General features: G+C 49.9%; 1 protein-coding gene across 1 annotated transcript; it reads left to right on the forward strand.

Annotated features, from left to right (window-relative positions):
• Nucleotides 1-782: 782 nt before the first annotated feature.
• On the forward strand, nucleotides 783-35,064 carry CTTN (cortactin). Its single transcript, XM_063092857.1, has 18 exons — nucleotides 783-873; nucleotides 6,185-6,281; nucleotides 8,244-8,330; nucleotides 8,440-8,513; nucleotides 10,453-10,582; nucleotides 14,286-14,396; nucleotides 15,574-15,628; nucleotides 16,328-16,438; nucleotides 18,035-18,145; nucleotides 18,849-18,959; nucleotides 19,857-19,967; nucleotides 21,399-21,454; nucleotides 24,751-24,820; nucleotides 26,867-27,015; nucleotides 29,894-29,983; nucleotides 31,588-31,765; nucleotides 32,275-32,346; nucleotides 33,606-35,064. The coding sequence occupies exons 3-18, from the start codon at nucleotides 8,244-8,246 to the stop codon at nucleotides 33,740-33,742; spliced, it is 1,653 nt and encodes a 550-aa protein (XP_062948927.1). The 5' UTR covers nucleotides 783-873; nucleotides 6,185-6,281; the 3' UTR covers nucleotides 33,743-35,064.
• The last annotated feature ends 18,390 nt before the right edge of the window (nucleotides 35,065-53,454 follow it).

A 53,454-nucleotide genomic window follows, 5' to 3' on the forward strand; every position in this document is an offset into this window, starting at 1 on the left:
GTGGGTAGGTGGGTGGATGGGTAGGTGGATGAGTAGGTGGATGGGTGGATGGGTAGGTGAGTGGATGGATGGGTAGGTAGGTGGGTGGATGGGTGGATGGGTAGGTGGATGGGTGGATGGGTAGGTGGATGGGTGGATGGGTAGGTGAGTGGATGGATGGGTAGGTAGGTGGGTGGATGGGTGGATGGGTAGGTGGATGGGTGGATGGGTAGGTGGATGGGTGGATGGGTAGGTGAGTGGATGGATGGGTAGGTAGGTGGGTGGATGGGTGGATGGGTGGATGGGTAGGTGGATGAGTGGATGAGTAAATGGATGGGTGGATGGATGGGTGCGTGGATGGAAGGATGGGCGCGTGGATGGGTGGGTGGATGGATGGATGGGTGGATGCATGGATAGGTGGGTGAGTGGATGGGTGGAAGGATGAGTGAATGGAAGGATGTGTGGGTGGGTGAATGAGTGGAGGATGGATGGAGGGATGGATGAAGAAGAGGCTTGTTCCCTCCAGCTGACTGGCCGTCAGAGCCACCTCCTGTGAGTCCTCGGGGCTCGGGCACATGGCATTGCCCCTCTCTCACCCGGGGCGGTGCCACCTTGGATTGTCTGCATCCCAGCACACCCATCCGCACAGGGCGGGCGCCCGGGAAACTCGCTCTCCACGAGCAAACGTTTATCTCGGCAGGCTCGCGGTGAACGAGCGTGCGCAGCGTGAGTAGCCGGGCCGGGCCGGGCCGGGCGCGGGCGGGGCCTCGCGGGGACCCGGATGCGGCCCCGCCCCCGCCCCGCGGAACCGGAAGTGGAGCCGGATCCTGGGAGCGGCGGGTGAGGTTCGCGCGGCGGGCGCGGGGCCGACCCGGGCGGACCGACCCAGCGGCGGTGAGCGAGTGCGGCGCCCGCCCGCCCGGGCGCGAGGGCCGCCCTTCCGCCGCGCTCTCAGGCGCCGCCGCCGGGCCCGAAACGGGAAGGAAGCAGCGGCCGCAGCGGTCTCGCCGCTCTTCCGCTTGCGGTTTCGGGCGAGGGGCGGGCGAGGATTCCCCGACCTGAGGCGGGGCCGCGGCTGAGGGCAGGGGCTGGGGTCCGATGAGGAGGCCCGGGGGTCCTGACGGGGCGGGGGTGCACCGGGAGGGCCTGAGGGGGAGGAGCCGGCATTCGCGGGAGGGGGCGATTGGAGAGGCGGGGGGCAGGGTCCTAAGGGCTAGAGAGAGGGACCCGGGGGGCTAGGCGAAGGGGTTGGGGGCCCGAGGGGCTAGAGGGAGGGAGGGGCCCGGGGGCTAGGCCAAGGGTGTAGGGGTCCCAGGGACTAGGGGGAGGGGGTGGGGGGGGTCCCATGGACGAGGGGTTGGGGGCTCGAGGGACTAGGGGAAGGGGGTGGGGGCTCGAGGGACTAGGTGGAGGGTGTGGGGGGTCCCAGGGACTAGGGGAAGGGGGTGGGGGTCGAGGGACTAGGGGAAGGGGGTGGGGGTCCCAGGGACTAGGGGGAGGGGGTGGGGGCTCGAGGGGCTCTAGGGGAGGGGGTGGGGGTCCCAGGGACTAGGGGGAGGGGGTGGGGGCTCGAGGGGCTCTAGGGGAGGGGGATGAGGGTCCAAGAGGAAAGGAGGTGGGGGCCCGAGGGGCTGGGGAAGGGGGTGGGGGCTCGGGGTCCGGCCGGGCCGGCTCCTACCCGGACCTGGCCTTGCAACCAGGTCAGAGGGAAGGCGGCGGCAGGCGCAGCTGCCGCTGGTCGGGAGGCTCTAAATTTGGAACCGTCCGCCCCGTGCATGTGTTGGAAGTCGTCGGAAAGGTGCTGTGGGGTTTTCTGCCTGCTGTATTTCGGCCGCCTGGATGTTCCAGGGGATGTCCGTCGCGCAGAGGGTCTCGGGCGAGGGGCGGGCGCCCTGGGGCTGGCTCTTCGGAAGCGCGCGCCCTGCAGAGCGCTCGCCGGGGCCGTGCCGGGTGTGCCTGAGCTGCTTTGGGGCTATGATTCGACTTGGCTGACCCGCTCCCGGGCCGGCCGCGCTGAGTCAGTGCCCTGCAGGGAAAATCCTCCGGATAGTGGGGCAACAAGGAAGAAGGAGACTTTTAGGTGGGACTTTCAGACGTACAGGAATAAAGCGCTGGGGAGGCAGAGTTGTTTTTCGTATTAGGTCCCCCAGTAACAGAAAATTTACCTCCAGTCAGGCTGACTTTTAATGGAAGCGTTTTGATGGACTTGTCTTTAAAACACTTTTGGCACTTTAAAATGCAGTGAACTTGACTGGTGATCCAGACCTTCGGTCGGTGCCACGCAGTAGGGCTCAGAAAGTGCTGGTGAAACGTGTGAGTCATTGAGGGCGCTGGTTACTGTGTCGCAATCTTCCCATGGCCTGGGGCGGTTGGGAGCAGGGGACTGTGGTCTAGGCTGGCCCCCCCTGTGGTCAGGTACAGGCAAGCCCACTCCCCTCTGCTCACACGTTGCTTTGAGTAAACTGCAGTAAGGGTGCTGGGGAGTGGGCCTGTGATACCTGTCACGGCTGCTCAGATGCCTGTCTGCTCTCCGGCTTTCTACTAGGCGGTGGTGAGGTTAAGGGAAGGCTGATTCTGGATGAGTGGTTTTATCCCATCGTTTAAAATGTTCTGTACAGGAGTTATTCCACTGTGTTTACCCAGGGCAAGGCTACTTCATATTTGTGCAATCTTGATTTGCACACGTGACATTTGCAAGGGAGGTTTAATATTAATGGTGCTAGGTAGAGGCATTTTTTTTTAACAGTATTTTTTGGTAGCAGCTCCATTGAGATATAATTCACAGACCAGACAGTTCATTCATTTAATGTGTATAGTTCATTGATTTTTAGTATATCTACAGAGTTGTGCAGCCATCACCATAATCAATTTTAGAGCAGTTTCATCACCTCAGAAAGAAACCTTGTACTCTTCAGCATCATCTGCCATCCCTCACCACCACCATGTCCTGCAGCCCTGGGCAACCATGACTGTACTTTTTGTCTCTATAGACTTGCCACTTTTGGGCATTTTGTATAAGTGGAGTCCTGTAATGTGTGGTCTTCTGTGTCTGGTTTCTTTCGCTTAGCATGATGTTTTCAAGGCTCATCAACATTATACTATATGTCAGAACTTCATTCCTTTTTATAGCTGAATGGTATTCCATTGTGTGGATAGAACACATATTTTGTATCTGTTCATTTGTTGGACATTTGGGTTATCTCTGCTTTTTGGCTATTATGAATAATCCAGTTATGAATATTCATGTCAAAGTTTTTGTGTGGATTCGCACATCCACTTCTCAGGTACACCTGGAGTAGAGGCTCTAGGTTGTACAGTTCCTACTTTAACCTTTTGAGGAACTGCTAGACCTTTTCATTTTCCATTTTCCATTCCCACCAGCAATACCTGAGGGCTCTCATCTCTCCACACCCTCATCAACACTTGTTATTGTCTGTCTTTGTGATTTTAGCCATCCTAGTAGATATGAAGTCATATTTTGTTATGGTTTTAATTTGCATTTCCCTGATGATTAATGATATTGAACATCTTTTCACGACCTTTAGTATATTTTTCTTGGAGAATTGTCTATTCAGATCCTCCACCCATTCTTAAAGGGAATTATTTGTCCTTTTTATTGAGTTGTAAGAGTTCATTACATATTCTGGATATATGGTTTGAAAATAGTTTCTTTCAATGGATTGTCCTTTCACTTTCTTGATGGTATTCTTTTTTTTTTTTTTTCGTGACCGGCACTCAGCCAGTGAGTGCACTGAGCCAGTGAGTGCACTGGTCAGTCCTATATAGGATCCGAACCCGCGGCGGGAGCGTTGCCGCGCTCCCAGCGCAGCACTCTACCAAGTGCGCCACGGGCTCGGCCCCTTGATGGTATTCTTTGAAACACAGTTTTTTTTTTGTTTTGTTTTGTTTTGTTTAAAGATGACCAATAAGGGGATCTTAACCCCTGACTTGGAGTTGTCAGCACCACGCTCTCCCAAGTGAGCCACGGGCCGGCCCTGAAACACAGAGTTTTAAATTTTATTCAATTTATCTATTTTTTCTCTTGCATGTGTTTTTGGTGTCACATCTGAGAAACTATTGCCAGATTCAAGGTCACGAAAATTTACACATTGAGTAAGTGTGAGAAACACACCGACTTTTCTCTGCTCTCACAGCACAGTCATCCACGCAGAAGACTGACCTCTGTGACTAAATGTTTGGGGATTTCTTCCCACTGGCAAGCAAGCCAGCGATTCTCCAGTGGACACCAGCTTGGTGTTTTCCAATTCAGTTTAATTCCAACACTGTCTACCTGGAGATAGTGTCAGATCCCATAGGGTGAGGGCTCAGTCCCTGACACTGCCCCCACTTCAGATACAAATCCAGGCCTCTGGAACTTCTGACCAACCAGCTGTATAAATCAGGTTCCTGCAACCCCTCCTTGGGTTTGATTAGTTTGCTAGAAGAGAAGTTCACAGAACTCAGGGAAACACTTGCTTACAACAGTACTTACCTTTACTAGTTTATTACAAAGGATATTTTAAAGGATACAAATAAATAACCAGATGAAGAGATACATAGGGTGAGGTCTGGGAATGTCCCGAGCAAGCGCAAGCACATTCTGGTGGAATTGGAGCTTCCATTCTGGTGGAATTGGGGAGGGCCACCCTCCCAGTGTGTGGATGAGTTCAGCTGTGCAGAAGCTCCCTGAACCCAGGCCTCTTGGGTTTTTATGGAGGTGCCACTACATAGGCAGGATTGATTAAATCATTCACCACTGGTGATCAACTTAACCTCTAGCCTCTCTCCCCTCCTCTGAGGTTGCGGGGGGTGGGGGTGGGGGGGTGGGGGTTGGACTAAAAGTCCCACCTTGGTCTTTTCTGTGGCCAGCCCCCATTCTGAAGCCACCTAGGGGCTGCCAGCACTATTAGCATACAAAAGAACTTATCATTTTGGAGATTCTAAGGATCTTAGGAGTTGTATGTCAGGAGATAGGTATGGAGACCAAAGATATATTTTCACAATACCACACACCTATTTAGGACTTTACTTTTTAGTTATTTATTTATTTATTTTTTCTTTAAAAGATGACCGGTAAGGGGATCTTAACCCTTGACTTGGTGTTGTCAGCACCACGCTCACCCAGTGAGCAAACCGGCCATCCCTATATGGGATCCGAACCCGCGGCCTCGGCACTCCCAGCGCCACACTCTCCCGAGTGAGCCACGGGCTCGGCCCATTTTTAGTTATTTTTTGTGTATAGTATTGAGGTAGTGGTCCAGGGACATCATCTTTGGACCCCAAAAATACCCAAGTTTATTTTTCAATCAGTTATTTTCATGATTTTTAAAGTATAGAGGGGAAAATTATTGAAGATTAGAGCCTATCACTAGCTGCCTTTGGGTGGATTTTTATAGATGCTTGTTGAGTACACTAGTAAGTGCAGTGGCCAGAATGTGCTTAGCAGTCCACAGAAGTTAGGATTTCCAGAGGAGACTGGGGAGGGAGAGGAGCACATAGTTGGGGCAGGAACCACATAGGAAATTAATGAAGTGCAGTACAGGGAGAGCCAGCCGGTGCCATTGTGCTCAGGGCGGGCCGAGGCGAGAGAAGCTGCATGCTGGTTCAGGTGGCTCTGCCTGTGACCGGCCTGTTCCTGGGGGACACAGGGCTTTTATTCATCTAATGTGTGATGTCTGGTAGTGCTGTGTCTGGGGAATTGGAGTCCTGTTCTCTGTGCAGTAACCAGATACGCTCATTAGAAATGCAGCCTACTTCTTAGCTCTCTGAGGATGTACTGGTTTTTTTCTCTCAGCCACATCGTGATCCCTTCAAGGAGTGATTTTCTTATATTTTTTAAAAAGTCAGTAATAGAATTTTATTGTTTTAGCAATGCCATAAATTAGAATGAACAAAAACTGTAAATCTGTTAGGATTATAGCACACAGGAAATGTATGCTAGCACTTGAGGCCATAATTTCTGTTTGCGTTAAGAAATGTCATGTATTTATAAATCTTTTGAAACTTCTTATTTCTTAATTTCCTCTATATTGAGCTTTTTGATTAGTAAAATGTAAATCTTCCCATCCTCCTTTCAAATTTCTTTCTTGTTATGTTTGGGAGGATTTCCGAGGTATTCTGAAAAGATCTCCACACACAGGGATTTGCCAAGAGATTCTGTCAGCTGTAATCTTTTTGAGCTTTTTACCCTTAAATCTTTTTACAGACGGAATCATTCCCAAATGCCTGGAAGTTCTTCATTGGATTACTGTGTTTTAAACAGAGTTTTGTGACCAGCCTTTCATCTTCAGCCGGAAAGAAAGGTTTGTCAGTTGTGAACATTCGGTAACATTCTTTCCCCCTCGCATGGTAAAAGTAAAATCCCTGTAACAAGGGGGTGGGGAGGTGTGCTGTGCTGGTGGGTTTGCAGGGAGAGGGACAGCAATTGTCTGGAAGGAAATTTCGTTGTTTAAAAAATACAGTCCAGTTTCTACCGTTGCCTGTGACTTAGAGGAAGGAGTTGCAGAAAGCTCTGGAATTGAGGGACAAGAGTTGTTTCTGTCCTTGGAGGCAGTATAGCCCTTTTTCTGTGTATTTTGTTCAAAATGGGCAGAGCCGCCAGGCATGACCTTGTGAACCTTGTGAAGCTTACGGAAGTGCCACTCTGCCTTCTGGGGAAGCTGGCTTCCAGAGAGATCAGTGAGGACTCTGCCAGTCTTTCCCTGGTGAGTCTGAGGCAGTACGGGCAAAGACACCTGCTTTCCCCTTTGACTTATTGGTGAAAGTTGGCCTTACCAGCCCTCTACAAACCCCTCTCTCCTTTTCTGGGACCCTTTCCTCAGTGGTTGAAACTATAGGCAGCTGAAGGCCCGCAGGTGGGCAGCCAGTCTTCAGGATGGTGTGGTGCCGGGGGATGAACGTGAGTCTGTGGGCAGACCCTTTGGCTTTCCTGCAGCCCTTTCTTTGTAAACGGGCGCATGTGAACGGGACTAGACTGTCTGGTTGTGCCTTTCATTGCTAAAATTATAGTTCATCTGCTTTCTAAAATTCTGTCAAAAGCAGATCACAGTTGGGAAAGTCTTGCCTTGCTTTGGGACCTCTAGATGAGGTTGTAGGTGCCCCTCTTTTGAGGGGCATTACTGGTCCTGTCCTGCCTGGTGGCAAACAATTCCTCACCCTGGTGATGCAGCAGGGGTCACATCTCAACATTTGAGAGCGCCACACCCTGGTGCTCCTCCTGCTGCCGCTCCAGAGAACTAGAGGGAGTGGGTCTTAATGGGGGTGGGGGATTCTCATGCTAGTGAAGGGCGTTGGTCCTGTCTTAACTCAAGCCACAAGAGTAGTGGTGTGGTGCCCGAGGAGGAGGAAATTGGATGTCCTCAGTTTAGACTGCTAGGCGCAGCTTCTGGTTGGTTGAATTAAAATCATCTTTCACTTGTTTCATGGCTTATGAGATATTTATTAATATTTCTTTGGAAAGTGAATCAATTCCTTTCATATGCAGTTTTAAAAATTTTAAACCTTTAAAGGTTAGATTTTACCTTTTCCGTTACAAAAAGGATTACTGGTTAGTGTCTGCAGTTGTGTTCTCTGTAACCTGTAGAACCTCAGAGGCTTATGGCCCGAGTGGGGGAAGGTGCCGACCCACTTCCAGAGCCTCCTGATACAGAAGGAGCTGGTATTTTACATACTGTTTTTGCCGAAGTGGGTGGTAATGCACCCTCTAATAAATTACTTGAAACACTTGTTAAGTTGTCAGTCTGAATTAAGAAAATCATTGTTATATTTCTAGTAAGTAGTTGAAATCAAAATAGGTGCTCTTTTTAAAAAAATCATGATAAAATACATGTATCAGGAATTTCACCTTTAGTAACATTCAGTATACTCTAATGCTATGCAGCCGAAAATGGTGCTTTTTTTTTTTTGCTTGGAAAACAGTGTTGTCCTCAGACTTAGCAGAATGGGGATATGTTCTTACTGGATGAAGTAAGTGCACACCTGACTTTTCTGTTTCCTTGAAAATTTTCTCACTTGAGCTGAAGCCAAAGAGCATTTCTGGTGTGTTTCTGATGCCAGGTGACAGCAGTGTTAGAGCTCTCAGTATGAAGTTTCTTTTATTCCTGCAGTTGTCGTTCAAGCTTAGGGATTGTGAAGGATTGTGAGGTCACGTGCCCCCGGCCCTCCATGTGCTGTCTTAGTGTCTCGGTAGTTATGGTCTGGGCGTATCTGTTGACCTCTGGGGATGGTCTCTGAGGTCTCTGTTACCTTGGGTGCTGCTCTTGCAGATGTGGAAAGCTTCGGCAGGCCACGCCGTGTCCATCACCCCGGATGATGGGGGAGCTGACGACTGGGAAACTGACCCCGATTTTGTGGTAGGAATCACCAGCCACCTTTGCTTTCTGTTTTTCTTGCAGTGATTTTCCTAGGTTTTTTGTTTTACTGTCCAGGGTGTGGGGGTTTACCTGTTGTTTTTCTTTCCAGAATGATGTCAGTGAAAAAGAACAAAGATGGGGCGCCAAAACTGTGCAGGGGTCCGGGCACCAGGAGCACATCAAGTAAGAGACCTCGTGATGTTGTAACGTGTGTGATGCTCTGGGAGGGGGGTGCTTGTGAAGCAAGGCACAGTCGCCCTCCGATCAACCTGTGCAGCGCTGCCGCGTGTCAACATTGCTTTTGTGTGTCTTGTTGACCTGATGTTTATACAGTAGGTGAATATCAGACATGATATGTGTTTTTAACGCATGTGCTTGTGTGTGTGCATATACATACATATATACTCCATAATTAAAAAATTCCCATTGCAAACAATTCTTGTATTTGTAATTCCGAAGAATCTACTTTTCAGTATTGTGGTTTTCATCAAGGAGCACAGTTAGTGATCTGAGCTCTTCTTTCTACAAGTGGGAGGTTTCTAAAGTGTGAGATGTCTTGGAATAACTTAGACCTTAATCATCCCCCTCCCCCTTAATTTTATTATTGTCTGGAAATTATTGTGCATTGTGGAATTTAATAGTTGGATACTGTGAGCTGAATCCTAAGCTTTGTGTTCTTATGAAAAGCCCAAAATAGGAGAGCTGAGTGGACCATGTCATTGTTTCCGACTTGGCACTATCTAAAATGCCAGCTCTCCCAATGGTTTGTTTTCTGGTCAGGAAGTGTAGATAAAAGGAACTTCAAAATGTGGCTTATTTTAAGCCCTGCTGGGTTCCTCCAGTTCCCTAGTTGTGAGGGCAGCACCGCTGACCGGGTGACCTGCTTTGGTACTTTGGGAAGACCCTGTCTTGCTTGGCTGCAGTATCTTTGGCTGAGAAATACTCAGTAAATCACCCAGAAAAGAAGACAAAGTCTACACAGTGGCTTTTTAGACACAAGTGTTGGTCTCTTGCTGTTTGGCTCAGCCCACTCCCTGACAGGAGCAGCCTGAGAACACAGAAGGCCCCGGGCTCGCTGGGAGAGGGGCTGGATATGGGAGCTGACCCAGGGTCTGGTGTGGCCTTGGGTTATCTGCTCTGGGGTTAGGTAGACCCTGAATTGGTTAAGTCATCTGAACCTCCTCATCTCTCTGTTCCCTGGGGCTGCAAAACATGTTGGGGAGGGTGGATTGGAGAGCACACGGAGCTCTCGGGTACTGACAGCCTCTGGATTGACTAGGGTTCAGGGAGGGAACGCATGGGAGGAGGACAGGTCTTGACGTGGGCATTTCTGGTCCTTTCCCTGGCTTTAGTTGTGCGGTCTTTCTTTCTCCTGCTCGTGGCAAGGGGTCGGTGGTTTCCAAGGCTGGTTTGTATTTCACCCACACTCTTGGGATTGTTGTCCTGCTGTTGAAGGTGAGGACCTGGTGTCTCCTGGGCAGGCAGGCTCCATGTTGAGGGGGCCTTCGTGCCACTCTGGGGTCGTGGTGATAACTGCTTCCTAGCCTGCCACATTTTGATCACGTCTTATGATCTGTTTCACTATCCCCTGTATTTAAAATAATAAAAAGCTTTTAGATGGTAAATTCTGAAGGCCTTTCATCTCATCTTTGAACATATAAAAAGCTGGAGTACTTTAAGTAAAGACAAACTAGCTAAGTGTTTAGTGTCCCTGGGTTCTATGGTGTCTTTGGGACATCTGCAGTGAGGGACCTTTGACTTTCGTCCCTTGCTTCTGGATGATGTTTACAGAGCTAGCTTTCCTAACTCATTTGTCTGATAAAGCGAGAAGCTATTCTCCAGGGGGAGTCAAGTTCACACCTCTGTGGAGCTAGGATGATCCCACATACATATTCAGATTAGTGTTCCTTCTTCCAGTAAACTTCCATCTGACTGAGCATTGCCAAAGTGGAGGCAGAACAATCAGGAAGGCACAGTGAAGGCAGGGGCTTTGGTGAGCACCAAATAACGAAACCTTAGAAGTTTATGAAAGTAGTGTCACCTATCTTTATTTATGCTACTGGAAGGCAGGGATGCACATCTGTTTATTGATTTGTTCCTATTTTTCTCTGTCCTCTGCAAGCATACACAAGCTGAGAGAGAATGTTTTTCAAGAACACCAGACCCTTAAGGAGAAGGAGCTGGAAACAGGACCAAAAGCCTCCCATGGCTATGGAGGGAAATTTGGCGTGGAACAAGACAGAATGGATAAAGTAAGTGGCCCTGTCAGCCTGTGCCGGGCTCCGGGCATGCTGGGACCTCTCACGTGATTAGCAAGTTGTCCCTGAAATTTTTTCCTTAGATTAAAAGTTTTGAGTCAATTTGTTAAGGATGAGATTTGCCCAGAGTAGTCCTCTGTTGGTTGAACAATTCTCAGAGGTGCTGGAAAGTGGGTGAGGTGTAGGCCCTGGGGGTGGGTTGTGGTGGGGGACATTGGCTCCCAGAGGCTGGCTTTGTGATCAGGACAGAAGTCCAGAAGCATCCTGACTGCAGATGTCATAGTCATCACCACTGCTGCCTGCAGTTCCAGCTGCAGCCTGAGTCATGCCAACGTGCAGACCAAATCCAGATCTGTGGTCCCTTGTTTCATACCAGCGTGGAAGCTCAGCCCACAGTCAGCTAGCACCCTCCTGTGCCTGGTGACCATCACAGCGGCCTGGCCTTCAGCGTGGGACTGGTACTGGCGAGGTGTGGGGAGATGGCTGGGAATCCTGCGAGTAGTCACTGGTAGGGTTTCGGCTAGCCAGCAGATGCTCTGCGCCATTATCGATGGACTGCATCAGCCTCTGGTGGTGCTTTAGGTCTTCTCTACCTTAAGAGAAAGGGAGCGGATGTTAGCACGGGAGAGCTGATTGTCCCCCCAGAGAAGATGGTGTAAACTTCAGTGTGTTCACTGTTTCTGCAAGGAAGCAGGTCTTTGGATTCTGCAGACATCCTGGTAGAGGTGAGCTTCCAAGTCTGAGTGGCGTGGGATTGTTGTGACCTGACACATTTGACTTTCCATTGTGGGTGGGAGGGAAATGATCCTGGTCAGCAGTTTCATACACTTGCCCTCATGCATCGAATTAAATGTCTGAGCTGGCATGGAGTGACATGGCTGTATCCCAGTGTGCGGCGCCTCACTCTGGACACCAGCAGTGTGGACTATGTAGGGGGCTGGGAGGGACCCCAGACCACGTCCAAAAACAGGCTGGAGTTGCCCAGGAGCCGTCTGCAGGAAAGAGATACGATGTTGCTGTGTCACTGTCACCACCACAGAGGTGTCCTGACAGTGAAACCGCAATGTGGGCAGAAGAATCACTTTTGGATTCTAAAAAAACTCTGGCAGGTTTTAAGAGGATAGACAAACATGCAAAACGCATGTGTCTAGGGTAGTGCAAGAATCAAGCAGGTAGAGGACTTTCCCACCCCAAACCCAGGCTTGCGCTCACTGAGATGTTGCAGAGTTACAGCAAAGAGAAATCATTGTGAAACTTGGGTCGTGACTCTGGGTTGGTAAAAATTACATGCCGATGAAAATAATGGCAAGTGATCAGGGAGAGCTTGATAACGAAAGTGTAGCGACCTCTGGCTCCCCTGCTGCCACTCGCACCGGCCTCTCTTTGGCCTGAATCTCACGCATCTCTGAACCTGCAGCTCAGGCCTTTTCTAGTCCAAGGAGCTTCCCTGAAGAGCCCTGCCCTTCCCCATGTGCACCACTTCTGGCTTTTCCACTGGGACTCTCCCCTCTGGTCTGGGCTTTTCGAGGGCCAGGGCTTGTCTTCACCTCGTGGTACCATGCGGGTGCTCCGGGCATGTCTTGTGAGTGTCCAGAGGTGCATTTCTCTGGCTCATTCGCTGACAGTACCCAGTGGCTCAAGGAATGCCACCATCTTGTGGAGATGTACTCTCATTTCTTCAGCTGGCAGAGTTGGATGATCGTCCTCCAGACGTGAACCCAGCCAGGGGGCTGCTGTGCTGAGCCCTTGCTGGCTCCCGGGTCCTCCCTGCTGTCCCTTGCCGTGCATTTAGGAAAGGTGAGCACTCAATTCACGTGAGCACTATGAAACAAATCTCTTCACAAGTAACTCAGATTTCAAGCCCAAGGATAAAGGCTTAAGTTGTTGTAACCTGCCTTCTCCAGAAATTGAAAAAAGGACCTGGGGTCCCTGTCTTAGGAATTTGAGAGACTTGGCAGAAGACAGCACATCCTGGGCTGGTGTGCACTCACGAGAGGAGCAAGGACTGCGTTGCAGGGACTGTTTATGCTGGCCCGAGCAGTGGCAGCCTTTCTGGAGCTGGAGGTGCATGGTCTGGCTGCAGACTCTTCCCCTCCCCTCATCTACTGCATCCTAGAACCCCAAGGTCCACCCCAGGCTGCTGGACAGGGCTCTGCCTCACGCTGTCTAATAATGATGTGAGCTTGTCAGTATCAAATCAAAGGCAATTTTGGGGATAAATCTGTTTCAATCAAAGAGCTGGAAATACTGCCAAGCTGTCACTCTGGCCATATTTTTGGAACAATTTTCTTATAACTTGTTTCCAATGAAAAATTGTGCCGGGGAATCCCCTTGGCATGACTGTCTCTTGCCATTCCTTCTTCTCTGGTTTTTGGGTGGGGCCCTGGGGGCTGCAGGTGGGGGTCTCTGCCACAGAGGGATTCAGGGCTGTGGCTTGTGTGGATTGACTTGGCTGCCCACCTCAGAACAGACGTTGGAAGAAGAGGAGGTGAAGAGCAAAACCTGCTTTTCCATCAGGACACTGCATTGCCTGCTGAGTGGCAGTGATGGTGTGGAATATGCTTTGGTCACATCCTAAACCCGGTAGCTTTGTGAAGTTGTAAACAAACCATCCAAAAGGACATCAGGTGCGCATGGCCAGCTCCTCTCTGTGGGGCATCGTGGTTGGGGGCTGCTTACAGGTGGAGTGAGAAGGTTTGGATGTTCTGTGACTGTCTCCACGCCCTGCACTGGGCCCCGTGTTCCCCCGTCCACGAAGGAGTTGCCTAACCACTGTCCACCTTGAGGAGGGCCTTGCTATCTCCGAAGGTAAAGAGCCACCTGGGGCCAGAGTGAGGCAGGGGCTCTGTGGCAGTCTGTCTTCTTGGCTTCGTGGACCACAGGGTCTCTGTTGAAACTGCCATACTAGGTGGTGAAATCACAAAAGCAGCCCCAGACAGCATGTCAGTGAGTAGATGTGGACGTGTTCCAGAAGGATCTACAGAGTGAGCTGGTGCCGGGTCTGGCCTGCAGGCATGGTCTGCTGACTGCGCGGTGGAGGGCCTGGTGGAGCTGGCTGCCCTCCTTGCTTTGCTCTCAGTCGATGCATGATTGAACAGATGGTCCCTGAACCTGTGTCCTTCTCTGATGGAGGCTGATGATGTTGGCTACCCTGGTATGAGCTGCTGCAGGTGGCGGCACCAGCTTCTGCCTGCATGGAGCCCATGCTTGAAGATGTTGAATCTGAATCTGTGTTATAACTAAAACATATGTGTCTGTGTTTCAGTTTGTTAGCAAAATAAACTTTTTTGTCTTGATTCTTGGGTCGCGTGGTGTGAAACGTCTCACTTTCTCAGTGTGACTGTGTTGTCAGCAGTCTCCATGTAGACAGAGCCTGTGAATTGTGTTGCAGGCTGCAGGTGCACTTGCCTTGTGCCTGGTCATGTCTGCAGCCCCCACCTTTGGTGGGGTTCCAGGGCGGCCTCCTGGGGGCCCGAGCTGAGGGTGTGCAGTGAACCTGCTCCAGGGGCTGCGACAGCTCAGGGCTGTGGCCCCTTCCAGGAGCCAAGTTCCCCTTTGTGGACTACTTGGGTGGGTGCATTGAATAAGGTCCCCTGCGGTGACCAGAGGGCGGCTGTCCCAGCCCCTGCCCTGGGAGGAAGTGAGGCACAGCGCTGTGGCTGGGTATGTAATACTTTGTTTTTGGACCTTGTTCCAGTCAGCTGTCGGCCATGAATATCAGTCAAAACTTTCCAAGCACTGCTCGCAGGTTGACTCAGTCCGGGGTTTTGGAGGCAAGTTTGGGGTCCAGATGGACAGAGTTGATCAGGTGAGTGATGGGACGCAGGGCCGGGGTAGGGCGGGGCAAGGGGGTGCTCCCTGGAGACCAGCGCTACCTTCGATAGTGCCATGCGCCCGCCAGGTCTGTCCTTTGGGCTATGCACGGGAATGTACAGGTGCATTCCTGCTCTGAGTTACTGCAGAGACGGCGTCCAGACCCAAGGACTCGCAGGGCCTGTCCCCTCCTGGGATGCTCTGGGAGGACAGGACGATGTGGGGAGGAACGGGAAGTGTGAAGGCCTTCACCGTTTGCTGTGAAAACCCATGTGTTGCTTCCTGTTCATCACATGGGCCGGGTCACTCTTCTCTAAGGGCCCCCAGTACCGGACACCCTTAGATTTGTCCAAGAATGTGCCAGCAGGGACCAATCCACTCATCTTCCTGCTTGGATGTCACTGCAAGAGGCACTGTTCAGAGCCCACGCTGCGGAGCGTGATGCGTACGTCCTGTTCCAGGGCTGCGGGTTAGTGTGAAGATATTGGCAGTCCTGGGCCTGAGCCTGTTCTGGTTCTCTGCCTCAGGGCCGTCAAGTCCTGTGTTTTATAGTGTAGCAATCAAGAGCCTGGATTTTGGACAGACCGCAGTCTGCATTCTGGCTTTGTGACTTATTAGCCATAGTTCCAAATTTACATGTCTGGAAAACGGGGACAAGGATAATGCCTGTCTCGTGGGGCTGTGTCCGACATGGCTCAGGTGGCATGTGCTCGGGGGCCCTGCACGGGGTGAGACTTGTGGGACATGAGCTGCAGCAGCCACTGCAGTTCTTGTTGATACTGATGTTCTCAGTGTGGCTTATTTGAAAAGTAGCCTGATGTGTGGCATGGGGAGTTGTTCCAGACTGGTATTCTGTGGCCGAAATAAATCAGCTGAGCACGCTCTGCAGCAGAGTGCTGGGGGCAGATCACCACAGATGCAGCTTGGCCCTGCAGTTCCTGGGACTTTGTGAAATGTTTCATGGTGTGTGAATTCAAAACATTAGAGATTTTAGTATTAATTTCACCTGCACTTGGCTTAGGAAACCAAAGGTCGAAAAATAACATGGTTCATGTGTTTTAAAATTTCATATGTATCATGAATTCATAGTCTTTTTATATATTGTGAATTCAGATTGTTTTGGAGGCATTTTAAAAAGCATTTGCCTTTGTTTTTCTTGTTGGTAATTGCAGTCTGCTGTGGGCTTTGAGTACCAAGGCAAGACCGAGAAGCACGCCTCCCAGAAAGGTGAGACGTAGAAGATGCAGACAGAAGCCCATGCAGCCCCACCATCGGCCTGGCTTTGACGGGGGCATCACAGTCACGTGAAGCCTGTTCCTTGGGGTGGGTGGGCTGTTGCCACAGGGAGAACTTTGCTCTCTCCAAGTTTCTGAGTCGTCTGGATATTGTGTGACAGACATGATCCCCGTGATCATGTGGCCTTAAGCATGGTGGCAATTAACCTTCATTACGTCACACTAGTCTCTGAAGCCTTTTGTTAGAGACGGAAACATATCGCTTCCTTAAAGTACCCAATGTGTTTTTGCAAGTTTGTTTAATTTTGCCACTCGTGTGTCATGTAATCCTGGAGTGAGCTCTCAGTCCATGGGTGGAGTGAAGGTGGCAGGGGCCGGTGGAGGAGCAGGTCTTACCTGTAAAGCTTTCAGCTGCGCACCTTGCTTTACACTCCAGCCTTTACCACACAGGTGATTGTTAATGTGGGCACGTAGCTTCCTGTCTGCCAGTGGGAGAGCAGCGCCTGCAACAGTGGGACAGGGACCAGAGCACGTGGCCTGGGGCTGCAGCGGGTGGCTTGCTGTGCGTTGTAAGACGTGCATGCGTCTTCTTGTGAGTCACGGCCCCTACACAGTTTTATTTGGCTTAGTTTAACAAAAGTGACAACTAGTTTGTCATCAGGCTCACATGCTGACTGTGCCGTCTTCTTAGACTACTCGAGTGGTTTCGGCGGCAAGTACGGTGTGCAGGCTGACCGCGTGGACAAGAGCGCCGTGGGCTTCGACTACCAGGGCAAGACAGAGAAGCACGAGTCACAGAGAGGTGTGGCTTCTCCCCCACCCGAGCGGGTGGTGTTGTGTATATGTTTTTACCTTAAGGTGTTACGGTGTGCTTTTCACGTCAGTGTATGTAGATTGGCCATATTTTCAGTGGCAGCTCAGTCCACCATTGTGTGAAGATTCCATCGTCTATTTAACCATTCCTTTTTTGAATGTAGAATTTAGGTTATTTCCAGTTTCTTGGTGTTATAAATTGACAGCAGTGAATTTTTTTTTTTTTTTTTTTGGTGACTAACTGGTGTGGGGATCGGAACCCTAGGTGTTATAACACTGTGCTCTAACCAGCTGAGCTAACCAGCCAGCCAGCAGTGAATATTCTTGTATCTGTATCTTATGCACATGAGTGATCATTCAAAATAATTAATTTCTGGAAATGGAATTGCTAGGTCAATGGATATAGAATTCAGAGTTTTGGCTGGCCAGGCTGCCTTGTAGCGCCAGGGTCAAGGGTTTGGATCCATGTACCAGCCAGCCACCAAACAAAAGAAAAAAATAATTTTGACAGGTAAGGCCAAGTTGTCCTAGAGGCAGTACTGGTTGTTGCCTTTGCCCTGTAAACTCACAGGGCCTTCACCATGAGGGTGTTTATGAAGGTTGTGTAGATTCAGCACCCTGGTGCAGATGTCAGCACCTGTTTTGTTTGGTCTGCACATTTAAATTTTTAAAAATAATTGTCAACATTTGAAAACTGAGAGCATGAATATTTTTTTTAAAAAAGATACCTTTAAAATAAAAACAATAAGAAAAACCACCACTGGAAGATCTGGCCACGCGGCCTTGACATTTCCCTGAGGAAAGCACCCCTAGGCCTGAAGGGCAGCTCGGCCTGTGATTTGCGGGGGCCTCACCTGGCCTGCCCACCAGCCAGCCAGACCCCTTTCTTGGCTCTGGAGTTTGCAGCCCCTGCCTGCTGTATAGGGTTAGTTTGCTCTCACTTTGCTTAGTCCCCCTTGGCCAGTGTGCGCAGTGCTCATCAGGACCTGCTGCTAGGCCCCGTGCCATGCAGACTCTGGGGAAGCATCAGCACATGCCTCTGGGCAGTCTGGGGCATAGGCCACGGTGCCTGTGCTGCTCCGATGCCCCAGGATCCCTCTCCCAGGACTTGGTCTCTGCATTCTGAGCCAGTGGTGGGTCCATGAGAGATTCATGCTTTCGTGTCAAAAAAAAACATGTTAAACAACTTGGCTGTAGTAGAACTGATGCTCCTGGAAGATGCTCTGTACACGTCCTGTGTCCTTGACAGCCCTCTTGGCACACGCTGCTTACTTCGGTTGTGAAGCAGACGGACCTCTTAACACCTCACTGCTGCGGCTCAGCCTGTTACCAAGAGCCTTCTCATGAACTGGTACTTCATGCTACAGTAATTAGCCTGCTGTATCTGCCACTCTTTATGTTTATATTATTACACATCAATAGCACGTTTAAATATTATTCTTCTTACTCAGTGATCTCACACTGAGCCTAAAAGATTTTGTTTTGTTTTGTTTTTTTTTAATTGAGTGATAAATCCACTGCTAAGACCAGGGCACATCTGTTGATTTTGTTCCTGGTTTTTAAATAGCACTTCTCTTGTTTTTAGATTACTCCAGAGGCTTTGGTGGCAAGTATGGCATTGACAAAGACAAGGTGGACAAGAGCGCTGTGGGCTTCGACTACCAGGGCAAGACGGAGAAGCACGAGTCACAGAGAGGTGCCTCCAGTTTTCTCCTGTTCTCCCGCCAGCAGCTGCTGCTGTGCAGGGGTTACCTGGGACAGAAAGGAAAGGCGAAGTGTTGCCGACAGCCCTTGACGCAGATGTCTCTCTTTAATGAGCGACGGAGGTTTAAAACAGCAGATCCTAAATGGCAGCTGTTAAATGAGGAACGAGATGTTTGCATTTTGTTCTGGCTCCCATGTGGCTTGCAGCGATGGCTGTGCTGTGTGTGTGTGTGCGTGCGTGCGTGCGTGCGTGCGTGCGTGCGTGCGTGTGTCCGTCCGTCCGTCCGTCCGTCCGTCCATCCGTCCGTCCGTCCGTCCCCGTGCACCGTGTGTGTGTGGTGTGGTGTGTTTGTGTGTGTGTCTGTGTGTGTCCATCCCCATGCACCGTGTGTGTGGTGTGTGGACGCACGTGTGTGCGTCTGTCCCTGTCGGGCTGCCTGGGCAGTGCTGGCTGAGGTGCATGCATTGGGGCTGCTTCTGTGGGTCCTGTCTGTGGTTACTCACAATGCTGAGAACGTAGACCAGCTGATTTTCTGGTCCTTTTAATGGACGTTACCTAAAATTTTTACTAAAGACCTAGAAGGGTAAGGATGGATTTAGCCAACTGTGTATATTTATGTGCATGAAAAACATATTTTCTACCCATGACCTGGGCTCCCTGTTAACTAGATTATGGCCTTTTATTGTGCATGTAGACTATGTGAAAGGGTTTGGAGGAAAATTTGGTGTGCAGACAGACAGACAAGACAAATGTGCCCTTGGCTGGGATCACCAGGAGAAATTGCAGCTGCATGAATCCCAAAAAGGTACATTCCCTTGACCTCATGCTCACGGCTACCTCGGAAGTTTGCTTTTGTTCCTTCCTGGGTCAGTGGATGTGTTTTGTCTTTGCTATATTTATGTCGCAGTCTTGTTTTGTCTTCACTGTTTGATGTTGTCCTGTGCCTCCCATGGTCTCAAAGACTCTTCAGCTAGGGTAGTTGTCTCCTCCCATGTCACAGTGGAGCTGAGGCTGCAGGGGACTGGTTTGACCCTGTCTAGCAAACACAGGTCACTCCTGCTGCACTCGTGGGGACCCCCTTGTCTTTTGCCCTCGGGACAGCACAAAAGCAGCACTGTTCCTAGTCCACAGGCTCTCGTTCATAAAGTGGGCTACGGTTTGTAGCAGGAGACACTTCCTTCCTAACCGCCAGTATTCTCCCATGAGAACAGGAACCATGTCCCTGGGAAAAGGAGTCAGAGAGGACTGAAAACATTTCTGTGTGGCCCAGACCTAAACCAGGGGTCAGACTGCATGGTGGGAGGTGGGGTCGGTGGGGTCGGTGGTGTGGCTGCAAGTCCTTGGTGTCTGACGTGTCCCACTCCACACACACACAGGCGCGCTCTCTTGTCAGCAGCGTGGGTAGGACCCCAGAAATAACCCTCCAAGCATGGAGTGGCTTTACTGAATCATTTAAGATATAGTTCCTAGCCTGTTTCCAGATCTTGGCTGAAGCGTTCTGATTTTGAGTTTGTTTGTTTTTTTTAACCTTTCAAGCTAGCCTCTGGCTGTGGGATGTGGAGTGAGGTCTCCTAGGCCCTGCGCCTGGCAGAGCTTTGGCTTTCTCGAAATTATGTGTTTGACTGCCGCTCAGGCTTGCGTGGTTCTAACACAGCTGTGTTTCCTCTCTTGGTTCTCTCCACTGTCACTTGTGGATTTTCAGATTATAAGACTGGTTTCGGAGGCAAATTTGGTGTTCAGTCCGAGAGGCAGGACTCCTCTGCTGTGGGGTTTGATTACAAGGAGAAACTGGCCAAGCACGAGTCCCAGCAAGGCACAGAGTCCACCAGCCCCTTCCTTCCTGCTTTCGGTGCAGCCACTTCTAGCACAGGCTCCAGGGTTCACCGCCGGTGCTCACCACACCGTCCTCCCAACCACCGCTGGCAGCTGTTGGGCGGCGGGGGGTGTCAAACCCAGGCTTAAGCTAGAGCCATATTGGTTTGGGACAACACCCCTCTCTTCCCCCATTCACTTTGCCCTCAGTCACCTTTAGGGTTTGTGTTTGCAGGATGGGGGGTTTAGTTTGCAGGTTATGTCCTTCTAACCACATAACATGTCTAGTGTCCAGCTTTGGGTATCTCTGGTCTCCCAGCAGCGCTGTGCGCAAGCTCATTCTGCTGTCGACCATAACTGCTGGGAGTAACTGAGTCGGGCCCTGCTGCCTCCAACGTGAGGACAGAGGGTTTGGGCCAGCCACACCACTCACCTTTTGACCAGAGGCATGGCCACTGCGAGGGCTGTGAAACAGGCATGTTCTGTGTGGTCTCTGTGTCTCATTTGTGGTGGTGATTTTTGGCCAGGGGTGGGAGGTTTTTTCTTTTGTTTTGGTTTTTGTGATGACACCATACACATGTAACATCTCTGCACAGAGCCACACCATACGTGCACAAAGCTGAAAACAGACATGTCCAGGGCTGTGTGTCTGGGTTTCAATGCCTATGCACTTTTCCTCAGATCATTTATCTCATTCCCTTCAAAATTGGACTTGGCTATTTGAACCTGGACACACCATTGTAAAAATACTAATTCCCTAACCTTGCAGGGCAAATTTCAGGCTTTCAGCCTTCATGTCAGGAGCACATGGCAGTGTCAGGCGTGGGAAGGTAGACATGCGCTTCCTGTTGGTCCAGCAGGCTGCGTGGAGATGGCCCTCGGGTCTCCGTGGCGTCAGTGCTGCATGACAGTGTGACTTTCATGTGGGTCTGTGTCGCTGCAACAGAAGCATGGGGCTGGTGGAATTTCCACATGGAGTTTTTTTTCTCTTTTAAAAAGCAAGAGAACAAACTGCGGTCGGGCCTCTTTTTAGTGCTCAGTACAGCAGGAGCACAGGAAAGAGATGAGAGCAAACCACCGTTGCTGGTGCAGAAGACTGTGCTATTGAAGTGGCGCATTGCAAAGGCCTGTCCCGTGCCCTCTGTCCTTGGCCACTTCCCGTCAGCCTGCTGCCCGCCACCCCCTCTGTCCCTCAGGAGAATGCCGAAAGCATGCCACAGCCTCTGTCCCGCTTCTCACCTGCCTGTGTACTGAATACCGTGGTTACAGACAGAGCTTGCCTTGCAAGTAGAGATCTGTCACTGGGCAGTTCTCGTTTCTTTCTTTCTGGGTGCATTGTCCTGGGCTGTTTCCAGATGTGTCTGCATGCATCTGCTCTTGCCCCTGTCTGTCCTTGATGTCTACTCAATATTGTGTTTTGCCACATTTTCAGACTATTCCAAAGGATTTGGTGGGAAATATGGCGTGCAGAAGGATCGGATGGATAAGGTAAATATTTCAAACCTAGGTTTGGTATTTTCTGCTAATGTGGGGAGTTGATGGAGCTCTTGAGGGGTCAGCCCACTGATTCATGGGTGTTCACAGGTGGACAGGGGCTCATGGTCCTGGAGGCACACCTGGTGGGCTCAGGGGCACGTTGCTGTGGCGGTGATGGCGATAGCTATCTCCAACAGTCCTGTACTCACCAGTGCCTTGAGACAGGTGCTGTCACCATCAGGGTGTCTGAGGCCTGGCAGGCCCAGTGCTTGGTCACAACCCAGCGGTGAGTGGCTGGGACACCATTGGAACCCAGAGATTTAACTTGACGGCCTCTAGGGACACGTGGCCATTTGAGCTTAATTGCTAATATGAAGTCAAATTGGAAATTGAGTTTTCTGGTCACACTGGCCACACTGGAAGAGCTCAGTAGCTGTGATAGTCGTGTGTGGTTGGTGGCTGCATCCGGAAGGAGCAGGTCCAGACCATGTGTGTCACTGAGGGAGACTGGCAGGACAGCCAGTCTGGGGTCTGTGTCTTCACCACTGACAGGTCATCGTGTGGAAATAGTTCTGCTCTTTCACCAGGAAGTCCTTTTGGTTGGTGTCAGGGCCTTCATGTGTCCATCGTCAGCATGTGAGATGACTTTTCTAGTCCATGGTCTAGTTATATCAATAGCGAGGGAGTCCTTTGAGACTGTGCGTGGGGTGATCCAGACTGGCCAGGCAGGCGCTGGGTCATCTGCCCGTGAGGTGAGCCACGCAGGATGTGAGCCCCATGGTTGCGGGTGACAGGCTGGTCCTCACACAGCTCTGCTCCCATAGGGCTCCCAACTGACCACACAGCACTATCCAGGGGACTCCTCCATGTGGCCAGGGCTCAAGGGGCCCTACAGAGGTGATAGTCTGGGCTAATTTTAAAGGGTGGGGTCAGGAGACTGCAAAGTAGAGGATGTGGCATGTGGCATGTGCATGTGCATGGGGACAAAGTCACTGCAGAGACTGGAGAAGAGCCACACTGGGGAGGTGGGGGCAGGGGAGGCCTACATACCACTTAAGGACTTACTCTTCTTTGATGTACGTGAGGGGTCCAGCAGGGTCCAGCAGGCAGAGGACACAAGTGCAAACGTGCTGAGCAGCCCCCTGGCCGTGGTAGAGACTGGCTCAGGGGCAGCTGCAAGAGGCGGCCCTGGTGGTTGGAGTGAGGTGTGGCCATTGGCTGGGGTTGGAGCTTGTCTGATGGCAGCAGTGTTCAGGGGACAGAGCAGCAGTAAGGAGGAGGCAGGTGACCCCCGTGTGGACATGGACGTCTGCAGAGCTGGGGGACTTGGGAGGGGCTGATGTGAGTGAGTCTGCAGGAGGCCAGTGCGTGGAGATGGGGGTGAGGCCGGGTGCACGTGCAGAGTGGTGAGGGGGGCCCCCAGGGCCGCACCTGCATGGTGGCAGTGGCCAGGCTAGCCAGAGAGGCTCGGCAGGGGGCTTAGAGGTTCCAGTGGCTGAGTGTGGGGAAGGGTTGGCGTGGGATGCAGGTGGGGAAGGAGCTAATCAGTGGGTGAGTCAGAGGTTCGGCCAGATGTTCCTGTTCTGTGGATGTCTGTGGTCAGTGTGGATGTGATGACTGTGACCGCTGGCCTTGCCAGCTCTGTGGTAGGAGGTATGTTAGGGACTCCCTCTAGTCGTCTCTGGGTTCTGTGTGTGAGGTGTTTCCGTTCTGTTCTTTGTGCAGTGGAGCTCAAGGCTTCGAATGCTGCCCAGGGTCCTAATACATGTGGGGATGAGATTGGGACCCACCGCACTGTGAGGCCGTTCCAAGAGCCAGGTGGGGTTGTGGAGAACTCAGGTCTGCAGTGGTCCCTGTGGGCAGTGGAGGCCAGGGAAGCCGATGACCTTGTGTTTGCCATGGCACCAGTTGCCTTCTTGGACAAGAGGAGCAGGGACTGTCCTACAAGGTTGGCCTGAGCAGGCCTGAGCAACTCAAGGACATGGAGCAGCTGACTGGTGGACCCTGAGCAAGGACAGATGGCAAGGGGAAGAGGAGAGGGTGCGGCAAGCAGGAGGGTGTGGTCAGTGAGGGGTCTTGGTGATGGGGAACGTGGAGGGAGGCAGGGCAGAGTGTGGTGGGGATGGCATGAGAGGTAACTCCAGAGCTGAGAGGCGTGGGGCTTGGGTGGTGGGAAGCACCCAGGTGATGGCGGGAGACACCTGCTGGACAGGGTGGGCGGTGGGTGATAGGAAGATGGGCCATGGGATCACTGTCCAGAAGCAGCAGTGAGGCGCTGACCTCCCCCTACCCTGAGGCCTCATAGCAGGCAGGAGCCTCATGGACAGCTGGGTAGGGATTGTTCTGGGAAGAGGTGGGAGACGTGGGACAGTTTTGAGGGGCAGTGTGTCTGGGAAGAGAGGAGAGCTGGTCAGGGAACCTGAGCAGCTGAAGTTGAAGACCGGGCAGGGGTGGCCTGCGTGCTGGGCAAAGGCCTCAGGCTGGACACAGCTGATCCTGGAAGGGCAGATGGATGGGGCTGTTCTGGCCATGCTGGGCTCTCAGACTCCTCAGGGTTCTGTTGTCCTGTGGAAGGAGGACTTTGGAGAGGGTAGGGGAGAGCTGGGACAGGGCCAGCCCCCGTCCCCGGCGGTGCCTAGCAGTTACCTAGCATGTGAGGGCAGAGCGTCAGCCAGAGCCTCTGTGCCTGGACTAGAGGGAGGTCCTGGACTGCTACTCAGTTCTGGACATTAACTGGTTAACTTGGATCACACTCCTCCTTCAGAGTCTCATTGTCCTAGCTAGATGAGAGCAGGGAGCATTCCAAGCCCCACGCATCTTCAGAAGAAGAAGGGACACTCACGATGGGACTGAGGGTGGTCATCGGTTCCCAGAGCCCCTGTCAGCATGCCGAGTCTGCCTTTGGGTGCTGGTCACCACTGTGGGATTGGGCACACATCACTGAGTGCCCTACTGCACAAAAAGGTGCAGCCCATTTATTGGGAGACATGGAGGATCGAGCCAAGTGTCCCCTCCCCCAGCAGAGAGGCTTCTGGGCTCCTGGAGGAAGGACCTGGTGCTGGCTCCCAAGCAGCATGTGCAGGTGCATGTGGTTTTATTCTGAAGCTGGCTCACAGTCTCCAGCAAGTGTGTGTGGTGATGTTTTTCATGCCTCAGCTAATCTGTGAAACAGAGGTGCAGGTACAAGGTTCAGGCTGTCTACCTGGGCCTTTGAAAGATCTGGGCAAGGTTTGTGTTGGTCAGAAGCCATGACTGGCCGTGAGGAAAGAGAAAAGGGCTTTCCTGATTTCCCTCTCCTATCTCCGTAGAACGCTTCAACCTTTGAAGACGTTGCAAAGGTGTCCTCTGCTTACCAGAAGACGATCCCTGTCGAAGCCGGTGAGTCCTCGCAGAGCCTGCACAGCGCCAAGTGGTTTTCCCAGGAAAATGCTGAGGGGAAAACGATAGTTTACGAAACAGAGCTGGGAGCAGACATGGATCTTGGTTGTGGCTGGCTATTTTGGGGAAAGAATTTGACCCTTTTTTTTTTTTTTTTTTTTTTGTCGTTTTTGTGACGGGCACTCAGCCAGTGAGTGCACCAGTCGTTCCTATATAGGATCCGAACCCGCGGCGGCAGCGTCGCCACGCTCCCAGCGCCGCACTCTACTGAGTGCGCCACGGGCTCGGCCCAGAATTTGACCCTTTTGATGAAGATCTGTTTGCTCCAGCAGAGGTTTGGAGGCCCCTTTCAGACACAGTGTGTTGCGGCTCTGGCAGTGGGGTCTGTTTTGAGGGGTACTTCCCAAAGCAGACATGGGTTAACTGCACGTCTGCGGGGCCCTCCTGCTCTGCCATGAGTGGGTTCTGGGAGCAGCTAATGCATGCCCCATCCTCCCTGAACCATTGGCCATGGCCACCATAGGAGCAGGGTGTCAGCATCTGCACATACTAAAGGAGACCCTCTTGCCGCCTCTCACTTGTGGGCCCGCGACCAGGCCGCTCGAAATCTGTCCTTTCAGGTGTCTGCAGGGCACACGTGGAATCAGGCATGGGCTACGCCCTGATGTCAGCATCATTTAGTTGGGGACAGTACCATGTATGATAAGAAGTGCTGGATTCAGAGTAGTAAGCAGAGTCACCATTGGTTTACTGCGGATGCCTGGATTGGCAGTTCTCAGATTTTGTGGTCCCAGGACCATGCTCGTGGAAATTACCAAGGACCCCAAAGAGCTGCTGCTGCTGTCTGATGTCTACTCCATTAGAAATTAAAATAGAAAAAAGTATTAAATTAATTCACTGAAAAATAATAAAACCGTTATGTGTTTATGTAAGAACACTTTTTATGAAAAGTAGCTATGTTTTTTGAAAGCTAAAGAACACTTAGAAGGATGGCATTGGTTTATGTTTTTGTGAATCTCTTCAGGAAGAGATGGCTGGACACTTGTATCTGCTCTGCTCTGCATCCATTCTGTTGCCCTAAGTTACGTTGTTTGCCCAACTGGGGAGTCCACATTTTCTCCACAGTCAGAAGGGGAGGAGTGTTTCACAGCCCCCTATCACGTGGGTGCTCTGCGGGCTGCCCCCAGCCTTGCGCGCTGGCACCTCGGACGGTGGGCCTCCTTGCACCTGCAGCAGCTGCCCACCCGTCATGGCAGCAGCGTCAGCGTTACTCTCGTGGGAGGAGCTGGCTCTGAGTTATGCTCATCTTCAGAGGTGGTTATTTGTACGGTCAGTCTCACTAGCAAAGTCTTTAAATGAAAATCATCATGCTCATGGTGGCAGCTACAAGTTTTTCAAAATTCTGATGTTTGCTTGAAAGCTTTTATTTTCTCATTGGCAACAAATGCTGCAGGAATGTTTCTTGACATGACAGGCTCAGATATTTCCACTTTGGAGGAAATATCTGCCAGATACCGAAATCTGGGTGACTGACTTGTCTGTCAGCTGCTGCTCAGGGGAGAGTGGTGCTCCATGAAAAACAGTGTAACTCACAGCTCAAGGAGTGGTACAAAAAATGTTTCTTGAGACACCCATCAAACTTCATGGACAGCAGCAGTGGTTTATGTGTCCTTCCCGTTTTTGTCGCACAAGATATCAAACGGTGTATACTCAAGGGTGGAGGCTTACTAAAATTCAGTGCTTTTTACTGCATCAGGACTGACATCCTTAAGTGGGATTGGCTGCTGCTTTTTAAAAAATTGTGTTTGGTGGTAAAGAATACAATGATGTTTGGTTTAAAAACCTTCCGGATGCAAGGGTGTGGTAATGTCCCACTGCTGCCGTGCACTCTGGTAGGCATGGGGGAGGGCCAGAGGGCGGTTGAGCTGGCAGCTGGGAGAAATGTTTCCCTTCTTGCTGGGAACTCCTGTTGACTAGGGAAGGCCACCTTGGTGCGGGGCCCTCGGGAGGCATTCTGAGGTCAGGCATATGCTCTTATTGCTCTAGTCACCAGCAAAACCAGTAACATCAGAGCCAACTTTGAAAACCTTGCCAAGGAGAAGGAGCAGGAGGACAGGCGGAAGGCGGAGGCGGAGCGAGCACAGAGGATGGCCAAGGAGAGGCAGGAGCAGGAGGAGGCCCGGAGGGAGCTGCAGGTGAGCGGATGGGCAGCACCTGTGCTCAGCATGTGGGCCTGCTGGGGCTGGGGGCTGGGGCCTCGGGGCTCGGGCCTCGGGGCTTGGGCTAGGGGGCTGCTTTTCTCAGTGGAGCAGGTTTCCAGGAGAAAACATTTTAAACTCCCGTCCAAAGCTGTATTCTTTTTTTTTTTTTTCTAAAAAGATGACCGGTAAGGGGATCTCAACCGTTGGCTTGGTGTTGTCAGCACCACGCTCAGCCAGTGAGCAAACCGGCCATTCCTATATAGGATCCGAACCCGTGGCCTTGGTGTTATCAGCACCGCACTCTACCGAGTGAGCCACGGGCCGGCCCCCAAAGCTGTATTCTAAGGAACATCTAACCTTAGCCACAGGTATGGTCAAGTCTTTTGACCACGAGATCCCGGGCAGTTTTCTGGCTCTCATCCAGCCCTCCTGTTCAGTGCCTGGGTGCCTGCCAGCCTGCCCTGCCCTCTGTCCAGGAGCGGTCGGTGGATGTGACTTTGAGTTCTGTAGGCTTCTCCCTCCAGGGGCTCAAGTCCTGATGTTTCCCTGAGTCTCTGTTCTCCCCATCCCACTCAAAACCTGCTCTTTTCTTGGGAGGAAGGTCGTGGGTGCAGGAGGGATTCATGGGCAGGAGGTGGGGCTGTTCTCTTCTACAGCTCCCGGTTCTGTCACCTGGCCTGCTGCTTTTGCCTGGAGGCTGTGGACACGGGGCTGTGGGAACTGGGCAGGAGGCGAGGACTTTCTCCTTCCTGAAGCTTCTCCACATGGGCTCGGTGTGTGAGGGCTCTGGTCCCCACTTGACCACCCGCCACCTGGGCACCTGTAGCATGTCAGCTCACCTTTCTGTAGCTTTGTGTGCTCACCTGTAAAACTTATCACGTGACTGACTCTGGGGTAGTCAGAAAATAGAATCCTGAAATAATGCTGCTCTACAAACCGTGAAGCTTTGTATAAATCCATGGACGTTTCCTCCCCAAAATCAGTGCTTAGGGCTCTGAAAACCCCTATTGGGGGAGAGTGTGGTTGAGAAAATCAACATACAACAGGCAGATAAGCTGGAACCAAAGACATTAATCAACAAACCCTGGTATGTGTTTATTACATGCAATCAAGTAGGAGTAAGAGCAATTTATATAATCGTCATTTACCATTCCTTAACCACTAGAAACTTTCTTGGGCAGGTTCGCCTGGTGGGTACGGGGATCCCCTGGACCTTGGTGTAGTCAGCACTGTTCTCTGCCAACTGAAATTCTTACAGAGCTCTGTGCTCCACAGTTTCAGTGAGCTGCTCAGGAGCTGTTTTCCCGTGTGGCAGCACCCATGGGTACACACACACAGCAAGAAGGGCACTTTCCCCTGTTCCTTGTCTTATAATGCAGGCTTGGCGCGTGTGGGAGGGGAGAGGCTCAGAGTTGTCCTAGAACCTTCCCTCCCGCTGTGCTGCGCTTCCTGCCAGCCCCTCCCAGCCTCGGCCTGAGGGCTTCTTGGCGGACCTGAGGGCTTCTTGGTGGCCAGCTGCTCCTGTCTGTGTGGAAAGCCCCCCCCTGCAGGTGGGGAGACTGTGACACAGATCCACATGGCCCCTGCCTCCAGTCTGAGTGCCTGGCCACTGAGAAAGGATTTTCTTGTCCACAGCTGGGTTAGGGAGGGTCTGCGAGGAGCCCACAGCCTGCAGGTATTTGTGAAGTGATCCAGCGGAACTAGCAGCATTGTGATGGCTGGCCTGCCTGGGTCTGTCAGGAAACCTGCTCCTGCCCAGTCCAGGCCCTGTCTCTCCCGCCACACATACAGGACATGGATGCCTCGGGTGTTTACCTGTGGATGGTTCTGAGTGATGCAGGAAGTTAAACTGTCCTGGTGGTGCAGGTCAGGCAGGGTCTCAATAGGCAGGGATGTTTTTCTGTTAACAGGACAGGGCAGTGCTACCGTCATCCCCGTTAGAGAGGGGCAGCCTGTGGAAGGGGAGAGGGGGTACCGCTGACGCTGCTCCCCAACTGTGTGTCCTGAGACCTACCTTAGCTGCCTCCACTGTGACACCCAGGCACTCAGTATGGGTTTTCTCTTGCTGCTGGATTGAGTTACCACACACTCAGTGGCTTAAAACACACACTTATTATCTTGCAGTCCTGGAGGGCAGAAGTCCTAGAAGATGCTAGCAGGGCTATGTCCCCAGCAGTTCTCTGCTGCCCCTGATTCCCCCTGCCTTCGTCCTATTCTGTCTCGCAGGCTCCTGCCTCCCTCTGATCAGGACCTTGTGGTTACGTGGGTCCACCCAGATCATTCAGAATAACCTCCCCCCTGCAGCACCCTGAACTTCATCACATCTGCAGGGTCCCTTCTGCTGTGTAAGGTCACATACTCACAGGATCTGGGCACTGGGATGTCACAGCTTTGGGGGTCATCGTTCCGTCTACCACAGCCCACTCTCTGGCTCCGAGATTCATGTCTGTCCCAGAGGCAAAATATGTTCACTCCATTTCAAGGTCCTCAACCTGGGACAACATCAACTCAGTCCCAGATGTCACATCTCAGTGGTCTACATCAGGCACGCGGTGCAGGCCATTCACAGCACAGCTGTTTTGCCGGCCACGTTACAAAACCCTGGGGTCTTTGCAGTGGCAGAGCAGTGCTGTGGCCACGGAGGGGCTGGTGCTGTTGACTACTTGACAAGCTGCATGACTTTTGCTCCCGCAGACTTGCCCTCCAGTCTGGTGGGTGCTGGGTCTCAGTGCCTGGTGTTTTCCGCTCTTCCACCTGGCAGTATGCTTGGGGCTTGGTGTGATCCTCTTCAGGAATCCTGTTGCCATGAGGAGACCTAGTAATGCAGACTGACTTGGCGACGTTGTGATGGCTGTCTGCTTTTCCGTTGTAGGAGCAAGCCAGAGCCAAAAAGCAGACGCCCCCTGCGTCCCCCGCTCCGCAGCCAGCTGAGGAGGGGCCGCCCACCAGCCCCGTCTATGAGGTTGGTGTTTTCCTGGTTTGCAAGGAAGTCTCTGACTTAGCACCGCAGATCCGGTCTCCTTAGAGTCACAGAAGAAGTGGAACCCCCCCCCCCCCCGCCCGGTGATGCAGGCATGGATGCAGAGGGGCTTGCCCACCTGCAGGGGGTCCGGCAGAGGCTTGGGGGTGGGTAGTGCTCCTGCAGGCGCACAAGCCGTCCTGCCTTCATGCCGTCCTTCTACGACTCCCGCAGCCCACTGCAGTCTGGCTGCCTTCTTGCTGTGGTCCCCGCAAGGTTACCTGGCGCCAGATAAGCAGACGGTTTGGTGCTCGTCTCGCTTGCCCTCTGCTGTCTTCCACACTGACTGCACTCGCTCTGCAAGTCCCGCCCCCCCTACAGACACTGCTCTCCCCTGCGGTCTCACTCCTGTGCGCTTCTGTTCTGTTGCCCCCTCCCCTCAGTCCCTACTGAGCACCATGTTCCCTGGACGGGCCATCCATGCATTTGTGACACCCTCACATGGGTCCTGCCAGACTCCAGGGGCTATGGTGGAGATAGCCTGTGGCTCATAATCCAGCTAGAAGAGTGGCCTTGAGCTGCCCCCATTCTGCCACGGTCCCCTGCCTGACCAGGCACTGAGAAGCTGGTCCTTTGAGAAGGCCAGTGTCCATGGGGGGAGGAAGTGCTATTGTCAGAAGAGAGCACAGGGTGCTGCTGGGCAGCCCAGCCAGTGCGTGCCCACCACACCCTGAACTATCCTCTCACGCTCCAGTCTGTACCCTTTGTGGCCAGAGCAAGCTTGCCAAAAGGGAACTTGGGCCTCTCCCTTGCAATTCAAGTTGACCCCTCTCTTGGCTCCCAGTGTCTTGGGGGGGTGGGCGTCGCTGTTCATGGCCAGCCCTTGGTGGATGACCCTTCCTGGAGCCCCGCAAGTGCATTCTGAGCTGTCTGCCTTGCTTTTGCTAACCCACGGAAGGTGCCTTCAGGTGGACCCTGGTCAGAAAACCTGGTCAAAGCTGCCATTGATAAGTAGTTGAGGGCTCTCGTTAGGGCTCAGAAGTCACAGTGGCTTTCTGTAGAGGTGCGTGTTTCCTCCAATGCCTTTGACTTTAACGTGATTCTTTGGCAAGTCCCTTACGTCACTCTGCATGGAAGATCTGGTCAGAGCAGAGCCCTGGCAGCGGCATGGCTGCTCAGGGCAGCGAGCTGGGCTGCGTACAGCTGCTGTCAGACCAGGTGGGCAGCACAGGGTGGTAGGCTGTGGCCCTTGGGTGCCTTGCGTGGCCTCGGAGGTCTGAGGCCTGAAGAAAGAAACCGGTGAAGTCTAACCAGGAAACACTGGCTTTAACTTGCAGCAAACAGCATGGGAAGGCGTGTGGTCCCTGGTGGGCGGTGTGGGCTTAGTATGACAGGACTTGGGAATGTCGGGGGATGTGAGGATCGGACTGTGCAGAGGGGATGGCACCAGGGACTTAAGGCTGGAGGCCTGCTTGCCCATCTGCCTTCTCAGTCCTGCGAGGCCGAGGAGTCGGGAGTCCCTGCGTTTCTCTGGCAGCACCAGTGTAGCTGCTGCTTTTTAGAAGCCAGCAGAGGTCATGTGAAGTGTCCCTTTGAACCTTCCCCAGGACGCGGCTTCATTCAAGGCAGAGCCAAGCTACAGTAGCCCCGAGGGCGGGAGTGAGCCGGAGCCTGTGTACAGCAAGGAGGGCGCCGACTACCAGCAGGCCAGCAGCCTGCAGGGCCCGGCCTATGCCCCGGAGGCTGTCTATGAAACCACAGAGGCCCCCGGCCACTACCAAGCAGGTATGGGCCCTCCCCTTCTCCCTCAGACTGACCCTCTCCTGTGTGCTTACCACGACACGGGACCTTTCCTGAAATTGTAACTATTTAAAATTGTTAGGCTGTGAAAGTGGCTGTGATGCCTTTCGAGGTTACTGTACAAGAATATTTTAAAAAGTTTGTGGAAAGATTCATACTGTCTTTTAATTCCATTTTTCCATGAGCTTTTTGAACTACCTACCCTCCCTCCTTTTTGCTGGGTGGTGTCAGAGCTAAGCAGGAATCTGTGGATTTGCTCTTAAAAGCTGGTGTCCTTTTCCTTTGTTTCTAGAAGGCACCTAATATCCTACAATCCTGATACCTTCCTGATTGGAACTTGGTTCTCATTGTAAACTTTCTTTCCTAGTTAGGAACCCCAAAGCTTATCCCCCACCCCAAAACTTAGGACATCTTGTCCCAAAAAAATTTTAATGCGTAGGTACACTTGTGGGACTTCAGTTATTGCTCAGACCTTGTGTTGTTTTTTTTTTTAGAGGAAAATGCCTATGACGAATATGAAAATGACCTGGGGATTACGGCCATTGCCCTCTATGACTATCAGGCTGGTGAGAAGCCCCTATTTGCTCGGAACAGGGAGGGGCATCCCAAGGGCTGCTTGCTTTATGCTCATTTTCTAGGATCGCATCAAAGAATCTGACTTCTTGAGCGTTATTACAATTTTTAGGAGTAATTTATTTCAAAATAATTTCAGAGTTACAGAAAAGTTTCACATGTAGTGCTCAGAACTTCCATATCTCAGCCAGATTCCATCTGTGCACGCACACGTCCTGTTGTCTGTAGTGTTGCTCTGAGCCTGTGGAGAGCTGCAGCCGCCTCAGCCCTGCCCAAGACTGCAGTGTGCATTTCCCAAGACCAAGGATACGATCTCACGTAAACACATGCCACCCGCCAGGTCAGGAAGGGACACAGCACATGACACCCACAGACCCTTTTCACACTGGTCCCCTTTGGGCAGGTTCCCTGCATTTCCTGTCACCCCCCCCCCCCCCCCCCTGGTCCCCTCCAGTCTCCTCTGCCTGCCCTTGGAGTCCTTGGCATTTTTAAAGGGGCAGCCTCCCATCCTGGGCTGGCCTCAGGGCCAGGCTGAAGCCACCGAAACAATGCAGCTTTCCGTCGTGCCTCAGGGTGGCCGTGGCATCAGTGCCGTCCCCTGTCCACAGTCACTGCTGTTCTCTTAGCAGCAGATGAGCGTTCTGTGGGGCGAGGTGCTGGACTGCCCAGCGCCTCTGACGTGTGCTTTCCATTTCCTCTTCTCTTCTGAACAAGGAGGTTGGTGATCTACCTTTAGGAAGACTTTTCCTTCCCACAGAACTTACCCGTTTCTACATACATATGTTTATTTATATGTGCAGGGCTTCTGGGACATTTCTGTGTGTGTGTGTGCGTGTGCGTGTGCGTGTGTGTGCGCGCGCGTGTGCGTGTGTGTGACTGCATCCCGTTGGTTCCCATTCCTGCCCGTCTGCTTGGCTGGCCCTGTCCGTGATTATAAGCACCCTCTCCACTGCCTCCCGCGCCCCCGTCCTCGTCCTTGGGGCTGGCAGGCGGGAGGGTGGGAAGGCAGCGAGTTGCCTGATGGAAAGTGTCTCACAAGGAGTGAGTCTGGTCTGGGGTTAGGGCTTTGTTGAAGGGCTTTGTCCCGCTATGGCTGAGTGGTGACGATGGCTGGTTGGCCCTCTGCCTGTGGGCTCTCGGCAGGAGGCTGCTGCCCAGGGCCGCTGGCGCCACGCTTGGTCACCCTGCTCTTTCCAAAACCCAGGAGGCGTTCGCATCTCAGCGGCTCTTTCTCTGTGCCCTCTTCCCCTAGCGGGAGATGACGAAATCTCTTTTGACCCTGACGACATCATCACCAACATCGAGATGATCGATGACGGCTGGTGGCGTGGGGTGTGCAAGGGCCGCTACGGGCTCTTCCCTGCCAACTACGTGGAACTGCGGCAGTAGGTGCCCACCATGCTGCAGGTCATGCCTCCGCCTGTCCTCCTTTCATCTTTGAGGGTGGGGTGGGGAATATACATACTGCTTTTATATTTCATACTTTTGCTGATGCTTTCGACAATGTTTACGCCACAGAATTTGCTAATATATTGTATGATGTTCCTGGGAGGACTTTGGTAATTGTTTTTATGCATTTAAGGTGTTTTCCTTCTTTGCCAAATAGACTGTCAAGTGTAGCCACTTCAAGGACCTTTAGTTCTCTTGAGGTCAGTAGTGTGTGTTGTCCCTGTGCCCATCTCGAGCAGGCAGGGTCCTGAAGGACAAACCCAAGGTCTTTCATGCTGATATCTGGCTCGATGGTGGGTCCTGGGTGAGGGTGTCTCTGGGAGTCTCAGTGTTTGGAAGAAGAGGGAAAGTCCTGATGGAAAGTCACAATGGAGGCAAACGGCTAGAAAGCACAGCAGCTTCAGCATTGGGTGGAGAACCCCACACCTGTCATCTGTGACATCCCCAGGTGCTCAGAGACTTGAAGCAAAGAGCCGGTCTTTCTCCTGGGCCGCCTTCTTGGCTCGTCCTGTCTCTACACCTTCCCTGATGCCTTGTCTCAGGAGGGTGGCTGAGCCTCTACTCCTGCCCCCGCCATGGAGTCTCTGAGTCCTTCGAATGGTCCCTTCTCTCGCTTGCCTCCAGATCTGGACCCACAGTGCAAGGCTCTGGGGCTTACCGGGAAGGTGGCGGCTAGTGCTGGGCTCAGCCTATTGGCACTAGGCCTGCGTCTTGACCACCGCTCAGTCTCCTGGACGTGGTGTAGCTGGGGATGTGGTGTGTATGTCTGTTGTGACAAAATGGTCCCCCAGCCGTGGGAAGGCAGGGACTATTGTGAACTGCCAGAAACATTCTTCCCATCCAGGGAGTCGTGCTGTTTTTGCTAAAATATGATGTTCAATTACAGTAAAATTTGATCACTTGACTTGGCTAAAAATGAGTGTTCCTGCCCCAGATGCCCTGGGGCAGCCCTTGGACACTGCTGGCCCCTCACTGCATGGAAAAACCCACCTCCCCCGAGAAACCAGGAGGCTGGACCAGTCTAATCACGCACACAGTCGGGTGGACAGTGTCTCTTTCCAAAAGCTCACGTGGACATGTCTCAGGTGTTTGGGGCATTGGATGATTGTAAGGCACGTGCTTTCTTTCCTGAAGTGCATTTCTGCATAATCCTTCTTTACCACAGCTAGGTTGGGTTTTATATGCAACTTGCTGTATCTGAATTTCTGTAGCACACCTCATAGATATGGTTTTTTAAAATTAAATACTCAGAATAAACTTTTTTTGATCCACTTCTTGCATGACTTGCTTTGGTTTGGGGTCACTCCTGTTTTGTCATGGGTAGTGTCCTGTGCCCCTACTCTGGGTTGGTCCCACATGCTCTGTGTCAGCTTGAGACCAACTACAGATTCCCTTTCAAAGAGGCATGCTCTTTAAAAGGTAAAATGTAGGGCCGGCCCGTGGCTCACTCGGGAGAGTGTGGTGCTGATAACACCAAGGCCACGGGTTCGGATCCCATATAGGGATGGCCGGTTGCTCACTGGGTGAGCGTGGTGCTGACAACACCAAGTCAAGGGTTAAGATCCCCTTACCGGTCATCTTTTTAAAAAAATAAATAAATAAATAAAAAAATAAAAGGTAAAATGTAATTACTCTCTCAAGTCATCCACTTTTTTGGACAAAGATTCTAAGCAAAATAGAAAATGCTTTGTTTAAAAATCATTTCTGAGTTATAGTTCTCAGCATAAATCCTCAGGTGGTTGCATGTAGTTAATGGTATTATTTTCCTTAAAGTCTGCAGGAGACAGTAGCACTGAGCAAAGGATCTGGTGGGCTTGGAGGCCTCAGGCCTGGGTGGCTGCAGCAGGACCCGGCTCCTGGACCTGCCCTGGGCTTAGTGAGGACGTAGCCAGCAGACGAGGTGTGCGGGAGGCTGGGGGGGAAGTGGTGGGAAGGCCAGCTTCTGTAGAACAGGTCCAGATCTTTGGGAACCACTGCCCCCAAGATGGTGGCAAAGGGGGGCCACGTGCTGTCCACAGCCCAGCTCTACGTATCCAGTGGTGACATGATTCCTGGGTGGCTCACAGACAGTGTAGTTTTGAAATGTCAGGAAGAACTCTCCATCTCTAGGAGCATGGGAGAACAGTACATGTCATAGCCACTCCATGCTAGTGCATTCTTCCCATTTCTGGGAGCTGGGTGACACCCACAGCTGGAATGGTAGGGACAGGCCCAGAACCCAAATCCCAGCTTCAGCCACTTTTCCTGTCTTATGGGGTGCCTCTCACACTGCTGGCTTGGGTCCTGCTGGTCCTCTCCCCAGCCCCGGAGGCCCTGGCACCCTCCCAAGCGAGCCGTGCCCCAGGGCAGCTCCCAGCCCTCGCTGTGGCCTGGCTTTAGCCCGGCTTTGGCCCTTGCCTGGGGAGGGGCCCAGGCCCATTGGCGCTCTCTGAGGACTGGAGTGGCAGGGACCTTTTGTTTACAAGCAAAAACTGGAGGACTGTCTCCAGGTTCAGGGACATAGTGATGTTCTATCCTTAAAAATCAGGAGTTAGGCTGATCTTCTGCCCCTTCAGATTGCTCCCCACGCATCCCTGCCTTCCCTGATCTGGCGGGAGCTGACTGGTGGCTTCGCTGGGGACGCTTGGGTGTGCCTGCAGGAGCTGGCAGTGGGGCCAGGGGGAGCCTGGGTTCTGGCTCACACCCCTGCCTTCCAGGCCCTCCCAGGGAGCCTTCAGGCCATGTGGACACTCCCCTGGGGCCCTTTCCAGCGTGGCTAACAAACCGCGGCCCTGGGCACTGTGTCCTCCCTTGAGCCATCCCGCATCTTCCTCCAGCTGAGTAAATAGTCCCTTTGCCAGCTCTGCTCGCGAGACCCAAACTTGAGAGTGTCCCTGCTCTCCTCCCACGGCACTGTGGGCAGGGGTCCCATACTTGGGGGGGGTCAGCCAGTGGGGGCATCCTGTCCCACATGCAGTTACAGGGGAGAGAAGGGGACTGTCTGCTGGGTGAGGCAGCAGCCACCTGTAGGGAGACTGGTCCTGGAGAAATGGGCAAGGGCTGGTGGGGGGGTGGGTCGTGGTGGGGGAGCTGGGGTACAGAGTGTGACAAAGGGATGTGGTCATGTAGAGCGGGTCCTGCTGGCTCACTGTCCAGTCTGGCTCTGCCTGTGACCATGGGTGGGGCACAGGGGCATGGGATGGGCTCAGTAGGAACAGGACACGTCTTGGGTAAGTCTGTGTGTTTCTGCTCAGTTGGCAGATCAAGCATGGCCAACAGCCGGGACCCCTGTCCCCCACCTCGATCTTACCCACTTTCCTTTTAGATGTGGTTGTTTTAAAATCCACCCACCACCACCTTCTTTCTCAGGGTCAGATTCATACCCAGGCCCCCTGTGGCCTGAGGAGCAACCCTGGGGCTGGCTTGGTGGGCAGTGCTTTGCTCTCCCCTGGAGGATGGGGGTCGGGAGGTGCATGAGCCCTTCTCTATTGAGGCGCAGACGTGGACAGTGATTTTGTAGTGTACAGGGAGCAGTGATCTCCAAGAAGCACTGGAGTCAACTCAGCTGTGTGCACGGATGGTCCGTATCTGGAAGACTGGCTTCCAGTGGTTCTTCAGCTCAAGTTTCTCAGAGCTGCTGACGCAGGCAGTATTAACTGAGCATATGCTGGGTGCTGGGCCCTCAGGGAAATGACAGTGAGGGAGATAGCTCTGTCCCAGGGGTGCTGGCACAGGAAATAAGTGATTCCATCATGTTTGTTTATTTTTTAGTGGTTGGTCAGTATAGTGAACCAAACCCTTGACCTTGGTGTCACAAGACCATGCGCTAGCCATGAGTCAAGCAGCCAGCCCTTCACCACTGTGTTTAATTCCAACTGTGGATCCCTGCAACAAAGAGGAAGCTCTGAAAGAATGGCAGCTCTGGGGGTGCAGGAGCGGACTGGGGTTAGTCAGGGAATCCCCTCATGTTGCTCTGTCCTGCTGGCACATTTAATGGGGCGGGTTCCTAGCTGATCTCAAGCTCCAATTCCTCATCTGAAGAAGAGAATATAAATAACCTCCTCTTTCTAATGAGGTGCTTGCAGGAGTCTTTCTACCTACTGGATCTTGAAACGTATTGCTGGGATATACCTTAATAATCTGATGGAACAAATTGGGTCTGTCCAAACAGCAAGATATAACAAAATGTGTTTGTGATATTTTGAAATAGATATTTGGTCTTTCTTCCTGTTTCCTGGCACACAGCTCTTTTAAAACCCTTGGAATCTCCTGAGTGATTAGAGTGTCTTTTGTATGCTAATGAGAGGACTGGTGGCTGGGAGTTCCTAGATCTCTTCAGAATGGGGGCTGATCACCAGAAAGATCAAGTCGTAATTAGAAGGTTGGAACAATTTGGTTAGGCTCCCCTCGCCTCAGAGCCGGTTCAGGGTGGTTCGGTAAGCATTGTGTTTGTGGGTGGAGTAAGTGCACCTGCAAGATGGCACTGCTTTGGCTGGTGTTTTACTGCTTCACTTGCCCGCCCTGCGCGGCCATGTTTTTCCAGACCTGCAGCTTCCAAGGACTGTGTGGCCGGTTGCCTAGCTTATAGACCTGCATGAAGCAGTCTGGTGACCCAGCCTGGCATGTGAAGGGTTTGTGACCCAGTTTGTGAATGGGCTTGAGGGATCTGGGAGCTCCAGACCCAGCCCTAGCTCAACCATCGGCCCAGTCGGTGCAGGATTACTGGCAGGTAAAAGAGTGGCGATAACTAGCGTGGTCACCTAGCTTTACAATTGGCATCACGAAGAGGATTAAGAGCTAGACAGTTGGCGCTGTGAAGATTCCAGGCCTAGGCCTTAGCCTTAGCCTCGCCTAGCCAGAAAAGTGGTGTGCGAATTGAGTGAAAAACATTTTTTCTCATTTTAGTAATTTATACTTATTTTTCCTGAGACCTTAGGATGCCCTTATCTTCTCATCTCAGTCCCATGTTCTGAATTCTGGGCTTTTTTTTTCTTCCATTATCCCTTTGGTTATTTCTTCTGACCTGTTTGTTCTGCTCTCAGAAGGAAGACAAACTCTGCTTCTGATTATGCTTGAGATGACGATGCACGAGGGGAATGTGGTCACACAGAAGCGGAGTGATAAAATTCTTCCCTACCCATCATCATTGTTTTAACTGCTTGTTCAATTAATGTTTAAAAATCATCCGAGACAACTTAGTTGTCATTTGTGAGCTGTAAGGAGATTCCCACTAACATAAAAGCCCTCTCTAGATTTAATGTCTATTAGTATTTCCTCAGTCAATTAAACTTCCTGCTATTAAACAATGAAATACCACTTCCCAAGTGCAGTGTGAGGATAAGACAGACACACATGAGTTTCTGCAGGCTGATCGCCCTCTGATGGGCAGACAGTGGCCTTCCAAAGACGCCCATGTCCTAATCTCCAGAACCCGTGCATGTTACCTTACATGGCAAAGGAGAATTAGGTTGCAGATCGAAGTAAGGTTGCTAGTCAGCTGACTTTAAAATAGGGAGATTATCTTTTCAGCGAATGGTACTGGGAAAAATGGATATTAACATGCAAAAGAGTGAAGTTGGACCCTTATCTTTTACCGTATAGAAAAATTAGCCAAATGGATCAAAGGCCTAAATATAAGACCTGAACCTGTAAAGCTCTTAGAAAGCAGGGAAAGCTTCATGACATTTGATTTGGAACGTTTTCTTGGATATGACACCAAAAGCATAGGCAATGACAGTAAAAGTAGATAAAGTAGACTTCATTAATATTAAAAACTTCCAGGCACCAGAGGACATAGTTGACAGTGAAAAAGCAATCTACAGAATGGGGGAAAATATTTGCAAGTCTTATATCTGATAAGGGGTTCATATCCAAAAATATATAAAGAAGTACAAGGAAACAACACAGACAACTTGATTAAAAAAAATGGGCAAAGGGTGAGACCAAGGTCGTGGGGTTTGCATCCCCATACTGGCCAGCTGCCAAAAAAAAAAAAAAAAAAAAGGTAAAGGACTCGAATAGACATTTCTTTAAAGAAGATACACAAATGGACACTAAGGACATGAAAAGATGCGCAGCGTCACTCATCATCAGGGAGATGCAAATCACAGCCAGTATGAGGCGTGGCCTCACATCCATTAGAATGGCTGCTATGAAGAAAACGGAAAATCACAAGAACTGGTGAAGACGTGGAGAAACTGGAGCCCTTGTGAACCATTGGTGGGGTGTAAAGTGGTGAAGCCACTGTGGAAAACAGTACGGAGAGGCCTAAAAAAATAAACAATAGAATTATCATATGATCCAGCAATGCCACTTCTGGGCATATCCCCAAAAGAATTAAAAGCAGAGACTCAAAGATATCTGCACACCCATGTTTACAGCAGCATTATTCATAGTAGCCAAGAGGTGGAAGCCACCCAAGTGTCTGTCAGCAGATGACTGGATAAACAAAACATGGTCTATCCATGAAGACATATTGTTCAAAAAGGAATGACATTCTGACACACAGGACAACATGGGTCAACCTTGAGGACTCTATGCTGAGTGAAATAAACCAGTCATAAAAGGTCAAATACTGTGTGATGCCACTCGTTAGGAGGTCCCTAGAGCGATCAGATTCATAGACACGAGGAGCAGAGTGGTGGGCGCCAGGGGCTGGGGAGGGGTGAGGAGTCAGTGCTTGATGAGGACAGAGTTACAGTTTGGGAAGGTGAAGCAAGTTCTGGACGTGGGTGGTGATGACGGCCACTGAATGTACTTAATGCCGTTGGTTGTACAGTTGCAGTGTTCAAAATGGTAAATTTCATGCTTTGTGTCTTTACCACATTTATTATTTTTTAAAAAAATAGTGATCTGAGTGAGCTCAGTGTAATCCCAGCGTCCTTAAAACTGGAAGAGCGAGAATAAAGGTCAGAGTGACAGAACATGAAAAGGACTCAACCCACCTTTGCTGGCTTTGAAGATGAGGAAGGGGCCGGGGTCCAAGGAACACCCCTGCAGCCTCCAGAGAGGAATGAAGCCCTGCTGACACCCTAATTTTAGCCCAGGAAAGCCCATACCAGACTTCTGACCTGCAGAGGTGCGAGAGGATAAGTTTGTGTTGTCTTAGGCCACTGAGTGTGTGGTAACCGTGACAGCAGCCCTAGGACACCAGTCCCCTGTACTACCAGGTCGGCATGGCAGGGAAGTCCCTCTGCGCGTGTCCACCACAGGGTCAGTGTTTTCTCTTTCCTCCCCTGCAAGGTCAGTACTGGGTACCCAGGAGGTTCTCACCTGATTTAGTGAAGACATGAGTGAACCGAGCTGGTCAGTGATACTAGTGAGATAGATGTTTCTCTTCAAATCAGTCTGTGCCCCTCAGTGAGGGACTCTGGGAGGAGAAGTCCCTGACCTTCCGTCCACCCTCGGGGTGGGTCAGTGCTCCCATCAGCTCGCTAGAGCAGATAACTGTGAATGGGGCTTGGTTTTAGAAAAGGTGATCAAGAGACTCAGCTCAAGAGTCAGCCTGGGCTCAAACCCTGGCCTCACCCTTCCTGGCTCTGGGACCCTGCCTGGCATGTGGCTCATTCTTGGGTCATTCACATTTTGGTAAACACTGGCTGCTGCTCTCAGTGGGGAAAGCCAGCTTGCCTGCCTTCTGCCTTCACATAGTCAGTGAATGTGTTAGTGGGTTAAGAAGTCTTTGCCAATACCACTGATGTCAGATGAAGGGTCTGAGAGGCCCAATAGCCAGCCTCAACCCACCCTGTCCTCTTATGAGGTTCTTGACTCTGCCACAAAGAATTCAAGAGCAGAGTCACAGTAGAAAGTGAGAACAGGTTTAATAAAATGAGTAAGAGATACAGATTTCACAGAGAGTGTGGCATAGCTCCAGGGACAGCAGGGCCCACACCAAGTTTAATATAAAAGTAAGAAATATACACTTGAAGTTTAGTACAGAGTGCAGGCTGGCTCAAGAGAATGAGCCTGCTAAAAGTAAGTTTGAGGGGCCGGCCTGTGGCTCACTCGGGAGAGTGTGGTGCTGATAACACCAAGGCCACGGGTTCGGATCCCATATAGGGATGGCCGGTTTAGCTCACTGGGTGAGCTTGGTGCTGACAACACCAAGTCAAGGGTTAAGATCCCCTTACCGGTCATCTTTTAAAGAAAAAAAATAAATAAATAAAAGTAAGTTTGATACAAAGTAAAGCATACACACCTCAGCCAGCCAAGTGTGGGTTGGCCCCAGGAAAGAGCGATAACCCTCCCTCTGCTGGGATTCGGCTTTTATAGTTCACTGTCTGATACATATTCGTGCTAACTAATGAATATTCAGTTGAGAGTGTTTCCCTGTTATGTAACAGTCTTGCACATGCTCCATTGTACTCTTTTTGGAGCATATTCATTGGTCAAATTCTATCACATGCCCTAGACATATTCAAGAATATTCTGTGCTCCCTAGCTCCCCTGGTGGAAGGTCATTCAGAGTATCAACTCCTTTCCACTGAGCATGCTCGGCTGCCAAGGTTATATAACATTTCTCTACAGAGCATGCCCAGCCCTGGATTTGCTAAGCCAGTCCCTTGTGGTCTCAGTTTCCCCATGCTGTTGCCAAATATAGGTCTAATTAGCAATAGCAGCTTTCCTCTAGGGGAGGGCATATATGAGGGGGCTGAGACCTAAGGGAATGGCTTGAAACCCGAGCCAGTGGAAACTGAGCACCTCCTATCTCACACTAGAGGAAGGTGGTATCACACTATATTTTTAATTTGCTTCTCACTTATTATGCATGGGCGAACCAGCTTTGCATTTATTTAGGAACGATCTTTGTTTTTGTCTGTGCTGTCTATTTATAATATTTGCTTACCTTTTCTCCATTTTTCTATTTGTTTTTTTACTTTGTTTATGGTGGGAATTTTTTTTTCCTTGCAGAATTTCAGAGTTTTGGTGTGGTTTAATTAATCTTTCTCCTTATAGTTTCCTGGGAGTGGCCTGTTCATTCTGAGATTTTTAAAAAGTTCTCCCATATTTCCTTTGTATATTTCTTAAATTTTTTTCTGAGGTTTATTTTGATTCAAACTAGCAGCTATTTGTCCCACCACCGTTCACTGAATAACCCATCTTCTCAGCATTGACCTTAAATGTCACCTTTGTTGTGTACCAGATTTCCATACATATTTGGGTCTTCCTGAATCTTCTGTTTTGTTCCATTGGTCAACCTGTCTGGTCATATGCCAGTACTGCATGGATTTAATCATTGTAGGGGTTTTTAAAAAAAACAAAAGACGTAATTTACATGTAATAGAATACACTCATTTGAAGCATAAAGTCTGTTGGCAAACACATAGGCCAGTGTACCTGCCACCCCAGTCAAGGGAGAGGACATTATTATCACCCCAGAAAGTTTCCTTGTGTCCTCCCCAACCCTGAACCCTGCCCTCCCAACCTCAGACAGCCACTGATCTGATTTCTGTCACCACTGATGAGTTTCATCTCTTCTAAAACTCCATCCAAGTGGAATCAGAGTTTGTAGGCTTATGTGTTGGATTCTTTTCCTCCTCCTCCTCTTTCTTTTTGGCAAATTTTTTGTGTGGTAAAATAGACACATAATTTACCGTCTCAGCCATCTTTAAGTGCACAGTTCTGTGGTATCAAGTACATTCACACTGTTGTGCAGCCATCACCACCCTCCATCCCAGAACTTTCTCATCTTCCTGAACTGAAACTCTGTCCCCATTAAACACCAACTACCCATTCTCCTTCCCTAGCCCCTGGCAACCACCTTTTTACCTTCTGTCTCCATGAATTTGGCTATTCTCAGGACCTCATATAAGTGGAATCATACAGTATTTGTCCTTTTGTGGGTGGCTTATTTCACTCAGCATGGTGTTCTCAAGGTTCATCCGTGTGCTAGTGGGTGTCAGAATTTCCTTCCTTTTTAAGGCCAAATAAAATTCCCCTGTGTGGGTAGACAGATTTTGCTGATCCATTTATCTGTTAATGGACACTTGGGGTGTTTCCATCTTTGGCTATTGTGAACAATGCTGCTATGATCACGGGTATACAAATATCTCTTCCAGACCCTGCTTTCAATTGTTTTGTGTATATACTCTGTATTAGTCCGTTCTCTGTTGCTTATAATACACAAAACTGGGAAGTTTATGAAGAAATGAAATTAATTTCTTATAGTTTTGGAGGCTGGGAAGTCCACAGAACAGGGGGCACGTCTGGTGAGGGTCTTCTTGGTGGGGGCTCTGTGCAGAGTCCCATGACAACACAGGGTGTCACATGGTGAGAATGGCAAGAGTGAAAGAATTAATATTCTCACTTGCTCCCTTATAAAGCCATCAGGACCACTCCTTGATAGCCCATTAAACCATTAACCCATGACTCTATGAGTGGATCCATTCAAGAGGGCACAGTCCTCACAATTCAATCACCTGTTAAAGGTCTCACCTTTCTTTTTTTTTTAAAAAAGATGACCGGTAAGGGGATCTTAACCCTTGACTCGGTGTTGTCAGCACCACGCTCACCCAATGAGCTAACCAGCCATCCCTATATGGGATCCGAACCCACAGCCTTGGTGTTATCAGCACCACACTCTCCCGAGTGAGCCACGGGCTGGCCCAAGGTCCCACCATAATAGGATTTCCCATCCTTTCGACACTGTTACGATGGGGGTCAAGCTTCAGTGGATTTCGGGGGGCATTCAATCCACAGCATACCCAGAAGTAGAACTGCTGGATCGTATGGTTATTCTGTTTTTATAGTTTGAGGAATTGCTGTACTGCTTTCAAAAGCAAGGGCACCATTTTACATTCCCACCAGCAGTGCACCAGGGTGGCAGTTTCTCTGCTCCCTCATCAACACCTGTTAGTTTCTTTCTTTCTTTTTTTTTTTTTTAATATGTTAGCCATTCTGATGGGTGTGAGGTGATCAAATGCTTCTATATTTTTGATTAAACTTTTTATTTTGAGATAATTGTAGATTCACAATTGTAATTTCTTGCAGTTCTAAGAAATAAAACAGAGATCCTATGTAGCACTTTCTAGTTACCCCTAATGGTAACATCTTGCAAAACAGTAGGATAGTATCACAGGATGCTGACCATCAACCCAGTCCAGATACAGATCACTTTCATCATCTCAAGGATTTCTCAGGCCATTCTTTTATGGCCACATCCACTTCCCAACACCCCACACCCTCCGTAACCCCTAGCAACCACTAATCTGTCCTCCATTTCTATAATTTTGTCATTTCCAGAATGTTATTTGGCAGTCTCCCCTTATTCTCTGGGGATATATTCCAATACCCCCAGTAGATGTCTGAAACTGCAGATAATACCAAACCCTATGCCAGGGGAGTTCAAAAAGTTCATGAAGAAATGGAATTAAGAGATAAAAATAAAAAATACAAACCTTATTTCTCAACATAAACTCCCTCAAGTTCAAGACACTTTTGTAAACAATGATACCAGCCATTTAGTCCATCCCTAAAGAACTGAGGGTCCTGGGAATTTAACCATATGAACACAACCTTTTTTACATTATTAACTGAAGAAAAATGGGTGTCTTGTGGAGTATACATAATGCAAATGTATTTCACAGGGCCTCGTTTTTCAAAGCCCTGCAGTTTCACGTTTGGCCTAGCTTATTAAAAGTACATATATTCAATCACATTGTATATCGACAAAAAAAAAAAAAAAAAAAAAAAAAACATATAAAATGTTGACCTTGCAAAAGATGGGAAATTTGCCCAGGCTATAGTCTCTGTTGTAAGATAAAGAATTGTAACACAGCAAGGTTGCTGGCTCAAAGACAGAAAAGTTACTGATTGATATGTAAAGATACTGGGAAATTGCTGTAAGAAGAGAGTGTTTGCTAAAATCAAGCTTTTGTTGGTGGATCGACTTAACTTCCTGCAAATTTCATATGGAATGTCACCTTGCTTGTCTTACTGAACGTTACCAGCTTCTATTGTTAAACTTGTTAAATTGTACTCTGCAAAAGCCCCACCTATGTTCTCTTGCTGAAACTTCCTGGTCTGGAGAATAAATGTGGGAAGAGAACCCTAATTCGAGGTTAATTTCCCAAATGGAAGGAATGCCTTTCTCTTGAGGGCTCTGGGAGATTAACCCCTTTTCGGGGCTTCTCACTGCTCAGAAGAGATGGGCTTTGAGTAATCTTCGGTGGCTCCATCACTCAGGGGAAAAGGGGTGACAAATCTGTGGGAGGCAAAGCAACAATGTCCCTTAAAGATTTTTTAAGATTAGGAAACAAAAAGAAGTCAGAAGGAGCCAAATCAGGACTGTAAGGTGGATGCCTAATGATTTCCCACTGAAATTCTCACAAAATTGCCCTTGTTTGGTGAGAGGAATGAGCAGGAGCATTCTCATGGTGGAGAAGGACCCCTCTGGTGGAGTCTTTCTGGGCATTTTTCTGCTAAAGCTTTGACTGACTTTCTCAAAACACTCCCATAATAAGCAGATGTTATTGTTCTTTGGCCTCCAAAATGTCATCAAGCAAAATGCCTTGAGCATCCCCCAAAACTGTGGCCAGGACCTTTGCTCTTGACTGGTCCTCTCTTGCTTTGACTGGACCACTTTCACCTCTTGATAGCCATGGCTTTGGTTGTGCTTTGTCTTTAGGCTTGTACTGGTAAAGCCATGTTTCATCTCCTGTTACAATTCTTTGAAGAAAGGCTTCAGGATCTTGATTTCACTTGTTTAACATTTCTATTGAAAGCTCTGCTCTGTCTGTAGCTGATCTGGGTGCAAGTTTTGGCACCCATCAATCAGAAGTTTGCTCAACTGTAACTTTTCAGTCAGAATTGTGTAAGCTGAACCAGTTGAGATATCTCTGGTGTTGGCTACTGTTTCTGCTGTTAATCATCAGTCCTCTTCAATTAGGGCATAAACAAGATTAATTATTTTCTTGCAAATCAGTGTGGATGATCTGCTGTTGCAGGCTTATCTTCAACATTGTCTCGTCCCAGTTAGAATGAGTTATCCATTTGTAAACTGTTGGTTTCTTTAGGGCATAGTTCCTATACACTTCCTGTAAAGCATCAATGATTTCACCATTCTTCCACCCAAGATTCACCATAAACTTGATGTTTGTTCTTGCTTCAATTTTAGCAGAATTCATGTTGCTGTTCTAGGGGCTCTTTTCAAATTGATATCTTATCCTTCTTAGCGCCTTAAACTAGATCTTTTTCAGACATGTTGTTATGAGTTTATTTTGGTGCAAAAAATTTTTGAAATTCATGCATAGTTTTTCATAATACTCATTTTCCAAGAACTTTTGGAAGAACCATTGTATATACCATGTTTTTTCTACACATACCTATTTATGATAAAGTTTGTAAGTTAGGTACAGTAAAAGATTAACAACAATAACAATAGTAAAATAGAACAATTATGACAATATGTCAGCATCACTACTCTTGAACTTTGGGGCCATTATTAAGTAAAATAAGGGTTACTTGAACACAAGCGCTGCAACACCATGATAGTCAATCTGATAACCGAGAACGCTATTAAATGACTAATGGGATTCCATCACACTACTCAGAGTGGTGCACAGTTTAAAACATATGAGTCACTTTTTCTGGAATTTTCCATGTAATATTTTTGAAACTTAGTTGAATGTGGGTAACTGAAACTGTGGAAAGTGAAACCATGGATGAGGGGGGATTGTTGTGCGAATGGAACCATGAGGTTTGTAACCTTTTAGGATTGGTTTTTTTTTTTTTTTTTTTTGCTCAGCATAATTCTGTCATCCAGGGTGTAACGTGTCAATAGTTTGTTCCCTTTTATTGCTGGGAACTATCACCAGGCTACTGTAATAACAAAGGCACAAGGCCCTGTGGGGAGTTCCGTGATGTGGATGAGCCAGTTTTTTAACCATTCACCCTTTGAAGGACATCGGGGCTCTTTTAAGTTTTTGGCTATCAAAGATGAAGCTGCTATGAACATTTTTGCATAGGTTTTTGGGTGGACATAAATATTCACAAATGGGTAGCTCTGTTTCTTCCTTTCCAGTCTGTCTCTTTCCAGTCTTTTAATTCCTTTTCTTGTCTTATTGCAGTGGTTAGAACTTCCAGCACTACGTTGAGGAAGAGTGGTGAGAGCAAACATCCTGTCCTGAGCTTAGGAAGAAAGATTCAATCTTTCACCATTAAGTATATGTCACCGGTGGGCTTTTTTGTAGATGCTTGTTTTGGTCTAGACTGCTATAACAAAAATACCATAGGCTGGGTGACTTAAACAACAAACATTTATTTATCACAGTTCTGGAGGCTGAAAAGTCCAATATCAAGGTGCTGGCAGATCTGGTGTCTTGTGAGGGTCTGCTTCCTGGTTTGCAGACAGCCACTTCCTTGCTGTGTCCTCACATAACACAGAAATCATTTCCCCGTGTCTCTTCTTATAAGGACACTAATCCCGTTCATAAGGCTCCACCCTCATGTCCTAATCACTTCCCAAAGGCCCCACCTTCTAATACCATTGTGTGGGGGATTAGGGCTTCAACATATAAATTTGGGGGTGGGGGGGACAAACACTGAGTCCATGGCAATGCTCTTTGTCAAGTTGGGGAAGTTGATCTGTCCTGCTGTCTCCATTTATGTCCCTGTACCCTTCCTCTTTTATAATGTAATTGTCTTAAATATTTCCTTGACTCCTACCTTCATAAACCGTGCAGTGATGTTGTCATAGCCAGCCTGCACATGGCTCCTCGTGGTCCTCACGTCTTCGCATCTGCCTGTGCAGCCCCTCCCATGTGGGACAAGGCGGACCTGTGTAACCTAGAGGAGGCTGAGATGGTGGGGTGTGACTCCCCTACCAGGTCACAGGGGACGTGGCAGTTTCTGCCTTGTTCTCTTAGATCATGTGCTCTGAGAGAAGCCAGCAGCCTGTCATGAGAACACTTGAACAGCCCTGTGGAGAGGAAGGTGTGGCCAGGAACCGGGGCCTCCTGCCAGTGGCCATGTGAGCGTGCCATGTTGGAAACATCCTCCAGCCTCAGCAGAGCCTGGCCGACATCTTGGCTAAAATCTCATGAGAGACCGTGAGCCAGAGACACCCAGCTAAGCCACTCCCAAATTCCTGACTCTTGGAAACAGTGTGAGACAATAAACATTTAGGGCCATTTTAGGCCACTTAGTTTTGGGATAATTTACAGGGCAGCAATAGATAACTTATTTGCGGTGTCTGAATTTCTTATTCGAATCCAGCAAAGAATGGGCGTGGGCCCCTAGTTGTAAATGTTGCTAAGCTGATGGGAGTACCCTGATACCATCTGGGAAGAGGCAGTGATGAGGCCCCCTCCATATTCATCAAAATGTCTCAGATGCCCTTTAACCCCACAGTTCTACCTCTAAGGATTTATCCTAGATACACTTGCATGTGTTCTTAAAGGAGACAACCTAAATATCTATCCACAGGGAGCTGGTTCGATACATTGTGGAACGTCTCTGCAAAGGAACTGGACAGCTTAAAAAGAACAGCTACCACCTGGGAACCATCGCTGGGCTACAGTACTAACAAAGGCACGAGGCCCTGCGGGGAACCACTTGGTTCTTTCCAGCAGGGTCGGAGATACCTGTGTCTGGTGATGCATCATTTACGCTCCTGGGTGTGCACCTGAGAGATGCTCCCATACATGTGCCCTTGGCCATTCACAGCAGCATTGCTTTTATAAACTTTTAATTTTGAATTAATGTTAGATTTCCAGAGAAGTTGCAAATTTAATACAGAGAATTCTTGCATACTCTCTGTCCGGTTTTCCCCAGTGATTAACATCTTACTTAACCGTATACATTTATTAAAACTAGCAACTAGCATTGGTATAACAAACACTTAACTAAATGACAGACTTTATTTGGATTTAGTTAATTTTTTCACGAATGTTCTTTTCCAGGATCCCTCCTGCTTTTTTTTTTTTTGGTGGCTGGCTGGCACAGGGATCCAAACCCGTGACCTTGGGCTATAAGGCTGCATGCTAACCAACTGAGCTAACTGGTTGGCCCTCTTCCAGGATCCAATCTAGGATTCCACATCACATTTAGAAAAGTATTTTTTTTCCTTAAAAAAATAGGTTTATTGAGAGATAATTTGCATACTATGTAATTCACCTACTTACGGTGTAGAATTCAATGGCTTTTAGTGTATTGACAGAGTTGTTACTGAAACAAACTTGGGTCTGCTCACCCAAGCGCAGCTAGACGCTGACACTGGACTGTAGTGAGAGAGATAGGTGTTTAATTACAAGGACAAGTAATTGGAGCAGGGGTAGCTAATGCTGAAAAGCTCTGTGAAAGCTTATAAGCAAGAATTTTTTTTAAAAGATGGACCGGTAAGGGGATCTTAACCCTTGACTTGGTGTCAGCACCACGCTCTCCCAAGTGAGACAACCGGCCATCCCTATATAGGGATCCGAACCTGTGGCCTTGGTGTTGTCAGCACCACACTCTCCTGAGTGAGCCATGGGCCGGCCCTAGCAAGAATTTTTAAAAGATAAATGTGTGGGTTGGTGTTGGAGCTGGGTGAGTAGCCTGTGGATAGCTCTGATTGGTCGAATCTCAGAAGACAAAGGAAGAGCTCTGGGGTCCTGCCCATCAGTCTTCTGGCTCTAGTCACTCTGATGCGCTTGTAGTCCACATCTGGTCAGCATTTTCATCTAGTGGGAAAACTCAGGTCTCATTCCCTGTGAAACATCTCAAGGATGCATGTCATGATAGTGTCCTTGGCCCTTGGAGTCTAGTGGCTCCCTCCTTGTTGCCGATGCTACATCCTGAGCTCAGCCCTTCTTTGTGCTCCCTTCCTTGGTGGCTAGTGAGACTCAGCTCCCCAACTGTCAGCTAGAGAGCCCAGTTCCCAGATTTTATATAGCTTTAGTTTGGGGGACCAAGGCCACAGCTCACTTTCATCTAATTTTTTTTCTTTTGCGGCTGGCCGGTACCAGGATCTGAACCCATGACCTTGGTGCTGTAGCCAACTGAGCTAACCAGCCAGCCTCATCTAAATTTTTGAGGGACTTTATTGAGGAGGGGGTACCTGCTCGGTTTCAGAGTTATAGAAATATCACCACTGTCTAATTCCAGAACATTTTCATCAACCCGAAAAGAAACCCCACAACCTATTAGCAGTTACTTCCCATCCCCCCTGCCCCCAGCCCTGGCGACCACTAATCAATCTACTTGTCTCTCTGGATTTGCTTGTTCTGGATATTTCATGTAAATAGAATTGATAATATGCAGTCACTTATGAATGGCGTCTTTCACTTAACATAATGCTGAAAAACTTTTATTTAAAAAATTTTTATTCGAGACTTTATTTTTTTGAGCAGTTTTAAGTTCACAGCACAATTGAGAAGGTGCAGAGATTTCCCATGTGCATACATCTGTCCCCACACAGGCACTGTCTTCCTTGCTATCAACTCTCACTGGAGTGGTATGTTTGTTACAACTGATGGACCCATGTTGACATGTCATTATCACATAAAGCCCGTAGTTTACATCAGAGTTCACTGTTGGTGTTGTACGTTCTGTGGGTTTTGACAAATGTACAGTGCCATGTCTCCACCATCACAGTGTCATACAAGACAGTTTCACTGCCCTAAAAGTCCTCTGTGCTCCGCCTATTCATCCCTCCCCCTGAAAAACACATTGATTTTAATAGCAAAAAACTGGAAATAATCTAAAGATCCATCAATAGATGAATGGCTAAACAAATTTTGATATATTCATGTACTAGTACTCAACTATGAATATGAGTGATTTAGAGCTACATCTGTCATCTTGGATGAATTGCAAAAATACTATTGAACAAAATAAGCCAGCTGCAGAAGGATTCATGATTGCCAGTAACTCTAATAATGTCGATGGCAATGGTGGCCAACACTTAGCTGAGTGGTGACTATGTGCCGAGCATGGTTCTCTTTTATAAAGATTGGTAATTCATGCACGAAGTAGAGACCATTATTTATACCAGGTGTTAAAATTAGCACAATAACAACATATTATTTACAGAAGCATGCATATACAATAAATGTGTAAAACATGCCTAAAGATGATGAACGCTAAGTTCAGGGCAGTGGTTACCTGTGGGGTGGGAAGGAAGAGGGTGGAATCTGGAGAGGGTGGAAGGGGCTTGGATCACATCTGTCATGTTTGTTGTCTTAAGCTGGGTGGTGGACATGCGTGTTCTTATTCTCCATCTGTGGTGTGCCTGATACATTTCATGATAATTAAAAAAAGCAAGACTACTGCAGAACGGTGTACAGGGTGAGCTGTATTTGGGTTTTTAAATGATTGATAAACATATGCTTGCAGATTCGTGCACCAGCCCTGGAAAGCAGCACAAGGAATCCTTAGTAGACCTGAGCTTTGGGGAGAGGTCCTGGGGGCTGGGGAGCTGAGGCAGAGGGGAGAAATGATTTCCCCCGATACCTTTTGAATTTTGTGCCACATGTGTTATCACCTATTAATTAAAAAAATAATCCAGCCTATATTTGCATAATCCGTTTTGCTTTGCCTGGCAATTTCCCATGCAGGATCTCGTCCCAACAAAGGACCTGGGGCTTCAGTGGTCATTAGTGCATGTTTCAGAGAAGACCAGTGAGGAGCAGAGAGGCTCCTGGTTCCTGGACTGCTGGTTGGTGCAGGTCCTGCATCAGGTTGGCTGGTTCTCAGATGAGGTTCCTGTTGCCCTGGACAGTAAAGCTCAGTGGGATGGTCACCCCGGGTGCACGGTGCCCTCCCTCTGGGCATTCAGTGTCCTGACAAGCTGCCACAGAGGTGGCCACATGCAGAGCTTGGGCAATGCGGCAGCATGGCCTTTTCTAATGTGGCCATGGTCGCTGGGAGCATGGGGCATGTGCTCAGTGCTACATGGCTATGCAGTGGCTACTGCAGCAGCTTCAGCTGCCCACTGCATCCCTTGATGTCACACAGCTGGAGGTTAGGGGTAGGCTTATTCTGCAGGACTAAAGGTTTATTATGTGCTCAAGCGTTAGCAGGCACAGGGATCACCTGGAGGGCTTGTTAACACACAGGTGGCTGGACCCTGCCGGAGTTTCTGACACGGTGGGGGAGGGGGAGGTAGGCTGGGTTTGGATGCAGAACTTGCATTTCTATCCAGTTCCCAGGTGATTTGATGCTGCTGCTGCCAGGCCAGGGACCACCCTTTGACTGCATGTCCTTAGGGCCGCCTCTTGTGTAAATTGTGGACTAACGGAGCCGTAGGGGACTGTGCATACACCAGGTATACCAGCTGCCCTGCCACCAAAGTCCCTGTGCACCTGGGGCTGCACCCTGGGGGCCTGTGACTTTAGCACTGTTGTCTGCTGCCCATCCCTTGCCCTGGTTGACTGTGGGTCAGAATTACGTGGAGCCGTTTCTGAAACTTCCCTTCGGACTCAACGTAGTGTGTTGAAAATGCAGATTCCCAGGCTTCCTTCCCCTTGAAACCAAATTCTGGGAGGAGGCCTGGGAGTCCGCCTGTCTCACAGTCACTCCCTGCTGAACTCAGGGCAGTGGGATGGCAGGCTCCAAGGCCAGAGACAGCTGCTGCTGCTGCATGCCCTCAGCTTTATGTAAGCTTCACAGCCGTGTGGGTCTGGGAAGCACGCTTCCAAACGCGTTCTGTGGCTGCGAGACTCCTTGTCTCGACCTTCGTTTGCTTGGCCTTTGGA

The sequence above is a fragment of the Cynocephalus volans genome, chromosome 4 (assembly GCF_027409185.1).
Source record: "Cynocephalus volans isolate mCynVol1 chromosome 4, mCynVol1.pri, whole genome shotgun sequence".
In the NCBI taxonomy this organism is placed as follows: domain Eukaryota; kingdom Metazoa; phylum Chordata; class Mammalia; order Dermoptera; family Cynocephalidae; genus Cynocephalus; species Cynocephalus volans.

Excerpts from the sequence above, each read along its gene's own strand:
- CTTN (XM_063092857.1), top strand. The coding sequence starts at position 8,244 with ATGTGGAAAGCTTCGGCAGGCCACGCCGTGTCCATCACCCCGGATGAT. Across the intron at positions 15,629-16,327 it reads GAAGCACGCCTCCCAGAAAG|ACTACTCGAGTGGTTTCGGC; the intron begins GTGAGACGTAGA and ends CCGTCTTCTTAG. Across the intron at positions 16,439-18,034 it reads GAAGCACGAGTCACAGAGAG|ATTACTCCAGAGGCTTTGGT; the intron begins GTGTGGCTTCTC and ends TCTTGTTTTTAG.